Genomic DNA, 72,089 nt, shown 5'->3' on the forward strand with positions numbered 1-72,089 from the left:
ACATGCCTAGTCCCATATAAGCATCATAATCATTGGTGCAGCCACAAACCCACCTCTAATCTTGTTCTTTTATCATCTTGAGAGCGTCCATAGGCCATGTATTTGGAAGTCCTGCTAGTTATCTCAAAGCAAGAGGCAAGACTATTGGAAAAAGGTAGTTGACAGACAGAATCCCAAATGTGGGGAAGTGAGTCAAAATGTATTCTGTAATCATTGCCAAATCCATGAAGCTTCTACCGAAGAAGGCTCTTGGTTCTATATATATGTTGTAAAGCTCTGATAAGAAATAAACTAAGTCCCATAGCATGGGTCTGTCCAAAGTTACTAAAAGTGGCACCATCCCACACTTTGCAACTCACATTATCTTTGGTAGAGTTTCGTCCCTGCATAATACCCTAATAAGCAAATAAAGTTCTTGGTTGATTTTTGACATCCAACATGCTCTTGCTAAATAAGTATTTGGATCTCATAAATCTAGACCAAGGAGATGAGATGGAAATAATGTTTATAACTAACTTGGCTATACTATGTCTCTTCTCCCAAATAACATAATATATTTAGTACGGGATCATGAGGAAGTAATATATAAAAAAATAGTGAGATCCTTCCCTCTATGCATCCACTCAAATCACTTACTCTTGATTTGGTTTTTGTGCCTAATATGTCATTAACTCATCGAGAGATGGGTGACAATTTGCATATTAGAATAGAGCTGGTATGAACTTACATGCTGGCCCATTACATACGTATCTTGGTCCGAGAATTCTACCTCGCAAGTTGGTTGGTTTGGCAAATGATCAGACCAGACATGGTTTTCGGTCGCGCCACGAACTTAAATGCCTTCCTCCAAAATTTCAGCAATGGCGCCATACAGAGTTTGGGAGAAAGGAAAGATACATTGATGTAGACAACCCAATTTTGACAAAATCAAATTTCTTTTAATGAAATCTTAAGAACTTTGCCTGGAAACACAATTGTTTTGAGTTCAAAATAACCAACCTAATTTTAGAACGAGTTTTCACCCTCAAAGCAAAAATTTTAGGTTTACATCCAAAAGAAAAAGTAGAGTAAAAGGTGTTAGCTTTTCAACCTACTAAAAATTGCACAAATCCGGTTTTGGATCAAAAGATATGGCCAAAATAATCCAAAGTGTCTGTTTAGATTTCGACTGGGACCCAGTTTTGGATCTGGATGCAACTGCCACTGTCGCTGGATTATTTGGATCTAGACCCATTTGGATTTGGTATAACTTAGGTTGTTTAGAGATATGGATCTGGCTACACTTTTTGTAATTTATCGTGAGTTTTTCCTTTGCCCAGAAAATCCTAATAATGAGATTTGTGGATTCATGAATCCGATGGCTTATCTTTCCGCAAACAACCGTTGGCCCAAGATGGGTAATTGAGCTAAACTCCTAGCTGCAAAATTACAAGATTTCATCACTAGACAAACACGAACTCATTCAACTTTATACATTTTTATTGACCAATCATTGTCTTTCACGACTGGGGATATCAATGAATCTGATTTTATCTGATATCTGACGATACATTTGGTGAGCAAAGATTATGTGCCATGGATAAGTGCCATAGCCAATCGCATCACTCTGTAAGTGTGGGCCCCATGAAATGTTATCATGTGATTGGCTATGGCACTTATCCATGTCACTTAATCGCTCTTTTGATTTCAACTGGCATTTGGTAAGGCAAAACCATATCGGATCATAACCAGTTGTGGATATGGTTTTGATTTTTGGTGACCCAATCCTGCAAACATCCAAACTTGATGGATTTTTTTTTTTTAGAGAACTAAACTTTCATTAAGATAATGGTGATGAGTGAATTTTACATGTAAAAAATCAGATCTGGTATGAGCTTTTCACCATCTGAATCCGAATCTAAATTCAAATCTGTTTAGCCAATGATTAGTCAAATAAGGTATTGGTAACAACCAATCCTAATCCGAACTGTTTACATCCTTATTCAAGAGATTATATTTGATTATTCTCTAATCTTGCAAAATCCCTCGTAGAAGATTCAGTGTATCATCTTCTATGACCAATCCAGTTCATGCAAAATATAATTGCACCCGTCCTACTCTTTTAAGTTGAATAATTTCATTTTCCAAATACTATAATGACCTCATGTTTTTTTGGAATTCTCTGACGCAACTAGGGGTGGCAATTTCTGACACGACCCGCCAACCCGCCTCTTAGGCGGGTTCGGGTTGGGCTTAAGCCAACCCATTTAATAAACGGGTCGACCCGCGTAACCCGTTTATTAAACAGGTCGGGTTCGGGTTGGGGGTATGCCAACCCGCCAACCCGGCTGACCCGTTTAATAAACGGGTTAGGCGGGTTGGTCAACCCGCCAACCCGACCCACCAACCCGTCTGCCCGACCCGTCAACCCGCCAACCCGACCCGCGAACCTGAAAACCCGTTTACCCGACCCAACCCATTTATTAAATGGGTTGGCGGGTCGTGTCGGGTTACCCGTTTATTAAACGGGTTGGGTTCGTGTTTGCCACAGCCGACCCGTTTATAACGGGTCGGGTTCGGGTTGAGGTATGCTGACACGCCAACCCGCCAACCCGACCCAATTGCCACCCCTAGACGCAACCATTTCTGATTGAGATTGTGCAACTGAAATCCCAATTACATGATCTTAAGAGTGGATCCAAATCATTAGATGACTGATTTTAACGGCAAAATGATTGCTCATCTTGCAGCTATGAGACCTACAAGATGAGCATCGCTCATCGGCGCCACTTCGGAATGTCACCAAGTTGATGGGATATCACAAGTTCGAAACCCATGGGTGGTATCTCTTTCAGCAAGGTCAATGCTGGGTGTACTCCCCAGGGGGAACCTTAAGGGTTTTAGCAACAGGAGGCCAGCCAATGTGCAGTGATGTTTTTTTTTTCCCTTGGATTATCAAAAAAAAAAAAAAAGATTGCACACAAAAGGTGCCATTTAGTCTTGAGAGTATTTTTGGATATATTGGATCCATATTTGAAATAACATCATAGCGAAACCGTCATTTATTTAACTAGATTTTTAAAAGCTTACTAAACACAGATTTATTGGTTTTAGAACCGTTAATTGCTTGCCATCAAATATCCCTTCAAAATGCACAAATGACAGTGGTCTTACCAACAGATATATAGATGCAAAGCAGTCTAACCATGTCCATGGATCCATGTGGGCTTCGGACTATCCAATCATCTGGTTATTCCAAGAAATCTAATGGTAATGGACCCAAATGTGTCTCAAGGTCCATACCCTTTCCAAGGGATTCGGTTGGGTAGTCCGATTCGTCAACATCCCTGCATGTTGATGTCATCAGCTGTCCATCTGTTTTCTTGGTGGAACAGATTCAGACTTAGTTAAACTTTGATCCAAATCAAATACACTATTTTTTATGTGGATCATAAAATAGGATCCAAATGTATTTTTGCATCAGATTTGGACTTATATGGTTGAACTCTTTTTGGGTTCTTTGGGGATGTTAATGAATCAGATTTTATCCTGTATCCGGCAAAATTCGATTTCATTTTCACAATTAATTATAATTGGATGTGGATTAGGTTTTGATTTTTTACAGACAAATCTGAGAAATATCCTAATCCGTTTACATGTATGAAGCAGATCTGGTACGAGCTTTTCACCATCCGAATCTGAATCTGAATTAGAAACCGTTTCACCAACATCGATTAGTTGGATATGGTATTGACAACATCCGAACCGTTTACTTTCCTAGGGTTTTTACTTGAATTTTTGATCAACAGTTTCTGTCAGCTTACTTGATACTGAATCCGGTCCCTTTATACAGACATGCAAAATGGATGTTTTCAACCAATATCATGAATTAGACCCGAGGGTAGCGAAGTTGAAACAGGCCTTGGCTGTTAGACGGGCAGCCGGGGTTCGATTCCCCTTGCGGTAAGCTGAAGCTGGTGGTGGCGGGCGGGTCAAGGGGTGCGCCCGAGTCTTGGAGTGGTTTCCCCGTTCCTATATAGAAAAAAGCCAATATCATCAATCTCGTTCTCTGGAAAATCTTGGCCATGGAAAATCTCGTGATATTTTTACCAGTGTTTTTAAAGAAAATATTGGCATATAAAAAATAAAAATAAATAATGAAATATACTACAAAAATGTTTTTATCACATCAATATCACGATAAAGACATGACATTTTTAAATTTGGAGTATTTTTAAAGACAGTTTTCAACCTTGTTTCAATGGATCCAACAACATGTAAAATTTGGATTCGGTTTCAAATCCAGTTCATAGGATCGAACTAGGTTTGGGATTCAGAGCAACCATGATCTGAAGACAGTTTGAATCGAGGAAGCGCTGAGACAGGACAGGACAGGACAGGACAGGACTCACTCTCCTGCCCTGTCCACTCATCCCAAAAACTTTTTTTTTTGTTTTTTTTTCCGACCGTCCGCCACGGAGCAGTGACGCATTTGCGTGGCGCGGACACCCCTGCTGAGAAAAGTGGCCGTGCTTTCTCTGTCTAGAACTGTCGCAGTTTGTGATGGCTCTCTGTAACTGGAAGAGCCCTGCTTTCTCTCTCTACCCTCTTCCCAAAACAGCCACCCTTTCCCCTCTCTCTCTTCTCCCTCCTCCTCCTCCTTCTTCTCTGTTCTTTCCGCCCTTTCTCCTCTCTTCCACATTTCCATCTCACCGCCACGGCTTTTCAAGCGCATCCCAATTGAAGCCGTTAATGGTTAGCCAGAAATACACGTATCCAGACCCCATTCCGGAGTTTGCCGAAGCTGTAACATTTCCCATCTTGAAATCTCAATTGGGTTTCTCTATTTTCCCTTCAGAAAGCCTTCCTCTCTCCTTTTCTTGACGTTGGTAAGAGTCTTTTGACTTGTTTTCCTCTTCTCTGACTCAGGAAACCCGGAAATTCAGAACCGAGCTCTTGAAGAAACTTGAGAAGAACAGCGAGACGTTCGGTGATGATTGCAGGAATGTCCTCAGTGTTTGCTCAGAGGTTTGTTTTTTTCCTTCTTTTTTGCCTTTCTCAGTTCGATACAATCTGATTCTTGTGCGATGTTATGAATTGGATTTAGACGAGATAAATAGTATGGATTGGAATTTTGGTAGTTTGTTGGGGAACTTCAGTTTCCGCAGATTGCGAGTTCCTTGAAGTTCCCATTTATTCTTATTGAGATGGACAGTGCGAATAGTCAATATGGTATCTTATTTTTGGATGGTTCTGGATGAATATGATGCATTCTGTGCATTAGATGTTGAAAAGAGAGGGAAAAAGGTGCGCCTTTTTTGGTTGCAGGTTCCTTATTGGGTGGTTGCTCAGCTATTCTATAGTAACCCAATTAGAAATTTCCAAAGATGATAGCGTTTTGTTTGAGTTTCTCTTTAGCGAAGCTTCAGGCTGTTGGTTAAACGGCAACCAACTTTACAATTGTCAATTGTTGTATAAGCCACCTGTAACTTGCAACACACTCTTAGCTGAGTTTTCTGAGAGCTTTTACAGTTATGCAACTATGAATATTTAGAAGTCTTAACTGGATTGTTCTGAGTTGGGTGGAATTGGATATATCTGGGTTGTAATTCTTTATATGTCACCAACCCACCTGTTCATGATAGATGGAATCAATACCAAGGCAGGGAACTGCTGGGCAAAAGAAGGTGCCTTGTATTACAATAAACATGACTCCTAATTCTAGGACTGAGATGACCTAGGCACACATGCCATGATGTTCTGGCAAATGTTTATTACTGACATTCAAATTCATAGACAAACTAGTTGATAAAACTGCTTTATATATTCAACGACCATATATGGGCGTATAAAGTTATTCTCCTACTGCCTGCAGATAAAAAAAGAAAAGAAACTAAAGAAGGGGAAAGAAAGAAACAAAGAAAAATGAAAATTAATGAAAAATTACCAAGAGATCGTAAATGGCAGATGTGATTTTGGATCAGTCTGTAGCAATCAGGTAGTTTCTCGTCTTAGCTATAGTTTCAACTCACCTTCAGTGCTTGGAATGATGTCCATCGACTCATTTAGTCGATATTAAGGCCAAGCCAGTAATCAAGGTTTAATTTGTTCAAACAAGAAAATTGTGGCTCCTATCCGAAGATGGATTTGCTGCTTAATATGAAGATTTTCATCATGTTCTGTTTGTTATAATCCTAAAGTTTATCTGTGTTAGAGATCCTTCAGATGTAAAATGAGCATCAATTCACTCTATTCTATTTAAGACACTGGTTCCCTATATGACAATAAAGGGAAATTTTGTTGTATAATTCTTCTAAAAAGATCTAAGGTCATCAAAATTCATATAAACAAAATCATTACCTTTGTGCAAAGGTTCACAAGAGGAAGTGTTGACTTACATACCGAATAAACATTTCTAATAGGGGGCAGGTACACCTTATTAATGTATCTCATCTTTCCCATTTATCATAAAGTTCTACAAGTCATGTTATTATCCAAGATTATCTGGTGTTTTAAGAGCCAACCTTTTTAAATTCTTCTCAAAGACCAGCTTTTAAAGGACATTGATAATGAATAATGCAGTCTAGGTAAGCTACACTTTTAAGGATGTGTGACTACAATTTTGATACTAGCATTTTGAATTTGAACACCTTTTAAACTGTTTGGTCGGCACCGGTTTGGTGATTTCATTTGCAATATTTTTTCCTTCACAGAACTCACTATTGGATCAAACTTGAAATGTTGTGATGTTGGTTTTTTTTATCTTATTTTATCTTTTTAATGTTGTTACCAGTATTAATGTCACCCATTTATACCTTATAAAGTGACCTTTTCTTCAGCTCTAACATAATATCAGAACGTGCTCATGACATTAATACTTTAATTAGATCCCATAATTTACTAAAACTTTAACCTGCTGAACCGCTAGGGCCTTTTTTGGTGCTTTGGGATTAACTAGGTTGAATCTGTTTATTGGATTCCATTTGTGGGAGTCATTTGACATTATTTGAAGCAGTTCTAGGCGCTGTCACATAGGTACAATATGGGTATGGGTATGGGTGCGGGTGCAGGTGCAGGTGCATAGGGTATGACATGAGAATTTCTAAAAATATATATATATATATATATATATATATATATATATATATATATATATATATATAGAGAGAGAGAGAGAGAGAGAGAGAGAGAGAGAGAGAGAGAGAGAGAGAGAGAGAGAGAGAGAGAGAGAGAAGCAAATTGATGCTTTCGGGTGGGCCTAGGTTCAATGATTGAGGTTTTAAATGAGCTGGGTTAGGTCAAGGTCTACGTCTAAGTCAAAATTCAGGTAACAGGTAAGGTGGTGCTGACAGGGTCCGTTTAAAAATTCGGTTCTCCCAATTCACATCTGATAAAATGCTGAAAAATTTGGTTCTTATCCCTAAAAGGAGGGGGCCACAAGACTGGAAGATTTTTGCCCCATCACCCTCTATGACTGCATTTTCACGATCATAAGGTGATGGTCTCAAGAATGCAGAACATCCTTGTGAGAATCATTACACAGAATCAAGGGGCTTTTCTCAAGGGAAGGTCAATTCAACATAGCATTCTTCTTGCACACGAGATATTAAACTCTCTTCCAGAGTTACCGAAAGTGCCTAGGTAAGTGGGGAAGCGCGCTTCGGAAGCGCAAAACGTTGCGCTTTTGAAACGCACGGGGAAGCGTCATTTTTTAATGGGAAGCGACTTCCCTTTAATAGGAAACACGTTTCCCTTTTATGGGAAGCATGCTTCCCCCGCACTTCCCCCTCGCTTCTCCCATTTTTTCAATTTTTTTGTATTTTGTATTTTTTATTTTTTTCGCTTCCCCCTCGCTTCCGGTTCGCTTCCTAGGTCGCTTTAGAGACGATTCCCGATTCGCTCCTAAGTAGTCCCACGCTTCTCGCTTTCTAAAATTTTAAAAGTACCTCGCTTTCTGCTTCCCGTATCACTTCCTGCTCCCGCTTCCTCAACTGGCAACCATGCTCTCTTCATACTAGAAAGTTACCTGTGGTGTGCCTCAAATTAGACCTATCAAAAGCATACAATAGGGTAAACTGGGACTTCCTGCAACAAGCGCTCCTCTTCTTGGGATTTCATCAGAAGTGGGTTAAAAGAGTAATGCTGGGGGTGATGATAGTGTCCTACAAGATGCTTATCAATAGCTACCCGAGGGAGTTGTTTCAAGCTTCTAGAGGGTTAAGGTGGGGACACCCACTCTCTCCCTATCTATTTAGTGGTAATGGAGATTTTGGCCAGACGCATGGCAGGATCAGCGACAACAGGACATTTTGAACCCCCCAAGCTTCCTAGAGACAAGGTGGAACTCTCTTTATTATTCTAAGCATATCACATGCTCATCATTCTTAAGATGGATGTATTCTTTTGTGTGTATATATATATATATATATATATATAATATATATATATACATTTTATATATTATATATACATATGTGTTTATATATGTATATATATAATATATACAACAACAACTACGCCTTTATCCCAAAACAATTGGGGTCGGCGATATGAACCAAAAAAGAAAATCATTCTGGGTCTTCCACATGAATCCTTCTCCTCCAATCATTTCTATCCATTGCCATGTCCTCGGTGAGGTTCAAAGCATTCATATCCTTTTCTATCACCTCCATCCAAGTCTTCTTAGGCCTACCCCGACCTCTTTTAACTAATATATTTTCCCATTTCTCCATCCTTCTAACTGGAGCATCATTAGGCCTTCGCCGAATATGTCCAAACCACTGTAAACGATTCTCTCTCATCTTATTTTAATATAATATATATATATTATATAGTATATATATATTATCGTCAACTTAAATTGATTGAGTCAACTTAAGTTGACTTTTTATAGCTGTTGAAGAGAGTCCAACGACTAGATTTCTAGCCGTTGGACCCTCTCCAACAGCTAGAAAGGGATCTCCCCTTTTCTCTCTTCTCTTCTCTCTTATCTATAAATATGTGGTGTGTGCATGTGTAAGAGTTGAGAAGGTGATGGTAGTTTGTAGGGTTTTGAGTGTTTGTAGTGAGGTTGTTTGTAATTTTACATTTTTTATGTATTATTTGAATTTCACTCTTAATGAAATTATTTATTTTAGAATTCTTGTTTTCCTTTGTTACTTCTATGGTGAGTATGTATTCAAATACATTGTATTTTTGGTTCTTGGTATCCATTCTGGAGTGCATTGGGATTCATGCCATTTTCATGACATAGTATCATGGTCTTGGAAAAGATTTGTATGGTATGGATTCAAGGTCCTCGCATTCCGGTATGTATCTTTGGCCCTTTTGGTTTTGTTGTAGCTATCAACCCTTTGATCAATCCTAGAGAGACGAGGAGAGAAAGATAAAAGAGAGAGGAGAGAGAGAGTGGGAGAGAGCTTGTAATTCATTAACCCTAATCACCTATTTAAATAGGGATTAGTAAAATGGAAATTTACAAGTAGGCATACTTAATTGTGTTAAATTACGTATGACCACCCAGATTTATGAATATTGTTTTTAACACCCACAAAGTAAGAACCAGAAAAGACAAAAAGAAAAGCCTAGGCACATTAAGCGCGGTGGCAACGTAAAGACAGAAAAGAAATGGCAAAAAATAAAAGCGAAAGTAAAAGCCTGGGCACATAAAGCACGACGACAAAGTAAAGACAGAAAGTAAATGCAAAAATAAAAGCCTGGTCACATAAAACGCGGCGTCAACAAAAAGTAAATGCAAGAAAAGTAAGTCTGGGCACATAAAGCGCGACGACCACATAAAGCAATAAAGACAGAAAAAGAAAAAGGACAAGGATCGCAAAACCGCGTCCCTGAGTTAAATGCGTACAAATATAAATATACGTATATATATTGTCTGTAGTATTTTTTTTTTCTCATTTTAAGTTTTAATTACTTAATTTAAGTTCGTCCATGGTCCTTTGTGCAACTTTTCCCTACCTTGGGAGTTGCAATTCTGCGTACGCCTGCGAGCGTAAGAACATAAGTGCTTGGGCCACGGGGCACGAGAGTGCTCCGTCGTGCAACCTACGATGCGAAAAAGTTACTACGCCATAAACCAAAATAGGAGGCGGGTCCGGTAAGACCCGCAAAGGTCGTCAGACCGGACCTCGGTGCGAGGGTAGGCAAGGAGCTCAGCTCCCTGCAGAAAAGCTGCAGAGGCAGGGGCATAGCCCTTGCCTAGCACGAAGTGGCAGGGGCAGGGAGCCTTGCCCCCTGCATGCTTGAACAGCAGAGGCAGGGCTCTTGCTGGTTGTAGGCAGCGGCAGAGGCGAGAAGGGGTAGGGGGATCAGCCCCCTGCCAGCCTGACGAAAGGCCACAGAGGCAGGGGCTCTGCCCCCTGCCTGCTGGAAAGGAGCAGAGACAGGGGCCGAGCCTCTGTCTGCCCGACAAAAGCAGAGAGAGAGAGGAGAGGGGAGCGGGGAGGGCTCGACCACTCCCCGCCAACAGGAACGGAGGGAGGGGCAGCCCCTCCCCTGCAATAGAGGGAACAGGGAGGGGCTCAGCCCCTCCCCCGCAAAGGCAAGGCGGCAAGGAGGGATCCGGCCCCTCCGCTGCGCCAACGAGGCTAAGAAAAAGACAGAGGCAGGGGGCGGAGCCCCCTACCGGCAGGAGAAAAGCAAAGGTAGGGGCTGAGCCCCCTGCCGGCCAGAGAAAAATACAAAGGCAGGGGGGTGAGCCCATTGTGGGTCGGAGAATAGCAAAGGCAGGGGGGCGGATCCCCCTACCGGCCAAAGAAAAACGAAGGCAGGGGGCTCTGCCCCCCTGCCTGACGGAAAGAAGACGAAGGTAGGGGGCGGAGCCCTCTGCCTGCCAAAGAAAACGAAGGCAGGGGCCAGAGCCCCCTGCCTGACCAAAAGAGACAGCGACAGGGGGCACCGCCCCCTGCCCGACGGAAAGAAAACGAAGGCAGGGGTCTGAGCCCCCTGTCGGCCAAAGAAACACGAAGGGAGGGCGCTCCGCCCCCCTGCCTGACAGAAAGAAACCGCGAGGGGGGGGGCTTCGCCCCCTGCTCGACAGAAAGAAGATGAGACGAAGAAGAGGAAGATAAAGAAGGAAAGGGAAGAGATTACCTGAGGAGGTGGTCGACGACGGGCTGTCGAGGGTCGTAGTAGTCGCTGGCGGTAGTCGAGAAGGGAAGAAGGGGGTTAGCTCGGGGGTTGGTCGGAAAACCCTGTGAGGAGACAGGGTGGGTGGCGGAAAGGGTCTGCGGAGCTGTTGCCGACGGAAGGGGTCAGTGACAACCGGAACACCCAACAAAGGGGCAAGGTGAGCGGCGGGGATGACTGGCAGGGCTGTCGCCGATGGCTGCAGAGAAGGGGAAAGGAGATGGGAGGCGGAGAGGAGGTGAGAGAGAGTGGTGATGGCGAAGGGTCGGGGGTGGCCGCAGAGAAGAGGGGGGAGACACGATGGCGTAGCTCGGGGGTGGCCTGCTGATTCGGTCGTCGACGGTAGCATGGAAGAGGAAGAAGACGGGAAGCAGAGAGGAGAGAGAAAGGGGTGAGGGTTTTGCCCCTCGCTTCAAGAAGATGGGCTCGGTTCGGGCTCGGATCTGGGTCCAGGTCAGGCTCGAAACTGAGTCCGACCTCGGCGGACCAACATTGGCACGTGTCCGACGCAATTTTTTTAAAGCGGGCTTTATATCCTACCTCCATTAAAAGAATTTCGTTCGTGAAATTTCATATGAAGGTTATTTGTAGAGATCATAATCTTATTTGGTCGGTATGGATGATGATGCCCAACCTGTGTGTATGATCCTAAACATGTATGCTTTTAAAGTGATCAGTGTTAAAATGTAAAACTGTACATATATGTATATATAATAATATTATATTATTATATATATATATATAAATACATTTTTCATTTCTTTCTTTTCTATAATTTTTTTCCTTTATTTTTATTTTTTGTCTTTATGTCATCTAGTTCAGTTTGAACTAGAATGACTGTTGCTAGTCAAGTCCTGTCTAGACTTGACTAGAATAGAGTTGTTGGACTGACACAGTCCAACAACTCTTAATAGAGCTGTTGGACTGACACATTCCAACAGCTCTAAATAGAGCTGTTGGACTGTGCCCAACAGCTCTATTGGGTCCTCTTTCAGCTGTGTATATAAAGGGGTGCAGCTCCTCTTGTATTTTACTCCAATGCTTCTTAAGCAATTGGTTTTTCATATCAATAAAGAATACATTTTTATTTTTATTTTGTTTCCAGTTATACCCTTTTTAAGGGTTATGCTTTAGTGTCATTCTTGACACTTGCTCTTATTAATCTAAGGTCGTGTTTCGAAGATCCCCATTTCATTTCATGGTATCAGAGCCGCGGAAGTACTAAATCTTGAGGAAAAGCTGCCTCGGTTTCCGTGCCCATTTGCAAAAGTGTTCGCCACTTGAAGAGAAGTGTTTTATCACTTCATTGGAGAAGATTTCACATCTTGTTGTATTGTTTTTTTTCTTTCTTTTTCATTTTCCTTCTTGTTTCTCTTCTATCCCTATTCTTTCTCTCCTTGTAATCGATGAATGACAATGATAAAGTCACCATCATGCCTATGAAACTAAGCGATACGAACTATGTAACATGGGCTTCAATCATGAAGCACCATATATGGGGAAAAGGCTTATGGGGGATTGTGGATGGTTCCGATTCGGAACCTAAGCTATCTCTTACTAAAAAGGAGGGAGATAAAGAGGTCCCTCTATCGGAAGAAGAGAAAATCAAGGCTATTGCCTCATACGAGAAGAAATGGAAAGAATGGAGAATATCTCATGCGAAGATAATGTCATGGCTTATCAATAGCGTTGACATTAAAAAATGCTCAAGTCTTGCCAAATTTGATCATGCCGATAAGGCATGGGAATACCTTAAGAATATGTATTCCCTTAAAGATATTGCACACGTGTGCAACCTCCAAGAAAAAGTTCGAATGATGACACAAGGAGACAAAACTATTTGTGAATATTACAATGGGTTGTCCGAACTTTGGGAAGAACTTTCCCTTTTAGAACCAAAGTGGCATTGTGCCGAAGACATCGAGCTTCGTCAGAAACAACTCGATGCCGAACATTTTTACTAGTTTATCACTGGATTAAGGCCGGAATTTGAAACCACTAAATCGGCCATACTTTACCGGGGAAAAATTCCTTCTATTGTTGAAACTATTGAAGAGTTAACAATGGAAGAAAATCGTCTCCGGAAAGGTTCTTTAAAAATTGAAGATGATTCCGTTTTAGCCGTGTCTAGACCAGGGAATCATGTTCGATCATATAGGCCTCCTCACTTTAACCGACAAAATGGTGACTATGATAAGAAGAAAGTTATTTGTCATCACTGTCATGAACCGGGACACTACAAGCCACAATGTCCCAAACTTAAGGAGCTGAGAGAAAAAAGAGCTGCAATTGCTGGATCGGAGCCTAAAGATCAGGATGCACCAGTTTCCCTGGCCCAACTAATGGAGATTCTTCAACCTCTCATCAAAGGTGCCTTTTCCTCATCTGAAGCTTCAACCGGCGCAACAGCCTCATCTTTTTCTGATCTAGGTAAAATTTCTTGGCTTCTTGACTCTGGTGCATCTTTTCATATGACCCCAAATAATCAAAGTCTATCCAGATGTGTTAAAAATAAAACAAGTGTGTCAAAGGTCTTTACTGCTGATGGGACTTCTCTTGAAATAGAAGGAATAGAAAATTTTGAAAAAATTTATAAAACAAAATTTTTTTATTCCAGAAATTAGACATGTTCCGAAATTAAATTTAAATCTTTTATCTGTATCTCAAATTTCTGTTTATGTGTGTAATATTTCTTTTTCTTCTTATGGTTGTTGGGTACATGATCGCCAGTCGGGCAAGCTGATTGGGGAAGGCCATAGAGAAGGAGGACTCTATTACATGGATTTTTTGGAAATGCCGAAGAAAGCTTTTTGTTATAATATTCAAAAAATAGAGTTGGAACTGTGACATAAGAGACTTGGTCACCCACATATAGCCAAAATCCAACATTTTCCAAATCTAGGGAAATTTTGTAACTCTGAATCATTTGATTGTAAAGATTGTATTCTCGGCAAAATGAAAAGATTACCATTTCAGAACAGAACCTTTTTCTCTTCAAGACCACTTGAATTAATACACTCGGATGTTTGGGGTCCTGCACCAGTAATTTCTAAAGGAGGATTTGTTTACTATGTTATTTTTGTCGATGATTTCTCCCGACATACGTGGATGTACTTTCTCAAACATAAGTCTGAAGTATTTTCATACTTTCAAACTTTTCATAATATGGTTAAAAACAAGTTTCAAAATGATATTACTATTTTTCGCACAGATTCAGGAGGAGAGTTCTTATCCACAAATTTTCAAAATTATCTTAAATTGCATGGCATCACTGATCAAAGATCTTGTCCTTATACACCTCAACAAAATGGACTGGCAGAACAAAAACATTGCCATATTATAGAAACCACTAGGACTTTATTAATAGCAAATCAAGTCCCGAAAGACTTTTGGGCAGAAGCTGCCTTGACTGCCACATATCTCATTAATAGGATGCCATCTTCTTCGTTACAAAATATCACTCCCATTGAAAAATTTATGAACATTTCTCCAGACTACTCTAGACTAAGAATATTTGGGTGCAAATGTTTCATATTTACTGACAAAAATGATAAACTTTCCCCTCGTGCGATTCCCTGTGCCTTTTTAGGATATGCTGAAAACCAAAAAGGTTATAGATGTTTTGACTTCAAAAATAATAAACTATATGTGTCTAGAAATGTTTCATTTCTTAAAAAGGAGAGCTTCTTTGATTTTAGAAAATTAAAAGACGTCACTGAGTACTCCTTTTTGCTAGATCTAACATCAACATCTAATGAATATGACCTTGACTGTAACTTTGATGATGATAAAAGAATTATTGATTTTAATGTTGAAAATGAAAAAGTTCATAGAGATACTAGTATTCAATATTCCAGGCGACAAGAGTCTAATCCTCCATGTGCACTTGAGAAATATTCTAACATTCCAACTAGACAATCAACCCGAATCTCGAGGCCTCCAGGAAAGTTTGTATCATACGAGTCTTTCTCACCCACATATAGGGCAATTATTGCATTAATTCACTCATATGAAGAACAATCCACATATTTTCAAGCAAAAAATGATATCAAATGGATAGAAGCCATGAAAGCTGAATTAGATGCACTTGAAAAGGCTTCTACATGGAATATTCAAGATCTTCCTCCAGGGAAGAAAACTATAGGATGTCGATGGGTTTATAAAATTAAAACCAAGAGTGATGGTACTCTTGAAAGATATAAAACCCGTTTAGTAGCCAAAGGTTATGCCCAAGAATATGGGATTGATTATGAAGAAACCTTTGCTCCGGTGGCTCGTATGACTACTGTCCGAACCTTAATTGCCTTAGCTTCTATCAAAAAATGGTCTATTTTTTAAATGAATGTCAAAAATGCTTTTTTAAATGGAAAGCTAGTTGAAGAAGTATATATGGAACCCCCTCCTGGTCTAAGTATTCCTAAGGGTAAAGTCCTTCGCTTAGAAAAAGCTCTTTATGGACTTAAACAAGCACCAAAAGCTTGGTATGATAGGTTTAGTCGTGTTATGATTGATATTGGTTTTCAATTCTGTTTAACTGACACTGCTTTGTTTATTAAGAATTCTGATGCAGGGATCATTGTGCTTCTTCTCTATGTGGATGATATGATCATCACCGGAAGCGATAAACAGGGAGTTGAAACAATCAAAACACTTCTTAAATCTCATTTTGAAATGACTGATTTGGGCTTGTTGAGATATTTTTTAGGCATTGAAGTTGCTTATTCTCCTAGAGAATATTTATTATCTCAGACTAAATTTGCTTTTGATATTGTTTTCAGGTCTGGTATTACTGATGATAAGAAAGTCGACACTCCAGAAGTTGTTAATGTTAAAATGAAGATTGATGATGGAGAACTTCTTGCAGATCCTACTCCTTACAGACAGCTTGTCGGGGCACTTTCCTATCTATCCATTATCAGACCAGATATAGCACATGCTGTTCATACAGCAAGTCAATTTCAACATGCTCCTACTTCTGTTCATATGGGAACAGTCATGCGTATTATCAGATACATCAAGTCCTCTCTTTCACGAGGACTTTTCTTATCTTCCTCCTCTTCTCTTGATTTAATTGCATATACTGATGCTGATTGGGGAGGTGATCCCAATAACAGACACTCAACCACTGGCTTTTGTGTCTTTTTAGGGGAATCATTAATCTCGTGGAGGTGTAAAAAGTAGCAGAAGGTATCTCTCTCATCCACCAAAGCTGAATACAGAGCCATGGCAACCACGACCATGGAAGTAGTTTGGCTCCGACGACTGCTTGCTGACATGGGAGTTGAAGCAACAAAGGCTTCACAAATGTGTTGTGACAACAAAAGTGCGATCTACATTGCCAGTAACAGAACATTCCACGAACGCACCAAACACATCGAAATGGATTGTCACTACGTCAGAGAGGAATATCTACACGGGATAATTGATCTGCCATATGTCACTTCAGAATATCAGTTAGCAGACTTCTTTACAAAGCCTCTCGCTGCTCCCCGATTTCACTTTCTCTTAGACAAACTTTCGCTCATTGTACCGTAAGTTTGAGGGGGAGTGTTAAAATGTAAAACTGTACATATATGTATATATAATAATATTATATATATATATAAATACATTTTTCATTTCTTTCTTTTCTGTAATTTTTTTCCTTTATTTTTATTTTTTGTCTTTATGTCATGTAGTTTAGTTTGAACTAGAATGACTGTTGCTAGTCAAGTCCTGTCCAGACTTGACTAGCAATAGAGCTGTTGGACTGACACCGTCCAACAACTCTTAATAGAGCTGTTGGACTGTGCCCAACAGCTCTATTGAGTCCTCTTTCAGCTGTGTATATAAAGGGGTGCAGCCCCTCTTGTATTTTACTCCAATGCTTCTTAAGCAATTGGTTTTTCATATCAATAAAGAATATATTTTTATTTTTATTTGGTTTCCAGTTATACCCTTTTTAAGGGTTATGCTTTAATGTCATTCTTGACACTTGCTCTTGTTAATCTAAGCTCGTGTTTCGAAGATCAACATTTCATTTCAATCAGGACAACTCATAATGAGTTTCTGAGAAAGGTTTTAGTTAAACAAAATATATACGTGATTTCATATAAACTTTTGTTTCTTGAATGGGGTCTCTGTATTTTATCACTATCATGTCATCGTTTGTCACCCTCACTATTTCTAACACTCTTTGTCTTAAATAACCTTAACGTATTCTCATTTCTCAAGGCCTTGTGCGGTCATCTGTCTCATGCCATGACTTCACTTAAGTTGTCATTCTCAGAATGACCCCATTTTTTCACAGAAGACCCAAACATAACATCATATCGAGATCTAAAATCAATAAGGGTTTAATTCTCTAATCATGGTACAACGAAAAAAGCCAAATCTATAGATTCATAACCGGTTATCACAATCAATCTTCGAAGATTATCACAACTCACTATAACACCTTATTTTATAAAGATTCACAAGATCCACGCCGGATCGCCTGGTCTGGGAAATGTACGACCTCACAAGGAATTACCGCCCTAGATGGTATACTTGGTCTTGGACAATACACTTCTTCACAGAAATTTACCATCTTTGCGGCTAGCCGCTCTTTGATAGTGCACTTCCTCACAGAGAACTACCGCTCTAGCCGAATTACCTGATCTTAATTATACATACCCTCACAAAGAATCCTTTGGGGACCAGGTCGTCAACAGATACCATATTCAATGATACATGCATCAATACAAATGATCGCTCTTAGGGTCGATAGCCACCACACGGGCACAAGCATGTATACCATCAATATGCATCGCATCACTTCATATGACACTTTAAGTCATAAAATCACACATTTAACCAATAAGGCTCCATGAACCATTGTTCCCCATTAAACCTTTATTGCATGCATTCATAAATTTCAAATCATATGGCATTTAAATCACATCATATAGAAGCATAATATACTATGCATCATATCATTGCCACAAGGAATATCGCATTTCGAAAATTGAACCTCGAAGCATGCATAAACAAAACATGAGTTTTATGCATATGTGAACCTGCACATATCATAATATGAATAAACTAAACCTCAACATACGTAACTCCTACGTAGTTCGAGTTATGCACACAAGATTCATATCATATATGCATCTAAGATAATTCAGATCATTGCATCGCTTTTATGTGCATTCATAATTCTTACATCAAATCGCATTCGATCATTTCTGTGTGAAACACACGCACATACCTCCTAAGTAATTTTAGTCAGATATTCATAATACCTATCAATCATGATATACAAGTATGATATATTCACACAGGCAATCATAATGAAATCATTTGCAATGAAACTATGTAAACGTGATGCATCATCAACCTAATAAGTCAAAACTAATCATTTGTAGGCGTGATAAGTCATTCACCTGTATGCTAACATAAGCATCACAATCATAAGAATCTTGGGGGCACAAAATTCATACGCAATTTCATTGAACGACATTTAAGCAGAAATACATTTCTTTAATTAAAATAAATAATAAACAATTTAAATAACAATACTTACAGTGCGATGCAGATGCCATACAGTCAAGGATCACTACTTTCCCTATCGCTTTGATACCAACTTGCAACGCCCCAAAATCTAAGACTTATAACTTTTTATGAAAAATTTGAAAGCTTTGTAATCATTCGTTTTATCAGAGTTTTTAAATAGTAATTCAGCGAAAATTGATGTTTGAAAGAGCAAGTCAATGGACCTTGGGCGCATTACAACACAAACTTTCTTCCACAGACATATTTGAAACTCCATACATTTAAGAAAATAAATGCATTTTTTAATAGTTTAAGACTTGTACAAAGAGAGATTTTCAAGAAAACCTTTATGTAAATTTACCGTAATGTCTTCAGGAGTGAAACGTTAGGAAAAGAGTCTTATCTTGATCTCATTACGCCATCGTGCCATTGCAGTCTGAAACATCACTTGCCCATAAAATGGGCCAGTTTCACAAAAAATTGGTAGGTACACAAGTGAGACGATGTGGAACTGAAATAAGCAATTATAACAAGTAATGAGTTATATCTAGCATGTACAACAGACTATGCAAATGAATAAATATTTCTAACATGAACAATTAAGTATGCAAACGAATAAAGGTTTTTAATGTTAGCAATTAATTATAAAATCAGGTGAGCTATCAACTATCACAAGGTAAGAGTTCATTCCACCCAAGACATACTCACTTTCACGACTAGCAAATACATTAATCATAAGGTGCAAACAATTACATAACAAGCAGCTCATAAGTTGCACCCGTAAGCGATCCATTACAGTAGTTATCATAAAATGTAGGCAACTTATAAGACAAGCAGTTACATTAGTCCTAGTTGTAAACAATTCATAACAGTCACATTAGTCATAAGATGTAAACAGTTCATAAATTACGAGCTGTAAGCATTCATGTTAGTCATAAGAGACTCGAGCCAACAAGTGCTACATTACAACAAGCACGAATAGTTCAACCAAGTAGTAAAGCAAGTCTCATGTATCATATTGCAACTAACATAATGCTATTATTATAAGCATTTAACTAGTACAAGCAACTAGTTATTACTAGCAAAGAACTAATGTAACACTATAACAGATGTGCATAATTCAACGAGTAGTATATCGAACTATAGAGCAAATAAGCAAGTCATGTCACTGTTAAAATACATGTAATTCATATATATATATATATATATATATATATATATATATATATATAATACCCGATAGGGGTATTTTTGTCATTTCACAAGTACCCGATAGGGGTACTTGTTTTCTTTATTTTATTTTTCTCTTTATTTTTTGTAAATCATATTTTTTATTTTTTTGATTTTTGCTCACACAAAAGGGGCCCCACCATGTAGTCGATGGGGCCCCCAACGGTCACATTTGTGACCGTTGGGGGCTCCCAACGACTACATGGGGAGCCCCCTATGTGGCTCTCCTTTTAAGGCCTCTTGGCCCTTCCCCTCTCCTTCTCTTGTGTATAAATAGGGGTGAACCCCTCTTGTATTTTTCACTCTTGAGAGCTCTCTCTCTTTCAATAAGAGACATTTATACTTTTATGTTGTGTTGTCTCTTGTGGGTTTGGGTATTAGCCCTTGTTGTTTGTTCATTAGTGGATGTTGTAAGTGCCTAGTGCACTCTTTGCTTTTCCGCATATTTCATTACATGGTATCAGAGCCTTGTGTATGCTCTTCTTCTTAATATAGCTAGTTGTGTAGCTATATTTTTTTCTTGTTATATCTCTCTTCTTTTTATCCTCTTGTAAGTAATTATTATGAAAAGAGAACAAAAGATTGATCTCTCCTTCAAGCTCAATGGCTCCAACTACATGATGTGGGCCGCCGCCATGGAAAACAACCTCAAGGGGAAAAAGCTTTGGGGATACGTTATGGGCACTATTCCGGAACCGCAACTTCAACTAACTAAGATGGAAGGTGATCAAGAGAAAGCTCTTGAAGGAGATGCCCGCATGAAGGCCATTGAAGATCACCAATCTAAAATAGAAGATTGGGAAAGTAAGCATGCCAAGATTCTTGCTTGGTTCATGAACAATGTGGAGCTCAAGATTTGCGCCAACATTGCCAAATTTCGGATGGCAAATGAAGCATGGTTCTTCATGAAAGGTATGTTTACCCAAAAAGACCTTGCTCGTCAATTCTTTCTTCAAGAAAAAATCCGGACTATCAAGCAAGGAGAAATGAGTGTTAGGGACTACTTTAGCACTCTTGGCCCTCTATGGGATGAGCTATCTTTACTAGAACCAAAATGGGTTTCTAGTATAGATGTGGAATTAAGGAGAGAACAAATGGAAAAAGAACACTTTTTCCAATTTTTACATGGGCTTAGGCCCGAATATGAGCAAGTTAGATCCTCCCTCTTGGCATGATTAAAGGAGGAGATGATGTCTTGGCCGTATCAAAACCCGGCAACCACATGAAAACTTACAAACCTCCACATTTTGGAAGACAAAATAACTATAATGGCAATTATAGAAAAGCCATTTGCCATCATTGTCAAGAACCGGGTCATATAAGACCTAATTGTCCTAAGTTGAATGAAGCACCGAAAAATAAGGTTGCTTCCGTTGAAGAAGCTACTCAAAAGAAAGTGGAAATCATCAAAGGGAAGGAATCTTTTTCTCTTGCTCAACTATCGGAAGCACTACAAACTCTACTCAAGATACCATCAACCTCGGGTGCCGCCATAGCTTCTTCCTCTCCTCCAGGTATGTCTTCTTGGATCCTTGACTCTAGAGCTTCCTTTCATATGACCCCACTTGAAAATGAGCTTTCCGATTTGTGTAATAATTATAAAAACTCCTATGTTTCAACTGCCGATGGTACATCTTTACAAGTAAAAAGTTTTGGAACTTTAAACTTTTCAAAAGATTTCTTTGTGCCAAACGTGAGAGTTGTACCTCAACTTAATTTAAATCTCCTCTCTGTTGCTCAAATATGTGATCATGGATGTAAAATCTCCTTCTCAACTAAGGATTGCTCTATACAGGATATCCGGTCTGGGAAGCTGATTGGGCAAGGCCATAGGAGAGGAGATCTCTATTACATGAGCAACTTAAAACTCCCCACTAACTCTTTTTGTAACCATGTCCAAGATAAAAATATTGATATTTGGCATCAAAGACTTGGACACCCAAGTTTCTAAAAAATGTACTCCTTTCCATTTGGAAAGAAATTTTGTAATGAGAAACATTTTGTTTGCAAGAATTGTATTTTTGGCAAAATGAAATCTACTCCTTTTCCAAACCAAACCTTTGTGTCCAAAAGACCTTTTGAGTTAGTCCATTCGGATGTTTGGGGTCCTTCTCCCGTCATGTCTAAAGGAGGGTACTCATATTACGTCACTTTCATCGATGACTACACTAGGTATGTATGGATCTACTTTCTCAATTTAAAATCCGAAGTCTTTGACTTTTTCAAAAAATTTCATATGATAGTTAAAAATCAGTTTTCAAGTAATATCTCTACTCTTAGATCCGATTCGGGTGGAGAATATTTGTCAAATGAATTTCAAAACTATTTAGAGGTAAATGAAATTTGTCATCAAAGATCGTGTCCTAGGACTCCCCAACAAAACGGCTTGGCCGAAAGAAAGCATAGACACATCATGGAAACCACTAGGACACTCCTTATTTCCAAAGAAATTCCAAAGAATTTTTGGGCCGAAGCGGCCTTAACCTCAACTTACTTAATAAATAGAATGATATCTTCATCCTTACAAAATACATCTCCATACGAAAAACTATTTGAAAGAACACCCGACTTCAATAGATTAAGAGTCTTTGGATATAAATGTTTTGTCCTTACTCATAAACGGGACAAATTATCTCCTAAAGCTATTGAATGCGTTTTCTTGGGTTATGGAGAAAATCAAAAGGGTTTTAAATGTTTTGACTTGAAAAATAACAAACTCTATGCATCCAAAGATGTAACATTTTTGGAAAATGAAAATGGTTTTGTGAAAACTAAAGATATTGACGAAAGTGAATATACTTTTTTATTTGATCTTCTATCTCAAGAAGATGAGACTCCTCAAGAAGAGGAAATCTCTAATGTGTCTTTGGATGACCTAGAGGAAATTCCTCTTGATAATGTTATAAGATGAGAATAATAGACCAATCCAAACATATGTTAGGCGTGGTCAACAGTCTCAGATGAGCGCCTTAGAAAAATACTCTCAAGGATCCAACATAGAAGAAATCCTCCTAATAGGTTTGTTTCCTATGAGTCCCTAACTCCAAGATATAGAGCATGTCTAATTGCGTTGCATTCATTTCATGAACCCTCACACTATAATGAGGCCAAAGATATTCCCCAATGGGTTGAAGCCATGAACTTAGAGCTTAGTGCCCTTGAAAAAGCAAAAAACTTGGGAAATAACTTCGTTACCCACTGGAAAGAAATCAATAGGATGTAGATGGGTTTTCAAAATTAAAACCAAGAGTGATGGTTCATTAGAACGTTATAAAGCACGGTTAGTAGCTAAAGGATATGCTCAGGAATATGAAATAGATTATGAAGAAACCTTCACACCTGTTACTAGAATGACTAGTGTTAGGACTCTTATTGCTATTACGTCAGTGAAAAAATGGCTTATCTATCAACTCGATGTTAAGAATGCATTTCTAAATGGCGAATTAAATGAAGAAGTTTACATGGATCCCCCACCTGGAGTATGTATTGGTAAAAATAAGATTCTCAAACTTAAAAAGGCATTATATTGTTTAAAACAAGCCCCAAAGGCTTGGCATGATAGATTTAGTAATGTAATGACAAGTTTGAATTTTCGTTCATGTTATACTGACACTGCTTTGTTTGTGAAAAGTGCAGGGTCTTCAGTAGTTATTTTACTACTTTATGTTGATGATATGATCATCAGAGGAAGTGATGAGCAAGGCATTAATGATATTAAAAAGGTTTTGAAAGAAAATTTTGATATGTCTGACCTTGGTTTCTTAAGATATTTTTTAGTAATTGAAGTGGCGTACTCTCCTCGAGGGTACATTCTCTCTCAGATGAAACTTGCTGTTGACATCTGTTCCAAATCCGGTATCTCCGATGATAAGACGACAGAAACCCCAGAAGTCATCAATGCAAAATTAAGGTTGGAAGATGGAACACCTCTCGAGGATCCTACTCCCTACCGGCAACTTGTTGGGTCTCTAACCTACTTATCCATCACACAGCCAGACATTGCTCATGCCGTCCACTCTGTCAGTCAGTTTCAACATGCACCTACAACCGTGCACATGAGTGCAGTCTTAAGGATTGTCAGATATATCAAAAATACCATAACTAAGGGAGTTTTTCTTTCTTCTGCCTCGTCACTTGATTTAATTGCTTATACTGATGCAGATTGGGGAGGAAATCCCAATGACCGAGTCTAAACTACTGGATTTTGTGTTTTCTTAGGTGACTCTATGATTTCGTGGAGATGCAAGAAGCAACACAAAGTATCCTTGTCCTCGACGGAAGCAGAATATCGTGCTATGGCCACTACAACCATGGAACTTGTGTGGCTAAGAAGCCTCCTCAGTGATATGGGCATTGTCATCTCTACTCCTTCGAAGATGTGTTGCGACAACAAAAGCGCAATCTATATTGCAAGCAATCACACCTTCCATGAGCGTACTAAGCATATTGAGATGGACTGCCATTACGTTCGTGATGAATACCTAAGAGGAACTATAGCACTACCTTACGTCACATCAGAGTACCAGTTGGCGGACTTCTTCACTAAGGCTCTTGCGGCTCCTCGGTTTTTGTTTCTTCTTAACAAGCTTTCGGTTATATCCCCGTAAAGCTTGAGGGAGGGTGTTAAAATACATGTAATTCATATATATATATATATATATATATATAATACCCGATAGGGGTATTTTTGTCATTTCACAAGTACCCGATAGGGGTACTTGTTTTTCTTTATTTTATTTTTCTCTTTATTTTTTGTAAATCATATTTTTTATTTTTTTGATTTTTGCTCACACAAAAGGGGCCCCACCATGTAGTCGATGGGGCCCCCAACGGTCACATTTGTGACCGTTGGGGGCTCCCAACGACTACATGGGGCGCCCCCTATGTGGCTCTCCTTTTAAGGCCTCTTGGCCCTTCCCCTCTCCTTCTCTTGTGTATAAATAGGGGTGAACCCCTCTTGTATTTTTCACTCTTGAGAGCTCTCTCTTTCAATAAGAGACATTTATATTTTTATGTTGTGTTGTCTCTTGTGGGTTTGGGTATTAGCCCTTGTTGTTTGTTCATTAGTGGATGTTGTAAGTGCCTAGTGCACTCTTTGCTTTTCCGCATATTTCATTACAGTCACAACACACACATCTCAAATAATGTGAATATGTTAACTTATGTTTCGATATTAGCTGACCTTGCGGGTACACATAAGGCACAATTCGTAGAAACAACTGAGACTAATCCGGGGGTTTATTATGCCATGTATTTTAGATACCCCGGGTAGCTAACTGAGTTCACTCCTAAGGGGACGGCCAGTGACCAAGAGAGTAAATCCCCAAAGGCATAAGTGGCCCATGGATGCGTCAAAACTTCTGCAGAAGTAGCCTGAAAGTTGTTTATTGTAGCCCATTTTTCCTAACTCTGATGACTGAGAAAGCCGAGTCTTTTACCCAAAATAGCCCTTAATGGCCTGTCCATCAGAGTTTTGTACCATCCATCCTCTCTCTTGATGAAGTCAGCGGATCGAATGGGCACGACGGGGGTTTCTTAACCACCGCCCCATTCTACATGCTCTGGTCTGCTAGACCTACTCAAGCATCTTGCTTGTGAAGGCGAAACCATCACCATTAGGTGGTTTATACGTGTCATTGTACGTTCGAGACAACTACACACCTCTCATCCTACTCATCGCAGTACGCAACGTACCTGTTCAAAAGTACAACCACAATGAGAGTGGTTAACTTATTGTCAGGGTGAAAACATCACCATTTTGTGGTCTCAAACACGTGCCATTGCACATTTGAGGTAAACATAGACCTCTCATCCTACTCATTGTAGTACGCAGCGTACATGTTCAAAAGTACAACTACGATGAGAGGGGTATGGATTTCTTAAAGAAAATCCCCACAATATTGCATTGCCAAAGTACACGATGTAACCATTCAAGTTCAAACTTGACATGCTCTGGTCCTTTAGACCATCACAAGCCTCTTGCCTATTAGGCGATCATCAACATTACATGATTTCAATAATATGCCAAAACATATTTCGAGGTTACCACAGACCTCTCATCCTACTCCTCATAGCTCAAAACACATCGTATATGTCTAAAAGTATGACTACGAAGAGAGGGGCATGGATTTCTCAAAAGAAATCCATCAGCATAAACTCGCAAATGAAGTGTTGCAACAAAATCTAGTTTAGCCAAAAACCTAACAACAAGGTCTCGCTCCAGAAGTGATGCAGCAAAAATCTAGCGATGGTGCAGGTTCCTCAGTAGAACCTTTGCCAAACCCATGCACATTCCCCTAAGCAGGGTTATCCGAGTTGCATAGAATACACGAATCAAAGTTGTAAAATGCTTCTCCCAAATACATCGATTTGGGAGATCCTGTCGTTACCTCGCAAAAGACTTTCAAAAATCTGCTTTGCAAAACTATGCATTTGAAAAAATGGGTTTGCGCCTAAAAACCATCTTTTTGGAGAACCGAAGTGTATAAGTGTGCGTCGTGTCTTTTAAAAACAAAGAAACAAAATGGAATACGCTCAAAGTTGTACTTAAGTGCAAGTCAACGAACAGTGAGCTCGTGCACAATACAATGCGACCGTAAGGTGCAATCAATCCTCAAAGTGCAAAACTACGTATCGAGCGCAGAACCTTATAGGCTGTGCGTAAACTACAAACCCATACCTCGGCTAAAAAACCATGCAATCAAGTGAATACACAAGATAGTGCACGAGGTACGAAACCGCACATCAGCTAAATAAACAGGCAAGCAAATAAATTGATAAGGCAGTGCACGAGGTACGAAACCAAACCTCGGCTAAACAAATATGCAAATAAATACGCAATGCAATGCACGAGGTACGAAACCGCACCTCGACCAAACAAACATGCAAGTGAAAACACAAGACAATACACGAGGTACGAAACCACACCTCAGCTAAACAAGCAAGCAAGTAAATACGCAAGGCTAAAGAGCATCAACAAAGTAAAAACAAAAAAAGACAAAGAAAACCCTAGGTGCATTAAACGCAGCGACAACGTAAAGACAAAAAAGAAAGGACGAAAAATAAAAGCGAAAGTAAAAGCCTTGGCACATAAAGTGTGACGGCAAAGTAAAGACAGAAAGTAAATGCAAAAATAAAAGCCTGGGCACATAAAGCACGGCGGCAACAGAAAGTAAATGCAAGAAAAGTAAGCCCGAGCACATAAAGCGTGGCGGCAACAGAAAGCAATAAAGACAAAAAGAAAAAGGACAAGGATCGCAAAACCGCGTCCTTGAGTTAAATGCGTCCATATATAAATATACGTATACATATTGTTCGTAGTATTTTTTTTTTCTCATTTTAAGTTTTAATTACTTAATTTAAGTTCGTCCATGGTCCTTTGTGCAACTTTCCCCTACCTTGGGAGTTGCGGTTCTGCGTACGCTTGTGAGCGTAAGAACGTCAGTGCTCGGGCCATGGGGTGCGAGAGTGCTTCGTCGTGCAACTTGCGATGCGAAAAAGTTAGTACGCCATAGACCAAAACAGGAGGCGAGTCTGGTAAGACCCGCAGAGGTCGTCAGACTGGACCCCAGTGCGAGGGTAGAGCTCCCTGCAGAAAAGCTGCAAAGGCAGGGGCATAGCCCTTGCCTAGCACAAAGTGGTAAAGGTAGGGAGCCCTGCCCCCTGCATACCCGAACAACATAGGCCCCTACCTACCAAAAGGGGGCAGTGGCAAGGGGTCTTGCTGGCAGCGACAAAGGCGGGAAGGGGTAGGGGTCTCGACCCCCTGCCAGCCTGACGAAAGGCCACAGAGTCAGGGGCTCCGCCCCCTGCCTGTTGGAAAGTAGAGACAGGGTCTGCCCGACAAAAGCAGAGAGGGAGGAGAGGGGAATGGGGAGGGCTCGACCACTCCTCGCCAACAGGAACGCAGGGGCCCCTCCCCTGCAACAGAGGGAACAGGGAGGGGCTCTGCACCTCCCCCGCGAAGGCAAGGCAACAAGGAGGGATTCGGCCCCTCCATTGCGCCAACAGGGCTAAGAAAAAGACAGAGGCAGGGGGCAGAGCCCCCTGCCGGCTGAAGAAAAGCAAAGACAGGGGGCTGAGCCCCCAATCGGCCAGAGAAAAATGCAAAGGCATGGGACTGAGACCCCTGCCGGTCGGAGAAAAGCAAAGGCAGGGTGGCGGAGCCCCCTGCTGGCCAAAGAACAACGAAGGCAGGGGGCTCCGCCCCCTGCCTGACGGAAAGAAGACGAAGGTAGGGGGCAAAGCCCCGTGTCGGCCAAAGAAAACGAAGTCAGGGGGCGGAGCCCCTTGCTTAACAAAAAGAGATCACGACACAGGGCACCGCCCCCTGCTCGACGGAAAGAAAACGAAGACAGGGGGCGAAGCCCCCCTGCCTGACAGAAAGAAACCGCGGTAGGGGGGGCTTCGCCCCCTGTCCGGCAGAAAGAAGACGAGACAAGGAGGAGGAAGAAAAAGAAGGAAGGGGAAGAGATTACCTGAGGAGGTGGTCGACGACAACCTACCAAGGGTCGCGGTAGTCGCTGGCGGTAGCCGAGAAGGGAGGAAGGGGGTTAGCTCAGGGGTTGGTCGGAAAACCTTGTGAGGAGACAGGGTGGGTGGCGGAAAGGGCCTGGGGAGCTGTCGCCGATGTCTGTAGAGAAGGGGAAAGGAGACGGGAGGCAGGGAGGAGGTGAGAGAGATTGGCGATGGCGAAGGGTCGCCGGTGGCCGTAGAGAAGAGGGGGGGAGATAGTGGCGGAGCTCGGGGGTGGTTGTCGGCTTTGGTCTCTGGCGGTAGTATAAAAGAGGAAGAAGACAGGAGGCAGAGAGGAGAGAGAAAGGGGCGAGGGTTTTGCTCCTCGCATCTCAGCCTGCGTCTTTTAAAGTCAGAAGCTCTCGATCCTTCGAGAAGCCGGGTCCAGGTCAGGCTCAGATCTGAGTCCGACATCGGCGGACCAACATCGGCACGTGTATGACACATGTCCGACGCGATTTATTTTTTTAAGCAGGCTTTACACAAAGTTCGGATGATGACTCGAAAGGACAAAACTATTAGAGAATATTACAATGAGTTATCCGAACTTTGGGAGGAATTGACTCTTCTTGAGCCAAAATGGCATTGTTCCGAAGATATCGAGCTTTGCCAAAAGCAACTCGATATGAAATATTTTTATCAATTTATAAACGGTTTAAGACCGGCCTTTGAGTCGACCAAATTGGCTCTTCTATATCGTGGAAAAGTTCCTTCTATCATTAAAACTATAGAGGAACTAACTATAGAGGAAAACAGACTTAGGAAGAATACTCTAAAAGCTGAAGATGACTCTGTTCTAGCTGTGTCTAGACCAGGTAACTATGTGCACACTTGTAGGCCTCCTTACTTTGGTAGACAAGGTGGTGATTTTTACAAAAAAAAGTCATTTGTCATCATTGTCATGAACCGAGGCATTATAGGCCTCAATGTCCTAAGCTAAAAAGAAGAGACGAAAAGAAAGTTGCATCGGTAGAATCAGAATCAAAAGCTCAAGATGCACCAGTTTCTATAGCTCAATTGATGAAAATTCTTCAACCTCTTCTCAAGGGAGCATCCTCCTCAACTGGAGTAGTTGTTTCATTATTCTCCGATCCCAGTAATTTTTCTTGGTTCCTTGATTCTGATGCCTCTTTTTATGATCCCAAATGTCTATAGCTGATTTGAATGTCTTAAAAGTAACTCAAGTGTATCAAGTTTTCACAGTTGATGAGACCTCTCTTGAAATAGAAGGAATAGGAAATTTTGAAAAACTTCTTAAAACAAAGAAATTTTGTATCCCAAAAGTTAGTTATATTCCCAAACTGAATTTAAACCTCTTATCTGTTTATCAAATATCTGATTATGGGTGTAATATCTTATTCTCTTCTCATGGTTGTTCGGTAAAAAATCGACAGTCAGGAAAGCTGATTAGGGAAGGCTATAGAGAAGGAGGATTATATTATATAGATTTTTTGGAATTGCCTAAGAATGCTTTCTGTTATAATGTTCAGAAACTAGAGTTGGACTTATGGCACAAAAGACTTGGTCATCCTCATATGTCTGAAATCCAACATTTTTTAAGTTTAGAAAAATTTTGTAATTCTAAAAGTTTTACTTGTAAAGACTGTATCTTTAGCAAAATGAAAAGATTATCATTTCATGATAGAACTTTTGTTTTCTCTAGACCACTTGAATTAATACATTCAGATGTTTGGGATCCTACACCAATTATTTTAAAAGGTGGATATGCATATTATATTATTTTTGTCGATGATTATTTTAGGCATACTTGGATTTACTTAAGTATAAATATGAGGTTTTTTCATATTTTCAAACATTTCATAAAATGATTAAAAATAAATTTCAAAATGATATTTCTATTTTTCGCACTGATTCATGGGGAGAATTTATGTCCAAAGAATTCAAAGACTATCGTAACTTATATGGCATTATACACCAAAGATATTGTCCACACACACCACAACAAAATGGTCTGGCCAAACGTAAACATCGACACATCATGAAAACTACTAGCACCTTACTAATAACAAATCAAGTTCCAAAAGATTTTTGGGCAGAAGCTGCCCTAACTGCTACCTATCTTACTAATCGAATGTCATTTTCTTTGAAAAACATAACTCCAATTGAAAAATTTGTCAACTTATCTCTTGATTATTCTAGATTAAGAGTCTTTGGATGCAAGTGTTTTGTTTTCATCAACAAGAATGACAAACTCTCTCCCCGTGCGATTTCTTGTGCCTTCTTAGGATATGCCGATAATAAAAAAAGCTATAGGTGTTTTGATTTTCAAAATGAAAAATTATATATATCAAGAAATGTATCTTTCCTAGAGAAAGAAAGTTTTTTTGAATTCGAAAAACCCAAGGAAGTCTCTGAATATTCTTTTTTAATAGATTTGACTTCAAAATCCAATGAATGGGATCTTGAATGTAACTTTGACAATGATCAAAGTCCTATTGTTGTTGAACATAATGATGATAATGAAGAGCAAACCCATAGGGACGTTAGTCTACAATATTCAAGATGTGGAGGGTCAAATCTTTCATGTGCCTTAGAAAAATATTCTTAACTACCAACCAAAAGGTCATCCAGAATTTATAGACCTCTTGAAAAATTTGTCATACGAATCCTTTTCACCCACGTACAGGGCAATTATTGCATTAATACAATCATATGCAGAACCGTCATCCTATTCTCAAGCCAAAAACTATATAGAACGGGTAGAAGCCATGAAAACAAAATTGGACGCATTAGAAAAGTCTAACACTTGGACCATTCAAGATATTCCTCCAGGTAAGAAACCTATAGGCTGTTGATGGGTCTACAAAGTCAAAATCAAGAGTGATAAAACTCTTGAAAGGTATAAAGCCCGCTTAGTGGCCAAAGGGTATGCCCAAGAGTACGACATCGATTATAAAGAAACTTTTGCCCATTTTGCTCGTATGACCATTGTCAGAACTTTAATAGCTTTGGCCTCCATTAAAAAATTGTACATATTTCAGATGGATGTCAAAAATGCTTTTCTCAATGGAAATCTAATTAAAGAAGTAAACATGGAAGCTCCACCTGGTGTTAATATTCCTAAAGGTAAAGTTCTTCGTTTAGAAAAGACATTTTATGGTCTTAAACAGGCACCAAAAGCCTGGTATGACAGGTTTAGTCGTGTTATGACTGATATTGGTTTTCAATCTTATTTGACTGACACTGCTTTGTTTATTAAGAATTCTGATGCAAGCATTATTGTTCTCTTTCTCTACGTAGACGATATGATCATCACCGGAGGCGACAAACAGAGAGTTGCAAACATCAAAACTCTTTTTAAAACTCATTTTGAAATGACTGTCTTTAGGTTTATTAAGACATTTTTTAGGAATTGAAGTTACTTATTCCCCTCTTGGCTATTTAATATCTCAGTCTAAATTTGCCTTTGATATTGTTTCCAAGTCTGAAATTACAAATGACAAGAAAGTAGACACTCCAGAAGTTGTCAACTTTAAATGAGGATTGATGATGGAGAACCTCTTGATGATCCCACTCCTTATAGACAACTTATCGGAGCACTTTCCTATATCTCCATTACTAGGTCAGATATAACATACGTACACACAACTAGTCAATTTCAACATGCTCCCACCTCTATTCACATGGGAGCAATCTTGCGTATTATTAGATACATAAAGTCCTCCTTTTTACGAGGACTCTTCTTATCTGCTTCATCGTCTTTAGATTTAATTGCCTATACTGATGCAGACTGGGGAGGTGATCCCAATAATAGACACTCAACCACTGGTTTTTGTGTTTTCTTAGGTGAATTGTTAATTTCTTGGAGATGCAAAAAATAGCAGAAGGTCTCTCTGTCTTCCACCGAAGCTGAATATAGAGTTATGGTCATCATGACAATGGAAGTAGTTTGGCTGAGACGTCTGCTAGTTAACATGGGAGCTGAAGCAATACATGCTTCAAGAATATGCTGTGACAACAAAAATGCGATCTATATTGCCAGCAACTGGACGTTTCATGAACACACCAAACATATTGCGATGGACTGTCACTACGTCAGAGAGGAATATCTACATGAAACTATTGATTTGCCTTATGTTACATCAGAATACCAATTAACAGACTTCTTCACCAAACCTCTTGCTGCTCCCAAATTTCACTTTCTCTTAAGCAAACTTTTCACTTATTGTACCGTAAGTTTGAGGGGGGAGTGTTAAAATATAACATATATAATATATATAACAATATAATATTATATTATTATTATATATATTTTTTATTTTATTTTTATTTCTTTTATTTTATTTATTGTCTAGTTCATTTTGAACTAGACATTATATTTTAGTCAAGTCCCAACTATGACTTGATTAACAATATAGTCGTTGGATGCTATATTTAGAGCCATTGGACTAGGTCCAACGACTCTCAAGGAGAGCTCTAAAAGCGCTCTCCTTCATCTCTTCCATTTGTATAAATAAGGGTGATCTCCCTCCACTTTGTATCAATGCTTCTTAAGCATTTTTTGTGAAGAAATAAAGATTTATTTATTTTAGTGTGTTCTTCCATTTTTACCCTTTTATGGGTTATGCTTGAAGTGTCTCCAATATACACTCTTTTAAAGATTTCTCGTGCTTTTGTAGAAGACCACCATTTCATTACGACCTCCGTGATTTGAGAGAACATGGTTCCAATGAATTTTGAATCCTCATTGGTTCTACTTCTTTCTTCGTGAGACGTTCCAACCAAGGTTTTAAAACTCGCCGAGTCAACTCGGTGACTCGGCTTGGCTTGGCTCTTCAGTGAGTCAACCCGGCAAGGCAAACTCGGTTTGCCAAGACTCGGGCCTGACTCGGGCGAGTGTTGGGCGTTAGATCATACTGAAGAAAAAACTTCTAGTGCATATGAAAATTATCTCACATTTAGTGCATATGAAAATGATCAGATGTGTTTATTATATTTGCTAAGAAGCACACAACATTAGAATGAATAAAAAACTTCATTGGAAACATATAAGATTGAAACTCTTTTTTTTTTAGTTTTTTACCCAAAGTTATGCTCTTAAAATCTATCAATTATATTCATAATTTCAAATATCATTAGCCTGGTATCTATGTTAAGACAATGTTCTAAAGGCTAATTCATATAGATGGAGTAAGGCTTGGCGATTTATTAGGGGCATATTCCCATAATTTCCAATGTCTGGGAAGGCATTTTTTTAGATAGATGCTAAGTGGTTAAGATGATCTAGGTCATATTTTCTGTTGTTTGATGTTTTATCCAAACATATATGATTATCTAGAGATGTGATTTGCATGATATTGTGCTTTTAACAGTTAAATTTTGTGATGCTCTACTATGAGTATGCAAATTTCAGCTACCAATAATGTGGATAACGAATTTGAACACATGTGTGTATGTGCCAGAGTTACCGGAAGCGCCTAGGCGCATGGGGAAGCTCGTTTCGGAAGCGCGCAAAGAGTGCATTAAGCACTTACAACATCCACTAATGAACAAACAAAAGGGCTAACACCCAAACCCACAAGAGACAACACAACATAAAAATATAAATGTCTCTTATTGAAAAGAGAGAGAACTCTCAAGAGTGAAAAATACAAGAGGGGTTCACCCCTATTTATACACAAAAAGGAGAGGAGAGGCCTTATGGCCTTAAAAGAAGAGCCACCTAGGGGCTCCCATGGAGTCGTTGGGAGCCCCCAACGATCACAAATGTGACCGTTGGGGGCCCCATCGACTCCATGGTGGGGCCCCTTTTAGGTGGGCAAAAATATAAAAAATAAAAAGTAAAAAAAGAAAAAAGAATATACAAAAAATAAAGAAAAGAAACAAGTACCCCTATCGGGTACTTGTGAAATGACTAAAATACCCCTATCAGGTATTTTAGATAATACATATATATATGTATATAAACATATACATATATATGAATTACATATATTTTAACATCCTCCCTCAAGCTTTACGGGGATATAACCGAAAGCTTGTTAAGGAGAAACAAAAAACGAGGAGCAGAAAGGGCCTTAGTGAAGAAGTCCGCCAACTGGTACTCAGATGTGACGTAAGGTAGTGCTATGGTTCCTCTCAGGTATTCATCACATACGTAATGGCAGTTCATCTCAATATGCTTAGTACGCTCATGGAAGGTGTGATTGCTTGCAATATAAATTGCACTTTTGTTGTCACAACACATCTTCGAAGGAGTAGAGATGACAATGCCCATATCACTGAGGAGACTTCTTAGCCATACAAGTTCCATGGTTGTAGTGGCCATAACACGATATTCCGCTTCCGTTGAGGACAAGGATACTTTGTGCTGCTTTTTGCATCTCCAAGAAATCACAGTCACCTAAGAAAACACAAAATCCCGTAGTTGAGACTCGGTCATTGGGATTTCCTCCATGAGGAGGAAAGAAACTCTCCCTTAGTTATGGTGTTTTTGATATATCCGACGATCCTTAAGACTGCACTCATGTGCATGGTTGTAGGTGCATGTTGAAACTGACTGACAGAGTGGACAACATGAGCTATGTCTGGCCGAGTAATGGATAAGTAGATTAGAGACCCAACAAGTTGCCGGTAGGGAGTAGGATCCTCGAGAGGTGTTCCATCTTCCAACCTTAACTTTGCATTGATGACTTCAGGGGTTTCTGTCTTCTTATCATCGGAGATACCAGATTTAGAACAAATGTCAGCAGTCAGTTTCATCTGAGAGAGAATGTACCCTCGAGGAGAGTACGCCACTTCAATCCCTAAAAAGTATCTTAAGAAACCAAGATCAGACATGTCAAAATGTTCTTTTAAAACTTTCTTAATATCATAAATTCCTTGCTCATCACTTCCAGTGATGATCATATCATCAACATAAAGTAATAAAATAACTACTGAAGACCCTGCACTTTTCACAAACAAAGCAGTGTCAGTATAACATGAACGAAAATTTAAACTTGTCATTACATTACTAAATCTATCATGCCAAGCCTTTGGGGCTTGTTTTAAACCATATAATGCCTTCTTAAGTTTGAGAATTTTATTTTTACCAATACATACTCCTGGTGGGGGATCCATGTAAACTTCTTCATTTAATTCACCATTTAGAAATGCATTCTTAACATCTAGTTGATAGATAGGCCATTTTTTCACTGACGCAATGACAATAAGAGTCCTAACACTAGTCATTTTAGCAACAGGTGCGACGGTTTCTTCATAATCTATACCATATTCTTGAGCATATCATTTAGCTACTAATCGTGCTTTATAACGTTCTAATGAACCATCACTCTTAGTTTTAATTTTGAAGACCCATCTACATCCAATTGATTTCTTTCCAGTGGGTAACGAAGTTATTTCCCAAGTTTTTGCTTTTTCAAGGGCACTAAGCTCTAAGTTCATGGCTTGAACCCATTGAGGAATGTTTTTGGCCTCATTATAGTGTGAAGGTTCATGAAATGAGTGCAACGCAATTAGACACACTCTATATCTTGGAGTTAGGGACTCATAGGAAACAAACCTATTAGGAGGATTGGAGATCCGACTCGATCTCCTTAAAGAAGTTTCTTCTATGTTGGATCCTTGAGAGTATTTTTCTAAGGCGCTCATTTGAGTTTGTTGACCACGCCTAACATAGGTTTGGATTGGTCTATCACTTTCATCTATAACATTGTCAAGAGGAATATCCTCTAGGTCATTCCAAGACTCATTAGAGATTTCCCTCTTCTTGAGGAGTCTCATCTTCTTGAGATAGAAGATCAAATAAAAAAGCATATTCACTTTCGTCAATATCTTTAGTTTTCACAAAACCATTTTCATTTTCCAAAAAGGTTACATCTTTGGATACATAGAGTTTGTTATTTTTCAAGTCAAAACATCTAAAACCCTTTTGATTTTCTCCATATCCCAAGAAAACACATTCAATAGCTTTAAGAGATAATTTGTCCCGTTTATGTGTAAGGACAAAACATTTACATCAAAAAATTCTTAATCTATTGAAATCGGGTGTTCTTTCAAATAGTTTTTCATATGGAGATGTATTTTGTAAGGATGAAGATATCATTCTATTTATTAAGTAAGTTGAGGTTAAGGCCGCTTCGGCCCAAAAACTCTTTGGAATTTCTTTGGAAATAAGGAGTGTCCTAGTGGTTTCCATGATGTGTCTATGCTTTCTTTCGGCCAAGCCGTTTTGTTGGGGAGTCCTAGGACACGATCTTTGATGAAAAATTCCATTTACTTTTAAATAATTTTGAAATTCATTTGATAAATATTCTCCACCCGAATCGGATCTAAGAGTAGAGATATTACTTAAAAATTGATTTTTAGCTATCATATGAATTTTTTTGAAGAAGTCAAAGACTTCAGATTTTAAATTGAAAAAGTAGATCCATACATACCTAGTGTAGTCATCAATGTAAGTAACGTAATAGGAGTACCCTCCTTTAGACATGACCGGGGAAGGACCCCAAACGTCCGAATGGACTAACTCAAAAGGTCTTTTGGACACAAAAGTTCGGTTTGGAAAATGAGTAGATTTCATTTTGCCAAAAATACAATTCTTGCAAACAAAATGTTTCTCATTACAAAATTTCTTTCCAAATGGAAAGGAGTACATTTTTGAGAAACTTGGATGTCCAAGTCTTTGATGCCAAATTTTAATATTTTTATCTTGGACATGGTTACAAAAAGAGTTAGTGAGGAGTTTCAAGTTGCTCATGTAATAGAGATCTCCCCTCCTATGGCCTTGCCCAATCTGCTTCCCGGACCGGAGATCCTGTATAGATCAATCCTTAGTTGAGAAGGAGATTTCACATCCATGATCACATATTTGAGCAACAGAGAGGAGATTTAAATTAAGTTGAGGTACAACTCTCACGTTTGGCACAAAGAAATCTTTTGAAAAGTTTAAAGTTCCAAAACTTTTTACTTGTAAAGATGTACCATCGGCAGTTGAAACATAAGAGTTTTTATAATTATTACACAAATCGGAAAGCTCATTTTCAAGTGGGGTCATATGAAAGGAAGCTCTAGAGTCAAGGATCCAAGAAGACATACCTGGAGGAGAGGAAGAAGCTATGGCGGCACCCGAGGTTGATGGTATCTTGAGTAGAGTTTGTAGTGCTTCCGATAGTTGAGCAAGAGAAAAAAATTCCTTCCCTTTGATGATTTCCACTTTCTTTTGAGTAGCTTCTTCAACGGAAGCAACCTTATTTTTAGGTGCTTCATTAAACTTAGGGCAATTAGGTCTTATATGACCCGACTCTTGACAATGATGGCAAATGACTTTTCTATAGTTGCCATTATAATTATTTTGCCTTCCAAAATGTGAAGGTTTGTAAGCTTTCATATGGTTGCCGGGTTTTGATACGGCCAAGACATCATCTCCTCCTTTAATCATGCCAAGACGAGTTTCTTCTTGGCATATTTCGGCTATGGCATCTTCCAAGGGAAGAGGCTTAGATCTATGTAGGAGGGAAGATCTAACTTGTTCATATTCGGGCTTAAGCCCATGTAAAAATTGGAAAAAATGCTCTTTTTCCATTTGTTCTCTTCTTAATTTCACATCCACACTAGAAACCCATTTTGGTTCTAGTAAAGATAGTTCATCCCATAGGGGACCAAGAGTGCTAAAGTAATCCCTTACACTCATTTCTCCTTGCTTGATAGTCCGGATTTTTTCTTGAAGAAAGAATTAACGAGCAAGGTCTTTTTGAGTAAACATACCTTTCATAAAGAACCATGCTTTATTAGCCATCTGAAACTTGGCAATGTTGGCGCAAATCTTGAGCTCCACATTGTTCATGAACCAAGCAAGAATCTTGGCATGCTTACTTTCCCAATCTTCCACTTTAGATTGGTGATCTTCAATGGCCTTCATGCGGGCATTTTCTTCAAGAGCTTTTTCTTGATCACCATCCATCTTAGTTAGTTGGAGTTGTGGTTCCGGAATGGTGCCCATAACGTATCCCCAAAGTTTTTTACCTTTGAGGTTGTTCTCCATGGTGGCGGCCCACATCATGTAGTTGGAGCCATTGAGCTTGAAGGAGAGATCAATCTTTTGTTCTCCTTCCATTTTAATCACTCACAAGAGGATAAATGAGGAGAGGCCTTATGGCCTTAAAAAAAGAGCCACCTAGGGGCTCCCATGGAGTCGTTGGGAGCCCCCAACGATCACAAATGTGACCGTTGGGGGCCCCATCGACTCCATGGTGGGGCCCCTTTTAGGTGGGCAAAAATATAAAAAATAAAAAGTAAAAAAAGAAAAAAGAATATACAAAAAATAAAGAAAAGAAACAAGTACCCCTATCGGTTACTTGTGAAATGACTAAAATACCCCTATCGGGTATTTTAGATAATACATATATATATATATATATGTATATAAACATATACATATATATGAATTACATATATTTTAACATAAACGTCGCGCTTCCGAAACGTGCAGGGAAGCACACTTTTTTTTGGGAAGCACGCTTCCCCATTTTTTTTTTTATTTTTTCGCTTCCCCCTCGCTTTCGGTTCGCGTCCGAGACGGTTCGTAATTTTCTTCTAAGTCATCCCACGCTTCCCGCTTCCTAAATTTTTGAAAGTGCCTCGCTTCCTGTATCGCTTCCCGCTCCTGCTTCCCCGACTGGTAACTCTGGTATGTGCATGTGTGTTTGCATGCCTGCATGCCCGTGGCCAACACTGCATTGAAGATACCAACCATTATGATTAACAATTCCAGATACAGAATGTATCATATAGATCAAAGCATTGGTCTGGAGAAGTACCTACCCATATTCGGTGGGGTGGATTTGTTTGTATGTAGTACCGACTACCAATCATCCCTAACACGTCTTTGTCTGTGTTGCAAATGTTATTTTAAGAAATAGGTTTTGGTGCTATAGGGACTTCTCGACATTTGTTATGATCAATTAAACTAGTAATTAAGTCTTTCTACAAACTTTTATATGTTTAAATGACAATTTATATATTGTTTTTCTTTTAAAATCAAAAGTTAACAAAACCCGGTCCGAGTCACCAAGTTGACCCGCCGAGTCACGAGTCGAGTCCTGAGTCACTCGGTTTTAAAACCTTGGTTCCAACAGATGCCACTTTTTTGTCTTCTCTTCCTTTAACTTGAGACAATTATGATATGTTATTATATTTCTTCTCTTGTCATCATATCTAGATCTTCTATAGTAAGGTTTTGAAAAATGTGGTGGTTTGTAGACATTTGTATTGGTACCCAGTCTTAACAGGACCAAAACATTATCCTTGATCTCCTTATAATTGGACATGGATTTCAACCTTGTCTCCTCCATATACACTTGAGCCTAGACCTCATGCTAGCGAAGAGATTTTTCCCTATAAATGATATTAATTCGAACTTGTTCAAATTCGGGTCTAAGACCTCTAAAAAATTGGAACAATTGTTCCTCTTGCTTACATTTCTTTCATTCTTCAGCATCATTATGTGTCTCTCATATAGGCTCAAGCTTAGCTAATTGATCCCAAAGTCTTTTGAGGGTGCTATAATATTTCCTCACCATTTTTGCAATTATGTATTTTGTTTTTAAGATCCCACTTATGAGCAACATCTTTTTTTGTATATATTTGTCTAACATATTCCCAAGCTTTATCCGCTCTTTCAAATTCAAAAATATCAGAGCATGACTCCTCATGCATACTACCCATAAAGAAAGAACTTTGGCATGGCTTTTTTATAAGCAAGCATAGCTTTTTCCCTTTCAACTCCCTTAAGGCTCTCTTAGATTCACCATTGGCTCCAACAACCATTGTGAGAATTGGTTGTGGTTTCAATGTAGAACCATCAACAAATTGCCGCATATCCAACATAAACAAATACAGACCACTTATGGGTCAAGATATAATCACATACACAATGTCACTTATGGGCAAGAGATACAATATAAAAAAATATAAAGAATCTATTGAGAGGGTGTTTGAGAACAGGCATAAAAGAACAAGAGGGGGTTCACCTTGTATTTATACACAAGAGGCAGTCTCAATAGAGCTATTGGACTGTTCCAACCTCTCTGTTGACTAGTAAGTCTATGTTTACTAGTCAAAAAAGAACCCAACAACTCTATTTGGTATTTTGACCAAATAGTCCCTATAAAAACATAAAATGATAAAAAGAAAGAATAAAGTAAAAGTACTAATGGGTACAACCTATTACAAGGATTGAAATGACCAAAATACCCCTAATGGGTATTTACCTATTACATCATTATAAATACATATATATGTATATGTATGTATATACATATGAATACATACAAAGCTATGTCACATGGGTGCGGGTACGGGTACGGGTGCGGGTACAGGTACGGGTGCGACACGAGTGCGGAGCAATTTCAAAATTTTTGGACACGAGGACACAGCTATATATATGTATATATATTTAAAATATATATATATATATATATATATATATATATATATATATATATATATAACAATAATAAGACTCGGTCAAAGTTGTGCCCATTAGGAGACATGGCTATATATATAACAATAATAAGACTCGACTATATATATATCTATATATATATATTTTAAAAAATATATAAAAAGATCAATTTTTTTTAGTTTTAATACGTCTTTTGCCCTAAAAATAGACAAAAATAGACTCGGTCAAAGCTGACCGAGTCCAAAATATGGACAAACTCGGGCCTAGTGCGTTGACCGAGTTCGAAACTTGGTTGACCGTGTTCGCCTCGTGTCCGTGTCCACACCCGTGTTGGGGCGTGTCGACGCGGGTGCGTCGACCTTATAGCCGAGTTCGTGTGACTTAGATACAAAGCATATATATATATATATATATATATATATATTAGAGTAATGGATAGGTGTTTGACTCTTTTTGTGCCTACTGCATACCTGCCACCAGTGGATAAGGGTTTTCAGGTTGTTTTTCAAAAATCTGACCCTGCAGATGTGTTCTGCATGATCGATTTGCTAGGAAATCACATTTGGATCATGTTTTTTTTTTTTTGCAAAAAAGATGATTTTTAAGCATTGAATATTTTTTAAGATTATAAACCGTTGATGTTTGAATCTTATAAAAACTTAACTTGGTGTTAGAATTGGACGATCCAAAAATTGATTCCCATAAAATCAAGCATGTAGATCACATCTCTATGATCAAATTTTAGAAAAAATAGAAACAATCTTTTCAAAGCTCGATAGACACGCGGTAGGCACAAAAAGCGTCAGGCACTTACCTGTTACTCATATACATAACACTTAACAAATGTTTCTTCATTGTCAATATACCATACTCTTGAGAGTAACCCTTAGCTACTAATCTAGCCTTTATCTTTTTAAAGATTCATCTCCTTTAGTCTTAACTTTATAGACTCACCTACATCCTATAGTCTTCTTTTCTATAGGTAGTGATTGAATATCTCAAGTTTTAGCTTTTTTGAACGCTTCTAGTTCTAGGTGCATGACATCTACCCATTGGGGAAGGGCTTTGGCCTCGTTGTAGGAAGAGGGTTCATGAAAGAAATGGATGTACATAAGGCAAGCTCTATACTTAGGTGCAAAGGACTCATAAGATACAAATCTTTTGGGAGACTTAGAAATACGATCAGATTTCCTAATGTGAGGCTCTTCGAAAGTTTTGTTTTGAGTATATCTACCAAGTGCACATGAAGGATTTTCAACCGTTCTTCGATAATAATTTTGAATATCATGAGTCGGCACATCAACATTCAAAGAATCACTAGAGTTATCAATATGCATAATTTCATCACTATCATGCTCAATTTCCAAGTCACAATCATCATTAGGTTTATCATTTTTTGGCAAAAAATCAAATAAGAAGGAATACTTAGTGTCATCCTTAAGCTTATCTATACAAAAACTACATTCATTTTCAAGAAAGTTTATATTCCTCGAAACATACAATTTGTCATTTTTTAAATCATAACATCTATATCCTTTTTGGTTTTCCGCATAATCAAGAAACACACATTCTATGGCCTTAAGAGAGAGCTTATCTTTTCCTTTAATAAGAAACAAAGCATTTACATAAAAAAACTCTTAGTCTACTTAAATCGAGAGTGGTTTGGTAGAGTTTTTTTAATTGGAGAAATGTTTTGTAAAGAAGATGAAGACATTCTATTTATAAGGTATACCGTGGTAACTGCACCTTCGACTGAAAAGTTCTTTGGAACATTTTTTGAAATAAGTAAAGTTCTCGTGGTTTCAATGATATGATGATGTTTTCTTTTGGCCAAACCATTTTTTTTAAAGTTTTTGGGCAAGATCGTTGATGGATAATTCAGTAATTCCATTTTCTTTCAAATAATTTTTCAGATCATTGGACAAATACTCTTGATGCAGAGTAGGACTGGGTCCATTCTACACCGAGTAACCCAGGCAAGGAACCGGGTCTACGCGGGGGGGGGGGGTGTTGAAGATCGGACCCATGCAGCTGATCCGACCCAGATCGTGGTACCAAGGCGCAAGAGTGAGGCACCCCTGTGCACCTACTCCGGACAAGCACAGAGAGTACAGGCCGGGACGCCCCAGGTCCAGCCGCACTCAGGAGCTGTCTCGGGTCCGGGACCGGACCCGAGACCCAGAACCAACTAAAGTCTTTAAATACCCATCCTAGTATTGCATGCATGGGTTGTTGAACTCTGAAAAGCTTTTCTGTAATTTTGCTTCAGCTGCATGCTCTTTACTGCTTTTTTTTTCCCTTTATCCCTTTTCAATCATTCTATCTAGTCTCTTTCAGTTATTGCTTTCTTTCACTGTTAGTATTCTCAATTTGTAAACGTTACCAGTCTTTTAATACATTATGGCTCACATACATTGATCCGAGGATTCCTTCCTTCACGCTGCCATTGGATTATCGTCTTTATGCACAGTCGATGCCTTGTGGGAATCATCCAACGTCAGTCCACTAAAGGACAACGTCGACCTCCTTCCTGACTCGCAATCCTCAACGTCAACACCCAGCGTGTAGGCTGTGGTCCAGGTTTCCTCACTGCATCAAGGTGAAGGTTGCAGTTTTCGGTACCGTGCTGCATCAACTCTCCTCCCGAGTCTGATTGAAAAATAATAATATTGGTTTCAAGTAAATTTTTCACAAGCTTATGAAATTCTTTAAAACATAAGAACACTTCGGATTTAAGCATAAGAAAGTAAATCCAAGTATATCGAGTATAGTTAGGGGTGTCAACGGGTCGGGTTTGGTTTAGACCTAGGTAGACCCAAATATGATTTGAGATATTGGTACCAGGTTCGGACCCTAGTCCAATCGGACCCACCATAAGAGAAACCATACCTAGTAAAATAATATTTTTTATCCTTTTTACATTGAAAAATTGCAGATCTTAGCCAAAACTCGGGTCGGGCTCGTGTTTGGTATGAAAGTTCATAAACCATACCTGGCTCCATATATTAATATTACCCTTTGGATTCAACCCGGATTGTAAGCGGACCTTCTTATTTATCACCAAACCTTGACCCTATAGGGTTTGGTATGGGTCGGGTTCGTGTCAAACCCGACTCATTGACACCCGTAAGTACAATCATCAATAAACACAATATAATAAAAAAACCTTTTTTCGATATAATGAGAGCTAGTCCCCATACATCCGAATACACAAGTTCAAAAGGTTTTTGGGAGACAAAGGTTCTAGAATAGAAAAAAATGGATTTCATTTTCCCAAGAATACAATTGTTACACACAAATTCTTTTTCAATACAAGAATCCTTAAAAAAAGGAGAGACAATTTAGATATATTCGGATGACACAATCTTTTGTGTCATAAATCAATTTCCTTTTCCGTTACAAAATTACAAAAATATTCTTTGGTAATGTGAAAAAAATTCATGTAGTAGATATCTCTCCTCTTATGGCCTTCCCTAATCAGCTTTCCAGTCGGCTAAAGCTTCATCAAGAGAATTAACAATGATCCTATATAATATTGAGGACCTAACTTGTTCAAACTCAGGTCTTAGCCTAAAGAGAAAAGTAAATAGATGTTCTTTCTCTGATTGCTTTTGCCTCATTTCAATGGTCGGATTTTTCCACTTAGGTTCAAAACTCATCCTATAAAGGGGTGAGGGTTCCATAATAATTCCTCACGCTCTTGTCTCCTTGTCTCATAGTTTGAATCTTTTCTTGGAGAAAGTATTGTCATGTTAAATCCTTTTGCACAAACATGCTTTTGAGAAAATCCCAAGCATTGCATGCCTTTTTAAATTTGACGATGTTTGCGGCAATCTTGAGCTGCATGCTATTTAGGAACTAAGACAATTTGTGCATTTTTGGCTTCCCAATCCTCCATCTTGACATGATATTCTTTAAGAGCTTTCTCTCATTCATCATCATCAAGTGCCTTAATTTGATCACCATCTTTCTTTGTGAGTACGAGTTGTGGTGCACAAGTAGTGCTACTCACGTACTTCCAAAGCTTCTTTCCTTTAAGGTGATTCTCTATAGCAGCAGCCCACATAAGATAGTTTGAATCATTGAGCTTGAATGAGGTCACTGTCATGGATTCCTTTTCGGCCATCTTTGGAGAAGCAAGCTTGACCAACAATTGAAGTAGACCTCTTCCTCCTATTTCAACAACCACGATCCTTGGACAAGTACAATAAGATACCATGTAATCAAATGCTAAACAAAGATAGACACAATTTTACTAAGAGCACACAAGAAAGTGCACATGCACAAGGCCACTAAGGCAAAACACAGGCCACTAATTGGAAAATACAAGGCCACAAGAGCACATTAACAATAGCTCACAATAGCACAAAAAGAACACAATCAATATACAAATAATAATATTTTATTCACTTATAAAATGCTTAAGAAAAACATACATAATATATGGAAGAGATCCCATATATATAGAAGAGAGGAGAGACAAGAGGGCTAGTCCAAGACTAGCCATTGGACTAGCCCAACAGCTAGTTGGGCTTAGTCCCAACAGCTAGAAGGATTCAAAAGTAGAAAACAAAAAAGACGGCATAACCTATTACAAATACAAGATGAAAGGAAAAAGAAATACATAAATATCCTATATATACACGTACGTATATATATAATATATATACAAATTAACAGTCTGCTCTTCTGCTGTCTTAGAGCTGGAGAGGGGAAAGTCTCAGGGGACAAACCTCCAGACTGGGACATTCTAACCGAATATAGTATCTTTTTGTGATCCCACTGTAAAGTGAGATGCACATAATTTTTTGATTGTGCATAATTAATAAAGGTAGGGGGCCTACCCCCCAGCAATTTCCTTATGGAAAAACAACTTGGAATTTGGTTTTCATGAAACCCATTCTAGCCTAGAATAAAGTTGCACAAATTAAGATATATAAAGAAGGAATGCTGTTAAAATATTATGAGTCGCAGTTGGTTGATGTGAGATAGGAATTCATCTCTGATTCATTAAAAAGGGCTTTTAGACTTCTTTAAAATCAATGAAAGAGAATCTGTAAGTTCTCATAAAGAGAAAAGAAAGAGAAAACGTGTCATTGACATTATGAGAAGAAAAGGATTAGGTTTCAAAGAATGATAAAAAAGACGCAATTGAAAATAAAAAATATAACGTAGAGGGGAGGATGCTATTTCCATAGTGGCCACCTTTTTTATTATGATATATTTCAGTTACGCTTGTAAGGGGATTTAACATGAACAATTATACCCAATAATTTACAGACAAAAAGTATAGAAAATAAAGGATATAACACTAGATATTTGTCCACATTCTATCCGATGATCTTGAACTGTTAGGTGACTTAACCTTCTGTACATGCATGTTAGTTAGATGTTGCTATGCTAGATGGATCTATCCAGTTTGTCTTTTGGGCCTAGCCTGATAATCTGAGAGATGACTACAGTTTGCTTCTATCAAGTGCTTGGTAGCTACGTTGCTTGCTTTGAGATCAGTAACACTTAAAAATTTCTCTTGGTGGTGCTTGTATTGCTGGGTGACACCTTGTCACCTTTATTTTCTGAGAGAATTTCTCTCCTTTTCTCATAATAAAACAATTTCATTCTCTCTCAAAAAAAGAAAAATTCATTGTTAACTGGATTGGTGGTCTGTGTTGTGATAACATGTGATCTTGCTAGGCTTATCTCGAACCTTTGGTTTCTGGTCAAATATTGAGGTTCATTTTCAATATATTGCAGAAATGGTGGCATATACATGCACACAATGAAGCAACATCCTGATTCATGGCTTGCACTTTCAGTGTGCATCAATCTTTTTCGTCGTGACTCGTGATGTGTTTCTCGTTCAATATCTATAAGATTGTGTTAGATAGCCACCCCAACCTATCTACTTGCAGATCAGTATATCTTGGGCTGTTTACTGGTTTTAAGAAAGCTAATTCATGAACAACGTTAAGATCCCTGATGCTTCATCCTTTTATTCAGATATCCTGTTCAAGTTCAATTGATTTATCCAGTGTCCACTGTCATAGTCCATCTCTGCTTGACTGTGTTACATGCTACGTCTCTGCTATTTTGTCACATATGTTTGTTCATTATAGCTTTCGTGAAGTTTCAGAGTTTTCAATGTGTTAATGGTTTTGTAGACGTACACGTTTCTCACTGTCATAACATGCATCACTTGGCTACCATAAAGTAATTAGTTGTCTGGGTCATTACTCATTAGATGAAACTACTCCTTGGGATAACAAATTGTGTTGGAACATAAAAGTCCACTGCCTATTTTATGAAAATGGTAGCTATAAGCCTTTGATTATTTTAACCAATCAAGAGAAACTGTATGAACTCCTAAAGGTCGCCGGTTTTTAACTGTATTTGTCCTATCATTCCTCTGAGATTGGGCTTGAATTTCTCCTAGATAATCTTTGAAGATCTTTGGTTCTGAAAATATGTTCAGGAAGAGTTTACCTTCAGCTTGCATGGAGTTAATGTCTTCATGGTAGAAATGCTAACCAGTCAGAATATGTGTGTTTTCGATACAGATATTTAATGAGTTCTTACGAAAGGAATATGGGGGCCCAGGAACGCTGTTGGTTGAACCCTTTACAGACATGCTTCTTGCTCTGAAAGAGAAAAAACTTCCAGGTGCACCAATTGCTGCACGGGCAGCACTTCTATGGGCTCAAAACAATGTTGGCAGAGACTGGGAAAGATGGACCTCTCAGAATCAGAGATGACCATTAATCACAATTTTGTCGATTCACTCTTTTCAACCATTTTGTTATATCGAAAATGATCTTAATGGATGTTCAAAGTCGTCAGTAATTTGATTGTATCTGAAATGCAGCATATGTTATCGTAATTTTCTACATGTTCTGCTTGCACCTGCATCAGAAAGAAAACTGTTTACAAATTGATCACTTGGTTACATATTCAGCAAAGTGTATTGCCTTTTCTTCGCTGTACAAGGATTCCTGTTTTTCAATAAGCATGAAACTCCGATGCCGACTGTGAGTATGTGAGCTGCTTATGTTTATCAACCCTGCAGGGAAAATCGACCTCGAATATGCTCTGTAACGATGGCCGCCATTGTCCTGGCCTGGTAGCAGACTGTGAACTCTTGCTCCTCCTCCCTTGTTTATCTGGCTGTAAACATGCAATGGAAACTATAAATCAGAACCACAATCGACAAAATGACTTGTTGTGCATCTTTCTTTTAGAATCAAATGTTTCACCTGATCCTTGTGTTGTGAACGAGAATGCGGTCTCGTAGAAGAACATCTCAATTCCCTTTCTACCGCATTCCTGTGTTCCCGTTTCGTCTTCCCATACTTTTCCCATAACTCTTTCATGATTTCTGCAACATTGGCCACCATTGTAATAAGATGAAATACCACCAATTGGATTTTTTCCACACTGCTAGCAGTGTATAGCACTTGGTATTTTAATGGTGCTATCATACTTCAACACCAAGAAATCTTGAGCAGGGATAAAAAAAACAGAAAATGGGGATTGAAGGTGGTGGGAAAGAAAAACTTGATAGCCACTTTTATCTCTCTAAACCCTCCAACTGCTGTAGTTGCATGAAGTTGATCATGTTTGATCAGATAAATGATTCCCCCAGTCTTGGGTAATTGGAGAATTGTAATTTCTTGATAGGTAACAAGAAAAAGGAAAAAAAAGAAAAACTTAGATTTTACGTTGTAAGTGAAAGAGAGGTAATTAAGTAATATCACTGATGTGACATCAAAATCAAGGTAATAACTATCACTACCTATATAGAAAAAAAAAGGAAAATAGATAAAACTCGAGAAATTATTAGAAGCACAAATTTCTCGTATTCTCGCCAGCGTATGGAGCGCGCCGTGCATCTTGACCACATATGGTGCACAAGCATGATTTTAAAACTTTAAAATCAAGTGTTTTACGAAATGTGTCGTTTAACAAGTGAAAATCAGATATATGAACCCATGGAAACATGGGTAAAAATGACAAGAATTCTTGTATCAAGTTCGCGTTTAGATAGAGGAGGGAAAACATTAACGCTAAAGAACTACAAAATAACGTTAATTTTCTTCCTTTTAACGTTTAGATTTCAGAGACGACAACGCCTTTAGACATCATGAGGGAAGACTACCATCAATATGACCATCATACATACGCCTATACAGGTCGAATAAGCTCATCCAGCCCTTTAGAGAAAAAGGAGATGATCATGAACCTGATGTTGATGGAGATGATGAATAGATTTGGCTTTGTTAAAAACGTCATATATATCCTTCATCTCCCACGCATGCACAAAAGTAAGGCACCTTAGCCCCTCTGGCCATCACGTTAAAACATGATAAAGTTCGTGAAAAAAGCACGGTGTTCATGAACTTTGTGATGTTTCAAACCACAACCAAATCGTAGAAACATTCCCGTTCGTAAACTTGGTCACGTTTCACAAACCCCTACACCGAAGATGAGCTTGGTTTCGTTCCACTGATCAATTGGCTAGACTTGGATGAAAGCCATAAAGACCCACCAAGTCTCTGAGCTCTAAGAAGAGTCAAAGTCAACTAGCCCGACCATACCTAGCCCCCTAGGGGATGGATATATGTACTAGAACAATTTGTCTATCCACATAGCCAACGTACCAAGCGAAAACACTCACCTTGTGAGCTGATTAGGCGGTAGATCCTGCCCATGTGAAGCGTGTCCTGCGGCCTGAGCAACCTGACGCGAGTCATGCCCGTGCCCGGCGTCGGCAAGTCGGTGAAGCACACGCTCAGCGCAGCCACGTAGTGGCCGGGGTTCTCGTTCATGACCTCTCTGGCGCTCACGGACCAGTAGAACCGCTGGATCCGGCCGCTGGGATGCTGGATGATCACGGAGGCCGCCTCAGCCGCCTGACAATTTCCCATTTTTTATCTTACTGGTTTTCCGGCGAGTATTCCGGCCGATTTCCGGCGAGGGCTAGTGGGTGGAGATGTCCAAGAGTGAAAGGCAATGGAGGGTGGTGGCCACCGTTTTATGGGCGAGTGGGGGCACCGGCCAACAGACACGTGTCAGTTAGGGTAAGGGGATTAGGTGGGACTGGTGGAGATCATCTGTCCACTCCACTGCCGTGATGACGTGGAATGATTGCCAGATGATGTCAAGGAGGAGGGTGAGATTCCTTGAAGCAAGCACAACGAAGGCTGTGGGTCCCATGCCCCACTTTTCTTTTCTTTTCTTTTCCACACCATTTAGTTTTGGTCAACGGACGTATGTGATACCCGTTTTCTTGGGTAGCCGTGCGTTTATTATTTTGACTGCGGAGACCCTTTGCGGGCATTTTGGTCATTTTATCAGTCCACCATCCGCCGGGGAATGTAAACGGATCGGTCGGATATTGATCCCAAGTCCGAACCATATATAAAGGATTTGTGGTGACTTGGCGATTGTTGGCACTCCAAAGTGCTTTGAATCCGGTCTCACATCCTGACCCAGTTTAGAATATGCTCAATCTGAGTCACTTGTTATGATTTGGTTAAGGATAAAATGGTTCTGAATGTGTTCGTCAAGTGACCAAGATCCACTTCCATCTATAGTGTCATATATGATGTTGATCCGGATCCGAAAATGAGTCCGGTGTGACCAAGTGTATCAATTCAAGTTCTGGTTTCCATTTTCTGAGCGCATGCATGAATTCTTCGTATCCAGTGGTGCAAATGGATAGGATTCAGTCGGTCTTATGATCCAATTCCGATATGTTGTTCTTGGATGTGGATCTTAAAACATAACTTGAATGGTTTTTTGGTGCAGATTCAGACTTATATGGACATATTCTTTTTGGATTTGGAAGATTCAGGCCAAGATTTTTTTTTTATGATATATATGCTCCGCTTGTCTGGCAGGAGCAGTTAGTGCTCGTCACCTTGTGTTGGGATCGACGTTGCAAGTTCCAATCTCAATGGTATAGTTTTATAACTGGTAGGAGTCTGCCTAACCCCAGCTTTCTCTGTCCAAAAAAAGATCTAGTACGTACCATATTAAATTTGAATCTGTATTTAAATCCATTTCATTGGATCTGGTTTAGCAGTTACTGCCTAAAATTTGGATCAGGAATCAAATCAGCCATTATCCAAAAAAAAGAACCCTATCCCAATCATTACCCAAATCAACCAAATGGACCAATTTGGACTGATCAGGATCCAATCTCGACTACCCTATTACTTGAAACCCAGATCCACCATGTCAATTCAATCAAGTTTATTCCAAGTCAATCCTTGACTTAGCCCCCAAGTTCACTTGGACCCGACTGTGTTGAGCAGCAGCTAATTCATCTTCAACTCGATCCAAATCTAGTGCGCCTACTTGAGCCTTACTTGACTCCATTGGGCTCTGACCAAGGCTCATCATGGCCCATCAAGGCTCGATGGTTTCTGACTCTAATCTCACAAAATTCTGTCAGCACAACCTAACACTAAATCAACCTAGTCACCTACCTGAACCATACTGAGCCAGTGGGTCTACCGACTCGGTTCCAATTCGTCACTTTGGATGCTACTATACGGATTTAGCCGGGCCCCACCAATGAATGGACATTTTGGTCAAGATAAAGATGAATTCAAGAGAAGTTTAGGTGGATTTGGCATACCTTGCCGACCTTTTTTGCTGCTGGTCCAATCAAGAGACTTAAAAGTAGAGACATCCTCTGGAAGTGCCCATCTGTCCTCTTGGAAGAATGTTTCTTTCAGTTTCTAAAATCCTGGGTCCCACCCTCAAAATAAGGAGCATTTGGACCATAATGCCCTTTCTCTTTTTCACAAACTACTTTCATGTCCCCACCAACTCATCCAAACTTATAAAACGATACACCAATTTTGCTTTCATAATTGAGGATTATTACCTCAATTAGAGTGTTCCACACTCCTTGTATTTTCTATTTGCACATTAATGGAGCGTGGGTCAAAACTTTCAGGCCCACTAGGTCCAACTAGGAGCAGATCCAGGAGAGCCTAGGTTGCGGAATTTATACCGCGGGAACTTTCAAAAGTATTTGAAATGACTTGTAAAGCCGACCCCATATAGTCAGGATAAGCCCTGATTAATGATGATTATGATCAGGAGTGCTTAAATTAAGGGAACAAGTTCTACTGGGTCAATTGCCAAAAACTTTCCTAATGTTGAGCTCGACAAGATCTCGAGCCGAGATCCTTGTCGTCGACGTAGTTGTGGGAACAACACATGGTACTGCACTAAGGGATCAAAACTGGATCACTGGTCCATATAGACATTCACTAGACCAAAAGTATGTAAATTATTGATTCAAGGTTGTCTGTTGAGCTAAGTACACACTATGGAACTTTGCCATACTGGCTTGGGTAACAACTACACTGCATGTGCTCCCACATGGTGTTGAGTAAAGAACATGCAGAAGATGCTCATGGACCACAGCCTAATACTTAATCTAATTAGCAACCAAAATCAAGCTCAATGCACCCTTTAATCGCAAGTTTACCGCTACATATGATCATGACTAAAGTTGCTTAGAGGATCAAAGAAGCCAAGAGGAATAATATGAAGCTTTTTTTTCAATCCTTGTGTTGTCAATTGTTCAAAAGATTGAATATTTTTATGGGCCAATTGCTTATTTGTTGAGTGTCGTTTATTGTTGATGCAGACAACATTTGGAGGGGGGGACCAATCGTGATGATTATGGCATTGCAACTTCATGATCTTATCTTCTTGATTCCATTATTGGCTATTATGAGTAAGAATAGCCAATCATAATAATCAACATTCTTTAAAGCTCAAAAATGACAGTGTATATTAGTGTTCTAATTAAGGAGATATTGAATCGATTCTCTTACTGCAAAAGGAGTTGCAATCTTGTACATGAGATTATACACCATGTGTAGGTTCATAATGCACAAGCAAGCTGTTGATTTAGGTCATGATTTCCATTGCCATGTGACTCCTGCTCTATAGTGGGCTGAAGTAGCAGGGTAAGAATGATTTTTTCGATTTAGGATAAACCGCGCCGAGGTTTAGAGACCTAATTAACCACGCTGGCTCCGCCTGCCGTACTTATGGTCACTGTCCTAATAGCATAAACTCAGAATTATTTGGAAGAGGGTTTTTTCAAACTGCCATTGGAGAAACCAGTTATGGTGTGTTATCCAATCAATGGAGTATGAGTTTGAATTTACCCAGTTCTCATAGCTGGCTAGAAGGTTCCTTTGGCTACCATTCTAAGGTCCAACAAACCGTTGGTTTGTGTCAAGATTTCGCAAAAGTTTACTCAATGTAAAGTTGGTTAAACCTGAGCTACGTGACTTCCTTCTTCCCCTTTCTCTGAGTCATTGTTGGGCTTCATTTTCCTTATAAAATTATCTCGACTTTAAAACATTTAGATAATTGACGATTACACAATTTAGCCTAATTATATATATATTTTTTGGTCCAAAAGAGCTAACACCCAACATTACTTAAGGGGTAAATATTTGATACTAATGAAGGTACATGACTATTGAGTAGAAATTACTCTTTTCTTTAAAAATTTTCATTTTTTTGTAAATCAAATGATACAGATATGATCTACATATATGGCTTGTTTAGTGGAAACGTGTTCTGAATCATGTGATTACGACAAGCAAGCAAGTTTTTAAAGGGATTCAAAAATCAATGGTCCACAATCCGCCAAAACTTCATAACTAAAAAAAGTATATTTTTTTACATTAGAAAAACATGATCCAAGGCTTGATCCTTAACAAACAAACCATAATGAACACATCTATGTGGTCAGGTTGAGTCGATACAGCTTGAACCTGTGATTTTCTGCTCCATAGCCCTGTACCTTCATTAGTAGCAAGTATAGACCCTCGCTTAAGAGTGCATTTGATTGGCTCGAATCTCAAACATGAGATGATCTGAGATGCATGAATTAGACATCATACAATTTCTAATGCATGGATCTCTAGCCCAAACCTTTTTTTCTTCGTCAGAGAAAGCTGGGGTTAGGCAGACCCCTACCAGTTATACAACTATACCATTGGGATTCAAACTTGCAGCGTCCCAACGCAATTAGGTAACTGCTCCCGCGAGACAAGAGGAGCCCCCGTTCGTCTCTCTAGCCCAAACCTCCAACTCAATATTCCACTCAAAATCCATGTACTTTGAGGGTTATATGAGGATCTCAAATTCCAAGTTTGCAAAAACAAGTCTGATGTGGGTATCACATCAAACCCTTGGATATGAGATCTGAGGCAATCAAACGCTGCATTAGATTTTCTAAAAACTGGTAACCACATCCTGATCATGCACAAAGGGACTAACCTAGCAAATGATATGGAGAGCAATGGACAGGATCAAGCCAACCAACCATGGCCATGCATGGTGCAATTTATCAGATCACTCAGAGTTGGCTCTGTTTACTTTTCAAGGTAACAACAAACTCTTCTTAAGGTTTTCTACAACAGTTTTATAGAGTACACATATCACGAGGTTACCTCAATCATCTATAGTCAAAACTCAAAACACATCCACTATTATTTTTCGATTTTTCTGGATTTAGGGTCCCAGTCAAGCGAATTAGAAATTTGTCAAGTTATGGTGGCACGTGAAGGTGCCGAGGATTATGGTGACACAAATTAGGTGGTGGGTCTGACTTTGAAGACGACCAAAGATATGCGTGTATGTTGTTTGGGGGTTGGGGAGGATTAATGAGTAATATATCATTACTTATGCATCTAATTTTGTCAGGTTAAAGGCATGATTTTATACTAAATAAACAATGTTAAGTCCACCCATAAAGTCCGATTTACTAATTCAATCGAAATTGCATGAGGCGAGAACAAACTCATTAATGCCATATGCCAATATATATATATATATATATATATATATATATATATATATATATATATATATATATATATATATAGAAAAATTAGAATATGTTAAATTGTCCCAACATATAAACTTTTTTGTGTAACAACTTCATTCCCTTTTCTCTTCTTTCCCCTCCCACCACCTGCCTCATCCTCACCGTCGGTAGGGCGGCCTCCCCACCACCTCCTCCTCCCACGTTATCTTCACCATCAGCTGGCAGAATTCAAGAGGCTCAGCCTCCGATGGACTCGCTCTCTCTGCCCCCTGCGGCAACCCCGTCCCCGGAATCCCGATCGGTGGGCTGTGGAGGTGGTGGGAGGGGAAAGGAGAATGAATGGGTTACACAGAACCGTCTGATCTCAGATGGGTGCAATGTTTACTGGTTTGCATATTCTAGTTTTCCTATATATATATATATATATATATATATATATATATATATATATATATATATATATATATATATATATATATATATATATAACCCATACAACCAAATAACACAGTCCCCTCCTATCCCATCTCATTGCATCAAGGATAACACATGGTTGTGTGGGGTAAAGCCAACTAGGGTCCATAGACCATGTTGTCAATGGATGGACAGGTGGGCGCATCCTCATTTTGAGCTCTCATGACTTCTACCACTCGCACCCAAAATTCAAAATGTCTCAGCCTTTTGTCTGGGAGGACCATTTCATTCTTCTCTTCATTGAATTTGTCCACCGGCCAAAATGCCTACTCGCTTTAATTGTTTAGCATTGACAGACCATGTACTTGGGGAACTATGAAAGCGACATTGATTTTCCGTTAATTAATGCTTAACCACATCATTAATTTAAACAAGCTCTTTGAATTGATGATTTTTTATAATACATTTGACTACTTAATGATTTCTTAACGGCCTTTTATTGATTACGTTGCAATGATTTATGAACTAATTGACTAGCTTAAACCTTGTTACTTAGGGTCGACATGGGAATCCCCTGCCCTAATTTGGCTCCCTCCCAAATGAAAGGTCTGAGATCCTGTTTTACCCTGAAAAACACACAAATACGTGGATTTTGAGTCCGACCGGGAGGAGTAGGATTAGAAATCCTTGGATCTCATATTTTGGGATCTCTAGTTCGAGATTCACTACAAGAATATGTGTCAATAGCGGTGACGAAAGTTGCCACTATTGCTCTCTTTGTCGTCGTTATAGACCTCTAACGGTGACAAAAAATGGTTGTCTAGTCTTGACCTCTGTTGATTAATAACGGCGATATTTATGTCGCTGTTAAAGGGTACACCTAATAGTGGCGACTAGGGGTGGCAATCGGGTCGGGTTGGTGGGTTAGCATACCTCAACCTGAACCCGACCCATTTATTAAACGGGTTGGCTGTGGCAAACACGAACCCGACCCGCTTATTAAACGGTTAACCCGACACGACCTGCCAACCCGTTTAATAAACGGGTTGGGTTGGGTAAACGGGTTGGTGGGTTAACAGGTCGACCCACCTGCCTAACCTGTTTATTAAACGGGTCAGCCGGTTTGGCGGGTTGGCATACCCCTAACCTGAACCCGACCCGTTTAATAAACGGGTTAGGCAGGTCGACCCGTTTATTAAATGGGTTAGTTTAAGCCCAACCCAAACCCGCCTAAGAGGCGGGTTGGCGGGTCGTGTCAGGTTTTGCCACCCCTAGTGGCGACTTATCCTGTAATGGCAATGACCCTATAACGGTGACTTTACAGGTACACCCTTTAACTGTCAAATATAAATGTCATCATTATTAGTGAACAGAGGCCAAAACTAACCCACGATGTTTTTATCGTTCGTTATTGGCCTATAATGGCAATGTTTTTTGTTGTCTATAAGCTTCAATGGCTAAAAATATACATATTGTGGCTCTGCAATCAATAAAGCATAAGCACATTAATCTTGGAAATCCAAGACCACAACAATATATAAAATTAAGAGGCTTTCAAACATCAACGAGGAAATAAGAATGCAGAGGCAAAAATGTAGAAGGGACTCGTGAGACACAATAACATAAACTAAATATGATAAATAGACTCACAAAACCTTGTGCACTCACGATTCAACACAAATTTTGGGATATACATATTACATACATGGGGGACATTTCTCACAATGCATGCCACAAAATCCCCTCTAAGCTTGACAAGGTCAATAGCATCAATCTTCTCAGCATATTTGGATCAGGACACCTTAAATATTGCTTTCACAAAGTGTTGATATTTAGGAAATGACTTTTGCCAAATGAACTCCACAAATCATTAGGGAAAATAGGCTCACAGATTGCGACGAAATGTATCCCTGTTTGACATCAATCACTCGAATTCAACAGGACTAAAAATCATCATTCAAACATGTGTTTCAGAGTTTTTAATAACGCATATCCATTGTAACTGTTCCAGACCGCCATGTTTTTCACCTTTTTGCTCTGATGTATATACCTCTTTGGCACTCTAAAGTGCCCCACAAGGCCTTACGGCCTAAGAACTTCGTGTATTCGGACCCTCTCTCCCCCTCTTGATGTACTTTGCTTTCAAGTATCTATAAAGAAGCTTTTTGCATCCTTATCTCTTTGCTCTCTTTGTGTTTGGGCATACGCGTACTCTTGGTTAATGGAACTTCTGTCACTTTTAGAGATCTCAATGCAGAGATCAAGACAGCAGTAGAGGGAGTAAAAGACTCGATGGAAAGTATTGCCACTAAACTTAACTACTCGGTGGAGGACTTTTCCACCAGATTTGATGATTTCTTGGGTCAGTTCAACATCATGGCTGCTGAATTGGATGTTGTTCGACGAAAGAATGAACAGTTAGAGAGGCAGTTGAGAACTGCCCCGGCTGGCAGTGTTGCAACATATGTGAATAGACCACGTTACAGGCTACCTGAGCCCGCAAAGTATAAAGGCACGCAGGACTCAAAAGATCTCGAGAATTTTATCTACGAGATGGACCAATTTTTAGAAGTTGCGAGGATAGAGGAGGACGCAGATAGGCTGCCCACCGCAACAATGTACTTTGCGGATGAAGCGACCCTTTGGTGGAGACGTCGCTTAGGTGATGTTCGACGGGGATTGGTTGCTATAGTCTCATAAGAAGACCTCCAGAAGGAAATGCGAGACTACTTTCTACCTAAAAATTAAGAGAAAATGGCCTGCAAAAGGTTATTGGCATTGAAACTGACAGGGTCAGTGCATGACTATGTCAAGGCATTCTCTTTGATAATGTTGGAAGTGGAGATAATGGATGATGAGGATCGTTTGTTTTACTTTGGCAACAGGTTGCAAGGATGGGAAAACCAAGAACTCATTCGGCATGACCCCGCCACACTAGCTGAGGCGCTTGCGGTTGCAGAGAAACTTGCCGAGTTGGATAGGAATGACCCTGCATTTCAAGGCAGACAACAGAGAAATGATCGCAACAATCGAAGGGACAATTGAAGGAACGACCAAGGACAAAATGCTGGTCGGGGAAACCAGCAGAATCATGGCCGACAAGATGGCCAAAATAATAATTAGAATTGGAATAACTTTCAAGGTGGTAATTATCGTCGCCATGACTGTCACATCTGCCATGGGGATCATTGGCAGGATACATGTCCCAATAGAAACCGCAGTCAAGGGAATGGAGATAACCGCGCACCCCGAGTTGTGAATGTTGTTCAGGGTGAGGAAGAGGATCAACCTGCAGAGGCGCCAACAGTTGGCGCAATGCAGATGATGAATGCAGTAAAGGTCACAACCAGTGTGGAACCGACAATATGCAAAGAATTGATGTATTTGGAACTTTTGCTTAACGGAAGACTTACCAAGGCATTGGTAGACACGGGTGCCACACACAACTTCATCTCGCGTGAAGAAGCAGAACGGTTGGGATTACAATGGGAACAAAAAGAGAGCTGCATGAAAGTGGTTAATTCAGAGGCTAAAGCCATCTACGGCGTCGCTCAGAATGTACCAGTGCGGATCCACAACTGGTCAGGAAGGATGGCGTTATCAGTCGCACCCATGGATGATTTTAAAGTCATCCTCAGGATGGAATTCTTGAGAAGCAACAAGACAATGTCGATGCCCCACCTCAACGTTGTCAGCTTTGAGAGTGAGAGTCAGCCATGCATGGTTACTGCGATGACAAGGAAGCCTTGTGAGCGCTTGGTGTCTGCGCTCCAGTTGAAGAGAGGCCTGAAAAGTGGTGACGAGACTTTTCTTATCACAATTCGTGCTACATATGAGGCAGAAAAAGTTGCGGATGTCCCAGAGGCCTTAGCGCCAGTATTGAAAAAGTTTGGTGATGTTATGCCCGCCGAGATGCCGAAAAAGCTACCTCCGAGGCGGGAGATAGACCATCAGATTGAATTAGTACCGGTTGCACGGCCACCCGCAATGGCTCCTTATCGCATGGCAATTCCTGAACTGCAGGAATTACGCAAACAACTGAATGATATGCTCGAAGCGGGGATCATCCAATCTTCTAAAGCTCCCTTTGGAGCGCCCATGCCGTTTCAAGCAAATAATGATGGGTCAAAGCGGTTGTGCGTCGACTATAGGGCACTGAACAAAATGACGGTAGAGAACAAGTACCCGCTTCCTTTGATCGCTGACTTGTTTGATCAACTTGGAAAGGCAAAGGTCTTCTCTAAGTTGGATTTGAGATCTGGCTACTGGCAAGTGAGAGTTGCAGAAGGGGATGAGACCAAGACTACTTGTGTAACACGATATGGGGCATTCAAATTCCTTGTCATGCCCTTTGGCTTGACGAACGCGCCCACTACCTTTTCAACCCTAATGAATAAGATCTTCTACCCGCACCTCGACAAGTTTGTCGTCGTGTATTTAGATGACATAGTGGTGTATAGCGACTCGATGGAGCAGCATGTTCAGCACCTTCAAATTGTGTTTCAGACTTTGAAGGACCACAAATTATATGTCAAGCGAGAGAAGTGCCTATTCGGCCAGAAGAAAGTCCATTTTCTGGGACATATTGTGGGAGGAGGCACTCTCAAAATGAACCATAAGAAGATTAAAGCTATTCAAGCATGGGAGCCGCCCTCTAAGGTTCTTGAGTTGCGCTCTTTCTTGGGGCTTGCAAATTATTACCGACGCTTCATCAAGGGATACTCGCAGATTGCGGCTGCACTCACAGATTTGTTGAAGAAAGACAAACCATGGCTATGGTCTGATGCCTGCCAGAAGGCTTTTGATAGGTTAAAACATGCGTTGACAAAGGAGCCAGTGCTGAAGTTGCCTGACTGTCGACAACCATTTGAAGTGCAGACCGATGCGTCTGACTTTGCTATTGGTGGGGTGTTGCTCCAAGAAGGACATCCTATTGCATTTGAAAGCAGGAAGTTGAACAACGCTGGACGTCGATACACGGTGCACGAGCGTGAGATGTTGGCAGTCGTGCATTGTCTCCGCACATGGAGACACTATCTCTTGGGATCACAATTCGTTGTGCGCACTGACAATGTTGCGACAAGCTACTTCCAAACTCAGAAGAAGCTGAGTCCAAGGCAAGCACATTGGCAGGATTTCTTGGCAGAATTCGATATGGTCCTTGAGTATAAACCAGACAGGACCAATGTTGTGGCCGCGCCTTGAGTCGAAAGGCGAAACTTGCAGCTTTCCTCACATGGGATGACAGTGTGAGCCAACCGACGAGCGATCTTCTTGAACAAGTGCGTGAAGCTTTAAAAAGTGACCCAATAGCTCAACAATTGATCACATTGGTGAAGGAAGGAAAGACGCGAAGATTCTGGCTAGAGGATGGTTTGCACCGCACCGCGGGCGATCGTCTATATATTCCGTGACAAGATACCTTAAGGAGGCGCTTGATGCACGAGTGCCATGATACTACTTGGGCGGGTCACCCAAGACAACAGAGGACCTTGGCATTGTTAGAACGTGCATTCTACTGGCTGCAGATGCGCGATGACGTAGATGCCTATGTGCAGACTTGCTTGATTTGCCAACAAGACAAGCCCATCAATCAGAGACCCGATGGACTACTGGAGCCCCTACCTGTGCCTAGTCGCCCGTGGGAGTGCATAACCATGGACTTCATTGTAAGCTCGCCGAAAGCACAAGGTTGTGGTTCGATTTATGTGATTGTGGATAGGTTCTCGAAGTATGCTATCTTCGTGCCTGCCCCTGCCACCTGCTCAGCCGCGGATACTGCAAAGTTATTCGTGCGGAACGTAATTAAGCATTGGGGAATTCCAGAGAGCATCGTCAGTGATCGTGATGCACGCTTCACTGGCAGGTTTTGGCGAGAAGTGTTTCGCTTAATGGGGACGAACTTGCATTTCAGCACAAGTTTCCACCCCCAAACCGACGAACAGACAGAGAGAATAAATGGCATGCTGGAGGAATACCTGCGGCACTTTGTCAGTGCCAACCAAAGGGATTGGGTTAATTTACTTGATGCGGCTCAATTCTGCTACAACCTTCAAAAGAGCGAGTCATCCGGCCATAGTCCATTTGAAGTCACAACTGGACAACAGCCGTAGACTCCACACTCCCTTGCTGCGCGAGGATGTGGAAAAATACCTTATGCATACCAGTTTGTCAGGAACTGGTAAGATCAGACAGAGTTAGCAAAGGCATATCTAACAAGGCAACCAAGCGCATGAAGAAATGGGCAGATGAGAAGCGTCGCCCAACAGAATTTCGAGTTGGAGACAAAGTGTTGGCCAAGCTCTTTCTTGACCGCACAACTATCTTTCGGGGCCACCACCGAGGCCTTATTCGCAAGTATGAGGGCCCCTTCACCATTATCAAACGTGTGGGAAACTTGGCGTACCGGCTGGACTTGCCAGCAAACTTTCAAGTGCACCCGGTATTCCATATATGCAATCTGAAGCCATTCCACGAAGATGAAGGAGATCCCCAACGAAGCATGCCTCAACGTGCTCCGATTCCGCAGCGAGCTCCTTCAACAGTTAGTGTACCAGGCAGAGATCCAGATATCATCCTCAACCATTCCAACAACTATCTAGGGGAAGTCAAAAAGTACTTAGTGCAGTGGAAGGGATTGCCAGAATGTGAAGCCACCTGGGAGAAAGCCAACAACATGTTTCAGCATCGACAGCTTGTAGAAGGCTACCATGAACAATTGGCGTCAAGGACGGCGCCAACTTAGGCGGGGGAGCGTGTTCCGGACCGCCATGTTTTTCACCTTTTTGCACTGATGTATATACCTCTTTGGCACTTTAGAGTGCCCCACAAGGCCTTACGGCCTAAGAACTTCGTGTAGTCGGATCCTCTCTCCCCCTCTTTATGTACTTTGCTTTCAAGTATCTATAAAGAAGCTTTTTGCATCCTTGTCTCTTTGCTCTCTTTGTGTTTGGGCATACGCGTACTCTTGCTTCCGCTCGTGCGCGTGTGCTATGTGTTCTTGTGCACTCAAAAGGCCTGCCTTCAATGTTTGTGATTGCCTGAAGCTGCGTCACAGGGGCCTTCGCTTATAAGCCTGTAAGATCCACGATTCTAATTTTGATGGTTATGGTGTAATTATATGGAAATAGATGAATTTTTATGTTCTGGCAATTTTTAAAGATTTGCTTATTTTGAGAACTGGGTAAATCGCGTAATATTATGTAAATAAAGCAATTTCGGGAAATCTAGAACGAATCAACACCTGAATCCTTTAGGATAAGTTTGGAATAGGGTGGTGGTGATACACCCCGAAATTTAGACCCGAACGACGAGGAAACCTCGTCAGTGCATGTGAATTACGAGTATTGACTTAAATTTGGACCCGAATCTTAGAACACTTAATTTTAACGAATGAGTGGTGATTTCCTTAAGAGGTTTTGACCATTCTACGTTAATTAAGGTTATTAAGAGAATGAAACGACTTGTTGGGATTAAATTATTACTTTGTTTCATTAAATATGCGTTTTCTTATGACATACATTTTTGGCGGGTTTTGGGTTTCGATTCAGAGCACTTAGTGGATCCAAGACCCATGGGCGACCCTTTCAGTGGACATCCATAGCCATGGTTGACCAGCTGGTCAAGGGTGGACCAGCTGGGTGGCATTTTTGCAAGAAGGTTGCATGGTTTTAAAAAGAGGGCCTCTATTGGCCATATATCTTTTCAAAAACCTCATGATGAAGCCCAAAGCCCATCATGAGGGGCGTCTTTTCAAAAAGGAGAGCATGGGGCTGGCACCCCATGGCAATTTTGAAACAAAACTAAAAGTTTTTAAATACTCAAAACCGGTTGGGCCTAAGGAGCGGCTAGCCTTGGGCAGCCCTTGAATTTTTTCAAAACATTAATGGCTTTTCAAAATGGTATTTTTGTAAGTCTTTCTAAAAAGTTTAAAAGCTTGACATGCATTGGCTATGGGGGGGGGGGGGGGCGTGGAGCACCCCAGCCCTCCATCTTGGAGGGGTAAATCCTAGCCGTCCAACCTAAAAGAACATCCTATAAAAACTCTTAGAAAAAAAAAACGGGCCCCTCTCTTGTTGAGCAATTTTTTTTCAAAGACTCTCTCTCTCTCTCTCTTTCCCTCTCACTTGTTTCCTCTCTCCAACCGTTTGAACCTCTTAACGTGTAGCTGCAACATCACCTTCCTCTTCTTCCACTAGCTAAGGTGAAGATTCACCCTTCTTGTTTACGATTTCGGTATGAAAAGGAAGCCGGTGGGGCTTTGCATCTTTGCATGCAAGTCCATACAGTGGATTAGCTCCAAGATTTGTAGTTGTAATCTTGAATCACCATGGATTTGCATTATCATTTTGTAGCATGCATTTACAATCTTTGCTTTTGATCTTCCTATCGATTTCATTTCAGTTTTAATCACCTTCTATGCTTGTTGTTGTCTTCCTTCTCAACAAAAAAAAAAATGTTGTTACATTTTTCTTTCCTGCTGTATTCATGTTGTGTTCACAGCTATAGCAATTTCTTCGGGTGTGCTGGACAGAGCTGGGCTTGTCCAGCCCACACCCATTCCGTTTGGCATGATCTCGGAATGATGGAATGCTGGTTGGTGCATTTCAGCCATCAACATTCTTTTATTTTCTTTTGGATGTTTCTTTTAGTGGTGTTTGGGCTCAATCCAGTCCCCACGCGTTGGGACTGGTATTGCAGCAACGATCTGGGCTTGGGTCACGTCGTGACCAGCCCTGCTTGAGCGTGGAGCCCTGGCCTTTTCAGCAGCAAGGTAATGCTTGCTTTGTTTTTTTTATTTCCTTATTTTTTTTTCTTTCGACCCGTTGGTTCTCGGGTCGGTTCACCCGGTTGGCGCACTAGGGCACCGAGTGTTCCGACCGACCAGGGGAAAGACCGGTCGTTCGATGCCATACCCCTTTGGGTTGGTTGCTCGACCGCCCCTTTTGAGCTCTTGCTCATGCTGCTGGGAAGAGCATCAAACTTGGTCCAGCGGACCAGACCCCCTGGCCAACCAGTTTTCGCCCTAGCTTGAGCTAGACGCCATGCGGGTAGCCCACGCGCCCAGCACAAGCCCTCTATGAGCTTTTTCTTTTTTTTCGGAGGTAAGTTTTGTTGTATTATTTTCTTTTTGTTTTTTTGCCTTGGACTGTTTCCGGTCTGAACCATGGGTTCAGACCAGCACTACAATCCAACTTGACAGGTTGGGTGCAAGTTTGGGCCCAGCCCGAGTTACCTTTTTGGCTGGGGTTGGGTGCGCACCGTTTGGGTGTTGTGCACCCATAGCTTTCGGTTAGCCCTTGGGGGGGGGGGAGATGCAGGTCTAAACCGAGATTTCAGACCTAAACCTCTTGGCACCCACGGTTAGCTGCGGCTCACCCATGTTGGAGCCGTGTGCCAGCCACTAGGTGCTGGACACCTCGAGCTTCCCTTTTCGGCTGAGCCACTTTGGGCTCAGGTCTGAACTGAGAAGTTTAGACCCTGCCCTATCTTAGCAGTCATTTGGTCCTAAGGACCAGACCTCCCCTTGATCAGCCTTAGTGCCTCTTTTCACTAGAATAGACATTGACCTTTGTCAGGGTTGGATTTAGCCCCAACCGAAACCATTGGTTGATCTGGCCCGAACTATGGATCGGACTAGACCCTGTCGGTATGCATGGTAGTTAGGCCCGGAAAGGCCAGACCATTGTTCGGGACTGAAACTCTCTTTCCTAGACCGCAAGTGTGTTAACTCCCAGTTGGTACCCTGGCAGACCCGAAATCCAACTATTATGGCTGTCAAACACTCTTTCATTCAAAACCAGCTTGTCTCCATTTTTAGTTGAACCATAGTAGACCCAATGTCGGATTTAGTTAGCCTACACCTCCTTCACACCTCGGTTATGCTTTGGCATAGTGTACATGCTTTGGGTTGCATCAAGTTCGATATATATATATATATATATATATATAAGTGCGATTGTGTATATACTTACGTGTATATAAGTATAGGTATGTGGAACCTTGAGTAACTTTGTAACGTGAATGTATGTATATATATGTACACATGTAGGTTAACAACACTTAAATGATTGTTCCGGTATGTCCGAATGGACATGCGACACTCTTGTGTTCCGTCCAAACATTTCCTATGATAATGTTACACTTCGAATCAATTAATGTTAATCTAACGTTCATTTTGACAAACGATTTATTTCGGGACCGCAGGCGCGGCTCCCCATACCGTGGAAATAGCTAATGTTGTACCCATAAGGCGGGAATATCCTAGATTCCACCATAAACATATAATTGCATTGAACCACGTGTAATGGTCCTTTGGATCACAGTTGCATCTTCCGTATAAGAGCAACGATTCACCTTGGGGGAAAACCAATGTTATTCCCATTAGACAGGATGATTGGTTAAATTCGATTTCAAAACCTTGAATATGAAAATGTAAATGAATGCAATCATAACACTGATGTATGTAATGTAGTGCAATTTAATATCATGTGATGCCTCTGTTGTTTATATTTATGCAAAAGATAGAAACTTGTGATATTCCTTCACTTTGCACTTAGCACATCCTCACACTGTTATTGAGTAGTGCGTACCCTAAGGAGGTACATTGCTTGAGTCATTGGAAAGCGCATTAGATGCACTTACCTCATGAGATAAAAGGATAGAAATTGAACACCATAGGGTATGAATGTTAAAATGATTCATTGTGGGCTCAGTTGGAGTCTTCGGGCAGTGGCCCTTGTGTGGAGTGGACTCTTGTGCGTTATACCCTAAACAGAAAATGAAATAATATGGTGTTTTGACTGTTTTCACGAGCAGTGTGCTCCATTGGCCGTGTGAGGCTGAGCACGTGGATGGGCAGGCCAAGTCCTCGTTTTGCGTACCCCGCGGGGACCACGAGGCATTGGCTATGGGGGGCGTGGAGCACCCCAGCCCTCCATCTTGGAGGGGTAAATCCTAGCCGTCCAACCTAAAAGAACATCCTATAAAAACTCTTAGAAAAAAAAAACGGGCTCCTCTCTTGTTGGGCAATTTTTTTTCAAAGACTCTCTCTCTCTCTTTCCCTCTCACTTGTTTCCTCTCTCCAACCGTTTGAACCTCTTAACGTGTAGCTGCAACATCACCTTCCTCTTCTTCCACTAGCTAAGGTGAAGATTCACCCTTCTTGTTTACGATTTCGGTATGAAAAGGAAGCCGGTGGGGCTTTGCATCTTTGCAAGCAAGTCCATACGGTGGATTAGCTCCAAGATTTGTAGTTGTAATCTTGAATCACCATGGATTTGCATTATCATTTTGTAGCATGCATTTACAATCTTTGCTTTTGATCTTCCTATCGATTTCATTTCAGTTTTAATCACCTTCTATGCTTGTTGTTGTCTTCCTTCTCAACAAAAAAAAATGTTGTTACGTTTTTCTTTCCTGCTGTATTCATGTTGTGTTCACAGCTATAGCAATTTCTTCGGGTGTGCTGGACCGAGCTGGGCTTGTCCAGCCCACACCCATTCCGTTTGGCATGATCTCGGAATGATGGAATGCCGGTTGGTGCATTTCAGCCATCAACATTCTTTTATTTTCTTTTGGATGTTTCTTTTAGTGGTGTTTGGGCTCAATCCAGTCCCCACGCGTTGGGACTGGTATTGCAGCAACGATCTGGGCTTGGGTAACGTCGTGACCAGCCCTGCTTGAGCGTGGAGCCCTGGCCTTTTCAGCAGCAAGGTAATGCTTGCTTTGTTTTTTTTATTTCCTTATTTTTTTTTCTTTCGACCCGTTGGTTCTCGGGTCGGTTCACCCGGTTGGCGCACCAGGGCACCGAGTGTTCCGACCGACCAGGGGAAAGACCGGTCGTTCGATGCCATACCCCTTTGGGTTGGATGCTCGACCGCCCCTTTTGAGCTCTTGCTCATGCTGCTGGGAAGAGCATCAGACTTGGTCCAGCGGACCAGACCCCTTGGCCAACTAGTTTTCGCCCTAGCTGGAGCTGGACGCCATGCGGGTAGCCCGCGCGCCCAGCACAAGCCCTCTATGAGCTTTTTCTTTTTTTTCGGAGGTAAGTTTTGTTGTATTATTTTCTATTTGTTTCTTTGCCTTGGACTGTTGTCGGTCTGAACCATGGGTTCAGACCAGCACTACAGTCCATCTTGACCGGTTGGGTCCAAGTTTGGGCCCAGCCCGAGTTACCTTTTTGTCTGGGGTTGGGTGCACACCGTTTGGGTGTTGTCCACTCATGGATTTCGGTTAGCCCTTGGGGGGGGGGAGATGCAGGTCTGAACTGAGATTTCAGACCTAAACCTCTTGGCACCCAAGGTTAGCTGCGGCTCACCCATGTTGGAGCCGTGTGCCAGCCACTAGGTGCTGGACACCCCGAGCTTCCCTTTTCGGCTGAGCCACTTTGGGCTCAGGTCTGAACTGAGAAGTTCAGACCCTGCCCTGTCTTAGCAGTCGTTTGGTCCTAAGGACCAGACCTCCTCTTGATCAACCTTAGTGCCTCTTTTCACTAGAATAGACATTGACCCTTGTCAGGGTTGGATTTAGCCCCAACCAAAACCATTGGTCGATCTGGCCCGAACTATGGATCAGACCAGACCCTGTCGGTATGCATGGTAGTTAGGCTCGGAAAGGCCAGACCATTGTTCGGGACTGAAACTCTCTTTCCTAGACCGCAAGTGTGTTAACTCCCCGTTGGTACCCTGGCGGACCCGAAATCCAACTATTATGGCTGTCAAACACTCTTTCATTCAAAACCAGCTTGTCTCCATTTCTACTTGAACCATAGTAGACCCAATGTCGGATTTAGTTAGCCTACACCTCCTTCACACCTCGGTTAAGCTTTGGCATAGTGTACATGCTTTGGGTTGCATCAAGTTTGATATATATATATATATATATATATATATATATATATATATAAGTGCGATTGTGTATATACTTACATGTATATAAGTATAGGTATGTGGAACCTTGAGTATCTTTGTAACGTGAATGTATGTATATATATGTACACATGTTGGTTAACAACACTTAAATAATTGTTCCGGTATGTCCGAATGGACATGCGACACTCTTGTGTTCCGTCCAAACATTTCCTATGATAATGTTACACTTCGAATCAATTAATGTTAATCTAACGTTCATTTTGACAAACGGTTTATTTTGGGACCGCAGGCGCGGCTCCCCATACCGTAGAAATAGCTAATGTTGTACCTATAAGGCGGGAATATCTTAGATTCTACCATAAACCTATAATTGCATTGAACCACGTGTAATGGTCCTTTGGATCACAGTTGTATCTTCCGTATAAGAGCAACAATTCACCTTGGGGGAAAACCAATGTTATTCCCATTAGACAGGATGATTGGTTAAATTCGATTTCAAACCCTTGAATATGAAAATGTAGATGAATGCAATCATAACACTGATGTATGCAATGTAGTGCAGTTTAATATCATGTGATGCCTCTGTTGTTTATATTTGTGCAAAAGATAGAAACTTGTGATATTCCTTCACTTTGCACTTAGCACATCCTGACACTGTTATTGAGTAGTGCGTACCCTAAGGAGGTACATTGCTTGAGGCATTGAAAAGCGCATTATATGCACTTATCTCATGAGATAAAAGGATAGAAATTGAACACCATAGGGTATGAATGTTGGAATGATTCATTGTGGTGCGTTATACCCTAAACAGAAAATGAAATAATATGGTGTTTTGACTGTTTTCACGAGCAGTGTGCTCCATTGGCCATGTGAGGCTGAGCACGTGGATGGGCAGGCCAAGTCCTCATTTTGCGTACCCCGCGGGGACCACGAGGCAGATTCCTCGTTGTGAGGTATGATTGAACTTGAGACTTAATAAAGATAAACCTGCTTCGCCCCATTCACAAAATGGTTCACCTTGGGAGAGGGTGGATGATACAACCCTGAGTGACTCATCGTTACTACGACACGTGTTTTGATAGGAGTTGTAGCGTTCCTTTGGCCTCCAGTCACTCAGAGTCAGGGAGGTCGAGGTACCTTCTTAGGGCCTCACTACTGCAGTAGTACGGATTGCAATCCCTTGCCTATGCGTGTGTTTTCTCCTAGCTGTGTGCTGCTCGCATATGGTTGACTCGGTCTGTAGCTTCCCCGGTTACCACACCATAAGTTGAATAACAGACGCCGGGTGCATGTCTCACAGAATGCGAGGTTCCTTCGCGTACCCGAAGAAGTAATCAGAAGAACTTAAAGACTAACCAAACAGCTGACATACTGTAGTTGCTACTTTACGTGTTCTATAGATTCTACTTCAGTTACTTTACTTGTTTTAGCTGTTACTTGGTTACCTTACTTACACGGCACTGGTTACAGTTAGTTACTGCGTGAGTACTTGCTCTACTGTTTCTTCAGTGTTACTTGGTAGTTGACTAGTACTTGTCACTTTACACTTATCACTTGTTAGCTTACTTTCAGTTCCTTGTGAGTTGATTATATATCTGCTTGTGGTTGCTTCTTCACCACCTCGCAAGAGGACTGACCCCGTTTTATGGGGATGTAGGTGACGAACAGGTATAGTGCGGATGCGATGACACACGGTGGAGGCTGGGGGACCCACACACTTGACCTGCAGTTTCTGTACCTGGTGGTCTCTTTTTTTTGGGGTTTTTGGTTATTTATTGGGATGTATTCCCCGTTTTGTACTTTTGTACTTACACTTTGTAAACTCTTTAGACTGTTGGGATGTTTTCCCTTTTTACCTTACAGCTACACTTTTTGTACACACCGTTGGTTACACTGTTTTCACTTGTTGCACCCATCTGTGGTGGCCGCCCAGAATTGCGGCTTTGTCGTTTTCCCCACACTTGCTTTCCGCTGATTTCTACTTAAACCCTTGAACTCTTCAAAGAAAAAAAAAATTCACTGAAAATTGCAAGGTTTTCCATGGTCGGGGTTTGGGGCGCCACAAAGCCCGTGACAGTAACCAACGATAAGGCATATCGTTATCTATGTAACCAACAATTTTTTGGCTATGTTCATCGAGTTTCTCAGACTTTCTCTTTTCTCATGATATCAGAGCCATGATTCTATTAGATTCTTGCTATGATGTTTTTTTTTTATTTTATCATTGTTGTTTTGCTGTTGTGACCCTCTGTTATCGAGATTCTATGCTAGGTCAATTGTTGTCATTGTTGTTCTGTGCTGAGTTGACAGTAGATTATTCATGCTTTCAATGTTCGTTGTTGTGCTGCAGGTTGAAGTGGTTACTGGCAAGGTTGTTAAATGCGCCGAGGCATTGAGCATGTTATGAAGCGAGGCGTAAGCCTCGAGGCATTGGAGCATAAGCTTCATGATCAATCATGGGTCCAATCGAACCCGATCCATTTTCACCCCCGAGTTCTGGACCCCTAAGGAATCCTCATCCCTCTCTCTCTCTCTCTCTCTCTCTCTCTCTCTCTCGGTCTTCGACACTGTCCGCTCCCTCGCCCAGTTCTGCCTCACCAGCTCCCAGAAGGACTCCGGCTGCAGCATCATTCTCGAGTACAACAAGGAGCGCAACGCCTTCGACAAGGTCCACCGGGAGACCTTCGGCAAGTTCGGTTGCCGCCGAATCATCCCGGGTATGTTCCTCACCGTCGACCCCAAGGGCCGCACCGTCATGATCGGCGCCTGCGAGAAGCAGAAGCTCGTCTACGCCCTCAACCGCGACACTGCTGCCTGCCTCCCCATCTCCACCCCTCTCGAGGCTCACAAGTCCCACACCCTCGTCTACTCCATCGTTGTCGTCGACTGCAACAACTCCATCTTTGCCGCCATCAAGCTCGACTACTCCGAAGCCAACCAGGACCCCTCTGGCCATGCTGCCATCGATGCTCAGAAGCATCTCACCTTCTACGAACTTGACCTCGGCTCTCCCGCAAGTGGTCCGAGCCCATTGACAATGGCGCCAACCTGCTCGTCACTGTCCCCGGTGGCGGATTTTGGCAGGAAAGGGGCAGTTTGTAGGGACTACACAGATGCGTATGCTTTAGAAGCAAAGCGCGTTTCGACTTGAGGCGTGCACTTCACATAAGTGAAGCGTGCGTTTCAAGCCTGAAATGCCTCAATGCAACGCCTCAATACCTTGAGCGTGCGCTTCGCCTATGAGGCGTACGCTTCAGGTATTGAGGCGTACGCCTCTCACAACACTGGTTACTGGTACCTGCAGATCATCTTGTGTTGTTTGCTGGTCACAGCCATTGCAGTGCCTATTTGGCCGCTAGTTGGCTGCCATAGGTTCCATCGACTTCCATAGTCGATTCATTCAGTTTTACCCACATAAAAATCGATGAGCACAACATAACAATGACAAATCCAGAGCCTCAAATATTCTAGAGATGCAATTTTATTTGCATCACTCTCATAATCCAGGTGCAATTCTAGTCTCATCTCTCTTGAATGACAATAATTATTCAACTTAGAAGAGAGTCGTGAAAATAGCTCTTAGCACAAAAAATAAATTTTGATTCGTTGATTCCCAAACATGAGACCGATGTATTCATATGGTATTGTTATGGCTTTTAAACACCCTAACTAAGGAATTGGCGAAAAGTGTCATTTATGCTGACACCGTCAAAGAGGTATGGGTCGATCTAGATGAACAATTTTCTCAAAGTAATGCTGCCATAATCTATCAATTAAAGAAATTAATTTTAGATCATAGACAAAATCAGTCGTCTCTTGCTTCTTACTATACTACTCTTAAGTCTTTGTGAGATGAATTAAATTCATATTTACTTATTCCAGATTGCACATGTGGAGCCTTCAAAGAGTTGAATGAATGTCAACAACAAAAAAAGTGTATCAAATTTTCATGGGTTTAAGTGATTCGTTCACTACCGTGAAAAGTCAGATCTTAACCATGAAACCCTTACCGAGCATTAGTCAAGTGTACGCCCCTGTAATGCAAGAAGAAAACCAGAAGATGTTGCAAGCCAATACACAGTCATAAGTGATTCAACTGCTTTCGCTGCCAATACAAATCTGCATA

General features: G+C 40.5%; 2 protein-coding genes across 2 annotated transcripts; one reads left to right on the plus strand and one right to left on the minus strand.

Annotated features, from left to right (window-relative positions):
* Positions 1-4,467: 4,467 nt before the first annotated feature.
* On the plus strand, positions 4,468-47,956 carry LOC149837464 (protein PLASTID REDOX INSENSITIVE 2, chloroplastic-like). The gene is made up of 3 exons (XM_090006060.1): positions 4,468-4,785; positions 4,909-5,007; positions 47,365-47,956. Exons 1-3 carry the CDS (start codon positions 4,543-4,545, stop codon positions 47,557-47,559), a joined length of 537 nt encoding a protein of 178 aa, XP_089862186.1. The 5' UTR covers positions 4,468-4,542; the 3' UTR covers positions 47,560-47,956.
* Positions 47,656-49,799, minus strand: LOC149837465 (uncharacterized). Its single transcript, XM_090006059.1, has 3 exons — positions 49,479-49,799; positions 48,058-48,179; positions 47,656-47,968 (listed from the first exon to the last, which is right to left on the minus strand). The coding sequence occupies exons 1-3, from the start codon at positions 49,726-49,728 to the stop codon at positions 47,804-47,806; spliced, it is 537 nt and encodes a 178-aa protein (XP_089862185.1). The 5' UTR covers positions 49,729-49,799; the 3' UTR covers positions 47,656-47,803.
* Positions 49,800-72,089: the final 22,290 nt, after the last annotated feature.

Source organism: Nuphar pumila, chromosome 5, assembly GCF_984573655.1.
Source record: "Nuphar pumila chromosome 5, dmNupPumi1.hap1.1, whole genome shotgun sequence".
Taxonomy (NCBI): Eukaryota; Viridiplantae; Streptophyta; class Magnoliopsida; order Nymphaeales; family Nymphaeaceae; genus Nuphar; species Nuphar pumila.

Bases quoted from the DNA above. Each gene is read 5' to 3' on its own strand.
- LOC149837464 (XM_090006060.1), top strand. From the start codon at position 4,543: ATGGCTCTCTGTAACTGGAAGAGCCCTGCTTTCTCTCTCTACCCTCTT. The intron at 4,786-4,908 runs GTAACATTTCCC...TCTCTGACTCAG, and splicing joins TTCCGGAGTTTGCCGAAGCT to GAAACCCGGAAATTCAGAAC. The intron at 5,008-47,364 runs GTTTGTTTTTTT...TTTTCGATACAG, and splicing joins TCCTCAGTGTTTGCTCAGAG to ATATTTAATGAGTTCTTACG.
- LOC149837465 (XM_090006059.1), bottom strand. From the start codon at position 49,728: ATGGGAAATTGTCAGGCGGCTGAGGCGGCCTCCGTGATCATCCAGCAT. The intron at 48,180-49,478 runs GTGAGTGTTTTC...CCAATGTTGCAG, and splicing joins CCGCCTAATCAGCTCACAAG to AAATCATGAAAGAGTTATGG. The intron at 47,969-48,057 runs GTGAAACATTTG...GCATGTTTACAG, and splicing joins GTTCACAACACAAGGATCAG to CCAGATAAACAAGGGAGGAG.